This window comes from Lissotriton vulgaris, chromosome 1_1, assembly GCF_964263255.1.
Source record: "Lissotriton vulgaris chromosome 1_1, aLisVul1.2, whole genome shotgun sequence".
Lineage (NCBI taxonomy): Eukaryota > Metazoa > Chordata > Amphibia > Caudata > Salamandridae > Lissotriton > Lissotriton vulgaris.
The window spans coordinates 125,609,415-125,681,503 of NC_141685.1; positions in this window are offsets into that span (position 1 = coordinate 125,609,415).

Consider the following 72,089-nt stretch of genomic DNA (forward strand, 5'->3'; position numbering starts at 1 on the left):
AGCCCTAGGTGTGCTTCATTCATTCATTCATTGTGTAGTTCCCTAATTGGAGTGTAGTTCCCTAATTGGAGCCCTGGTTGTGTGCTTCATTCATTCAGATTGTAGTTCTCTAATTGGAGCCTAGTGTGTGCTTCATTCATTCATTCATTGTGTAGTTCCCTAATTGGAGCCCAGTGTGTGCTCCATTCATTCAGTGTGTAGTTCTCGAATTGGAGCCCTGGGTGTGCTTCATTCATTCATTGTGTAGTTCCTTACTTGGAGCTCTGGGTGTGCTTCATTCATTAAGTGTGTAGTTCCCTAATTGGACCCCAGTGTGTGCTTCATTCATATATTGTGTAGTTCCCTAATTGGAGCCCAGTGTGTGCTTCATTCATTCATTCAGTGTGTAGTTCCCACATTGGAGCCCAGTGTGTGCTTCATTCATTCATTGTGTAGTTCCCTAATTGGAGCCCTGGGTGTGCTTCATTCATTCATTGTGTAGTTCCCTAATTGGAGCCCTGGGTGTGCTTTATTCATTCATTCTGTATTTACATAATTGGATCTCTGGGTGTACTTCATTCATTCAGTGTGTAGTTCCCTAATTGGAGCCATGGGTGTGCTTCATTCATTCATTGTGTAGTTCCTTACTTGGAGCTCTGGGTGTGCTTCATTCATTCAGTGTGTAGTTCCCTAATTGGAGCCCTGGGTGTGCTTCATTCATTCATTGTGTAGTTCACTAATTGGAGCCCTATGTGTGCTTTATTCATTCATTCTGTATTTACATAATTGGAGCCCTGGGTGTGCTTCATTCATTCATTGTGTAGTTCCCTAATTGGAGCCCTTGGTGTGCTTCATGCATTCAGTGTGTAGTTCCCTAATTGGAGCCCTGGGTGTGCTTCATTCATTCATTGAGTAGTTCCCTAATTGGAGCCCTGTGTGTGCTTCATTCATTCATTGTGTAGTTCCCTAATTGGAGCCCTGTGTGTGCTTCATTCATTCATGGTGTAGTTCCCTAATTGGAGCCCTGGGTGTGCTTCATTCATTCATTGAGTAGTTCCCTAATTGGAGCCCTGGGTGTGCTTCATTCATTCATTGTGTTGTTCCCTAATTGGAGCCCTGGGTGTGCTTCATTCATTCATTGTGTAGTTCCCTAATTGGAGCCCATTGTGTGCTTCATTCATTCATTGTGTAGTTCCCTAATTGGAGCCATAAGTGTGTTCCATTCATTCAGTGTGTAGTTCCATAATTGGAGCCCTGGGTGTGCTTCATTTATTCATTGTGAAGTTCCTTATTGTAGCCCAGGGTGTGCTTCATTCATTCAGTGTGTAGTTCCCTAATTGGAGCCCCGGGTGTGCTTCATTCATTCAGTGTGTAGTTCCCTAATTGGAGCCCAGTGTGTGCTTCATTCATTCAGTGTGTAGTTCCCTAATTGGAGCCCTGGGTGTGCTTCATTCATTCATTGTGTAGTTCTCTAATTGGAGCCCTGGGTGTGCTTCATTCATTCATTGTGTAGTTCCCTAATTGGAGCCCTATGTGTGCTTTATTCATCCATTCTGTATTTACATAATTGGATCTCTGGGTGTACTTCATTCATTCAGTGTGTAGTTCCCTAATTGGAGCCCTGGGTGTGCTTCATTCATTCATTGTGTAGTTCCTTACTTGGAGCTCTGGGTGTGCTTCATTCATTCATTGTGTAGTTCCCTAATTGGAGCCCTGGGTGTGCTTCATTCATTCATTGTGTAGTTCACTAATTGGAGCCCTATGTGTGCTTTATTCATTCATTCTGTATTTACATAATTGGATCTCTGGGTGTGCTTCATTCATTTATTCATTGTGTAGTTCCCTAATTGGAGCACTGGTTGTGCTTCATTCATTCATTCATTGTGTAGTTCCCTAATTGGAGCCCTGGGTCTGCTTCATTCATTCAGTGTGTAGTTCCCTAGTTGGAGCCCAGTGTGTGCTTCATTCATTCATTGTGTAGTTCCCCAATTGGAGCCCTGGGTGTGCTTCATTCATTCAGTGTGTAGTTCCCTAATTGGAGCCCAGTGTGCGCTTCATTCATTCAGTGTGTAGTTCCCTAATTGGAGCCCTGGGTGTGCTTCATTCATTAAGTGTGTAGTTCCCTAATTGGAGCCCAGTGTGTGCTTCATTCATATATTGTGTAGTTCCCTAATTGGAGCCCAGTGTGTGATTCATTCATTCATTCAGTGTGTAGTTCCCACATTGGAGCCCAGTGTGTGCTTCATTCATTCATTGTGTAGTTCCCTAATTGGAGCCCTGGGTGTGCTTCATTCAATCATTGTGTAGTTCACTAATTGGAGCCCTATGTGTGCTTTATTCATTCATTCTGTATTTACATAATTGGATCTCTGGGTGTGCTTCATTCATTCAGTGTGTAGTTCCCTAATTGGAGCCCTGGGTGTGCTTCATTCATTCATTGTGTAGTTCCTTACTTGGAGCTCTGGGTGTGCTTCATTCATTCAGTGTGTAGTTCCCTAATTGGAGCCCTGGGTGTGCTTCATTCATTCATTCTGTAGTTCCCAAATTGGAGCCCTGGGTGTGCTTCATTCATTCATGCATTGTGTAGTTCCCTAATTGGAGCCCTGGGTCTGCTTCATTCATTCATTCATTGTGTAGTTCCCTAATTGGAGCACTGGTTGTGCTTCATTCATTCATTCATTGTGTAGTTCCCTAATTGGAGCCCTGGGTCTGCTTCATTCATTCAGTATGTAGTTCCCTATTTGGAGCCCAGTGTGTGCTTCATTCATTCATTGTGTAGTTCCCTAATTGGAGCCCTGGGTGTGCTTCATTCATTCAGTGTGTAGTTCCCTAATTGGAGCCCAGTGTGCGCTTCATTCATTCAGTGTGTAGTTCCCTAATTGGAGCCCTGGGTGTGCTTCATTCATTAAGTGTGTAGTTCCCTAATTGGACCCCAGTGTGTGCTTCATTCCTATATTGTGTAGTTCCCTAATTGGAGCCCAGTGTGTGCTTCATTCATTCATTCAGTGTGTAGTTCCCACATTGGAGCCCAGTGTGTGCTTCATTCATTCATTGTGTAGTTCCCTAATTGGAGCCCTGGGTGTGCTTCATTCATTCATTGTGTAGTTCACTAATTGGAGCCCTATGTGTGCTTTATTCATTCATTCTGTATTTACATAATTGGAGCCCTGGGTGTGCTATCATTCATTCTTTCATTGTGTAGTTCCCTAATTGGAGCCCTTGGTGTGCTTCATGCATTCAGCGTGTAGTTCCCTAATTGGAGCCCTGGGTGTGCTTCATTTATTCATTGAGTAGTTCCCTAATTGGAGCCCTGTGTGTGCTTCATTCATTCACTGTGTAGTTCCCTAATTGGAGCCCTGGGTGTGCTTCATTCATTCATTGTGTAGTTCCCTAATTGGAGCCCTGGGTGTGCTTCATTCATTCATTCATTGTGTAGTTCCCTAATTGGAGCCCTTGGTGTGCTTCATGCATTCAGTGTATAGTTCCCTAATTGGAGCCCTGTGTGTGCTTCATTCATTCATTGTGTAGTTCCCTAATTGGAGCCCTGGGTGTGCTTCATTCATTAAGTGTGTAGTTCCCTAATTGGAGCCCAGTGTGTGCTTCATTCATTCATTCTGTAGTTCCCAAATTGGAGCCCTGGGTGTGCTTCATTCATTCATGCATTGTGTAGTTCCCTAATTGGAGCCCTGGGTGTGCTTCATTCATTCATTCATTGTGTAGTTCCCTAATTGGAGCACTGGTTGTGCTTCATTCATTCATTCATTGTGTAGTTCCCTAATTGGAGCCCTGGGTCTGCTTCATTCATTCAGTGTGTAGTTCCCTAATTGGAGCCCTGGGTGTGCTTCATTCATTCAGTGTGTAGTTCCCTAATTGGAGCCCAGTGTGCGCTTCATTCATTCAGTGTGTAGTTCCCTAATTGGAGCCCTGGGTGTGCTTCATTCATTAAGTGTGTAGTTCCCTAATTCGACCCCAGTGTGTGCTTCATTCATATATTGTGTAGTTCCCTAATTGGAGCCCAGTGTGTGCTTTATTCATTCATTCAGTGTGTAGTTCCCACATTGGAGCCCAGTGTGTGCTTCATTCATTCATTGTGTAGTTCCCTAATTGGAGCCCTGGGTGTGCTTCATTCATTCATTGTGTAGTTCCCTAATTGGAGCCCTGGGTGTGCTTTATTCATTCATTCTGTATTTACATAATTGGATCTCTGGGTGTACTTCATTCATTCAGTGTGTAGTTCCCTAATTGGAGCCCTGGGTGTGCTTTATTCATTCATTCTGTATTTACATAATTGGATCTCTGGGTGTACTTCATTCATTCAGTGTGTAGTTCCCTAATTGGAGCCCTGGGTGTGCTTCATTCATTCATTGTGTAGTTCCTTACTTGGAGCTCTGGGTGTGCTTCATTCATTCAGTGTGTAGTTCCCTAATTGGAGCCCTGGGTGTGCTTCATTCATTCATTGTGTAGTTCACTAATTGGAGCCCTATGTGTGCTTTATTCATTCATTCTGTATTTACATAATTGGAGCCCTGGGTGTGCTTCATTCATTCATTCATTGTGTAGTTCCCTAATTGGAGCCCTTGGTGTGCTTCATGCATTCAGTGTGTAGTTCCCTAATTGGAGCCCTGGGTGTGCTTCATTCATTCATTGAGTAGTTCCCTAATTGGAGCCCTGTGTGTGATTCATTCATTCATTGTGTAGTTCCCTAATTGGAGCCCTGGGTGTGCTTCATTCATTCATTGTGTTGTTCCCTAATTGGAGCCCTGGGTGTGCTTCATTCATTCATTGTGTAGTTCCCTAATTGGAGCCCATTGTGTGCTTCATTCATTCATTGTGTAGTTCCCTAATTGGAGCCATAAGTGTGTTCCATTCATTCAGTGTGTAGTTCCATAATTGGAGCCCTGGGTGTGCTTCATTTATTCATTGTGAAGTTCCTTAATTGTAGCCCAGGGTGTGCTTCATTCATTCAGTGTGTAGTTCCCTAATTGAAGCCCAGGGTGTGCTTCATTCATTCAGTGTGTAGTTCCCTAATTGGAGCCCAGTGTGTGCTTCATTCATTCAGTGTGTAGTTCCCTAATTGGAGCCCTGGGTGTGCTTCATTCATTCATTGTGTAGTTCACTAATTGGAGCCCTATGTGTGCTTTATTCATTCATTCTGTATTTACATAATTGGATCTCTGGGTGTACTTCATTCATTCAGTGTGTAGTTCCCTAATTGGAGCCCTGGGTGTGCTTCATTCATTCATTGTGTAGTTCCTTACTTGGAGCTCTGGGTGTGCTTCATTCATTCAGTGTGTAGTTCCCTAATTGGAGCCCTGGGTGTGCTTCATTCATTCATTGTGTAGTTCCTTACTTGGAGCTCTGGGTGTGCTTCATTCATTCATTGTGTAGTTCCCTAATTGGAGCCCTGTGCGTGCTTCATTCATTCATTGTGTAGTTCACTAATTGGAGCCCTATGTGTGCTTTATTCATTCATTCTGTATTTACATAATTGGAGCCCTGGGTGTGCTTCATTCATTCATTCATTGTGTAGTTCCCTCATTGGAGCCCTTGGTGTGCTTCATGCATTCAGTGTGTAGTTCCCTAATTGGAGCCCTGGGTGTGCTTCATTCATTCATTGAGTAGTTCCCTAATTGGAGCCCTGTGTGTGCTTCATTCATTCATTGTGTAGTTCCCTAATTGGAGCCATGGGTGTGCTTCATTCATTCATTGTGTTGTTCCCTAATTGGAGCCCTGGGTGTGCTTCATTCATTCATTGTGTAGTTCCCTAATTGGAGCGCTGGGTGTGCTTCATTCATTCATTCATTGTGTAGTTCCCTAATTGGAGCCCTGGGTGTGCTTCATTCATTCATTCATTGTGCAGTTCCCTAATTGGAGCCCTGGGTGTGCTTCATTCATTCAGTGTATAGTTCCCTAGTTGGAGCTCAGTGTGTGCTTCATTCATTGATTGTGTAGTTCCCTAATTGGAGCCCTGGGTGTGCTTCATTCATTCAGTGTGTAGTTCCCTAATTGGAGCCCAATGTGTGCTTCATTCATTCAGTGTGTAGTTCCCTAATTGGAGCCCTGGGTGTGCTTCATTCATTAAGTGTGTAGTTCCCTAATTGGAGCCCAGTGTGTGCTTCATTCATGTATTGTGTAGTTCCCTAATTGGAGCCCAGTGTGTGCTTCATTCATTCATTCATTCAGTGTGTAGTTCCCTCATTGGAGCCCAGTGTGTGCTTCATTCATTCATTGTGTAGTTCCTTAATTGGAGCCCTGGGTGTGCTTCATACATTCATTGTGTAGTTCCCTAATTGGAGCCCAGCGTGTGCTTCATTCATTCATTGTGTAGTTCCCTAATTGGAGCCATGGGTGTGCTTCATTTATTCAGTGTGTAGTTCCCTAATTGGAGCCCAGTGTTTGCTTCATTCATTCATTGTGAAGTTCCTTAATTGGAGCTCAGGGTGTGCTTCATTCATTCAGTGTTTAGTTCCCTAATTGGAGCCTAGGGTGTGCTTCATTCATTCAGTGTGTAGTTCCCTAATTGGAGCCCTGTGTGTGCTTTATTCATTCATTCTGTAGTTATCTAATTGGAGCCCTAGGTGTGCTTCATTCATTCATTCATTGTGTAGTTCCCTAATTGGAGTGTAGTTCCCTAATTGGAGCCCTGGTTGTGTGCTTCATTCATTCAGATTGTAGTTCTCTAATTGGAGCCTAGTGTGTGCTTCATTCATTCATTCATTGTGTAGTTCCCTAATTGGAGCCCATTGTGTGCTCCATTCATTCAGTGTGTAGTTCTCGAATTGGAGCCCTGGGTGTGCTTCATTCATTCATTGTGTAGTTCCTTACTTGGAGCTCTGGGTGTGCTTCATTCATTAAGTGTGTAGTTCCCTAATTGGACCCCAGTGTGTGCTTCATTCATTCAGTGTGTAGTTCCCTAATTGGAGCCCTGGGTGTGCTTCATTCATTCATTGTGTAGTTCCTTACTTGGAGCTCTGGGTGTGCTTCATTCATTCATTGTGTAGTTCCCTAATTGGAGCCCTGTGCGTGCTTCATTCATTCATTGTGTAGTTCACTAATTGGAGCCCTATGTGTGCTTTATTCATTCATTCTGTATTTACATAATTGGAGCCCTGGGTGTGCTTCATTCATTCATTCATTGTGTAGTTCCCTCATTGGAGCCCTTGGTGTGCTTCATGCATTCAGTGTGTAGTTCCCTAATTGGAGCCCTGGGTGTGCTTCATTCATTCATTGAGTAGTTCCCTAATTGGAGCCCTGTGTGTGCTTCATTCATTCATTGTGTAGTTCCCTAATTGGAGCCATGGGTGTGCTTCATTCATTCATTGTGTTGTTCCCTAATTGGAGCCCTGGGTGTGCTTCATTCATTCATTGTGTAGTTCCCTAATTGGAGCGCTGGGTGTGCTTCATTCATTCATTCATTGTGTAGTTCCCTAATTGGAGCCCTGGGTGTGCTTCATTCATTCATTCATTGTGCAGTTCCCTAATTGGAGCCCTGGGTGTGCTTCATTCATTCAGTGTATAGTTCCCTAGTTGGAGCTCAGTGTGTGCTTCATTCATTGATTGTGTAGTTCCCTAATTGGAGCCCTGGGTGTGCTTCATTCATTCAGTGTGTAGTTCCCTAATTGGAGCCCAATGTGTGCTTCATTCATTCAGTGTGTAGTTCCCTAATTGGAGCCCTGGGTGTGCTTCATTCATTAAGTGTGTAGTTCCCTAATTGGAGCCCAGTGTGTGCTTCATTCATGTATTGTGTAGTTCCCTAATTGGAGCCCAGTGTGTGCTTCATTCATTCATTCATTCAGTGTGTAGTTCCCTCATTGGAGCCCAGTGTGTGCTTCATTCATTCATTGTGTAGTTCCTTAATTGGAGCCCTGGGTGTGCTTCATACATTCATTGTGTAGTTCCCTAATTGGAGCCCAGCGTGTGCTTCATTCATTCATTGTGTAGTTCCCTAATTGGAGCCATGGGTGTGCTTCATTTATTCAGTGTGTAGTTCCCTAATTGGAGCCCAGTGTTTGCTTCATTCATTCATTGTGAAGTTCCTTAATTGGAGCTCAGGGTGTGCTTCATTCATTCAGTGTTTAGTTCCCTAATTGGAGCCTAGGGTGTGCTTCATTCATTCAGTGTGTAGTTCCCTAATTGGAGCCCTGTGTGTGCTTTATTCATTCATTCTGTAGTTATCTAATTGGAGCCCTAGGTGTGCTTCATTCATTCATTCATTGTGTAGTTCCCTAATTGGAGTGTAGTTCCCTAATTGGAGCCCTGGTTGTGTGCTTCATTCATTCAGATTGTAGTTCTCTAATTGGAGCCTAGTGTGTGCTTCATTCATTCATTCATTGTGTAGTTCCCTAATTGGAGCCCATTGTGTGCTCCATTCATTCAGTGTGTAGTTCTCGAATTGGAGCCCTGGGTGTGCTTCATTCATTCATTGTGTAGTTCCTTACTTGGAGCTCTGGGTGTGCTTCATTCATTAAGTGTGTAGTTCCCTAATTGGACCCCAGTGTGTGCTTCATTCATATATTGTGTAGTTCCCTAATTGGAGCCCAGTGTGTGCTTCATTCATTCATTCAGTGTGTAGTTCCCACATTGGAGCCCAGTGTGTGCTTCATTCATTCATTGTGTAGTTCCCTAATTGGAGCCCTGGGTGTGCTTCATTCATTCATTGTGTAGTTCCCTAATTGGAGCCCTGGGTGTGCTTTATTCATTCATTCTGTATTTACATAATTGGATCTCTGGGTGTACTTCATTCATTCAGTGTGTAGTTCCCTAATTGGAGCCATGGGTGAGCTTCATTCATTCATTGTGTAGTTCCTTACTTGGAGCTCTGGGTGTGCTTCATTCATTCAGTGTGTAGTTCCCTAATTGGAGCCCTGGGTGTGCTTCATTCATTCATTGTGTAGTTCACTAATTGGAGCCCTATGTGTGCTTTATTCATTCATTCTGTATTTACATAATTGGAGCCCTGGGTGTGCTTCATTCATTCATTGTGTAGTTCCCTAATTGGAGCCCTTGGTGTGCTTCATGCATTCAGTGTGTAGTTCCCTAATTGGAGCCCTGGGTGTGCTTCATTCATTCATTGAGTAGTTCCCTAATTGGAGCCCTGTGTGTGCTTTATTCATTCATTCTGTATTTACATAATTGGAGCCCTGGGTGTGCTTCATTCATTCATTGTGTAGTTCCCTCATTGGAGCCCAGTGTGTGCTTCATTCATTCATTGTGTAGTTCCTTAATTGGAGCCCTGGGTGTGCTTCATACATTCATTGTGTAGTTCCCTAATTGGAGCCCAGCGTGTGCTTCATTCATTCATTGTGTAGTTCCCTAATTGGAGCCATGGGTGTGCTTCATTTATTCAGTGTGTAGTTCCCTAATTGGAGCCCAGTGTTTGCTTCATTCATTCATTGTGAAGTTCCTTAATTGGAGCTCAGGGTGTGCTTCATTCATTCAGTGTTTAGTTCCCTAATTGGAGCCTAGGGTGTGCTTCATTCATTCAGTGTGTAGTTCCCTAATTGGAGCCCTGTGTGTGCTTTATTCATTCATTCTGTAGTTATCTAATTGGAGCCCTAGGTGTGCTTCATTCATTCATTCATTGTGTAGTTCCCTAATTGGAGTGTAGTTCCCTAATTGGAGCCCTGGTTGTGTGCTTCATTCATTCAGATTGTAGTTCTCTAATTGGAGCCTAGTGTGTGCTTCATTCATTCATTCATTGTGTAGTTCCCTAATTGGAGCCCATTGTGTGCTCCATTCATTCAGTGTGTAGTTCTCGAATTGGAGCCCTGGGTGTGCTTCATTCATTCATTGTGTAGTTCCTTACTTGGAGCTCTGGGTGTGCTTCATTCATTAAGTGTGTAGTTCCCTAATTGGACCCCAGTGTGTGCTTCATTCATTCAGTGTGTAGTTCCCTAATTGGAGCCCTGGGTGTGCTTCATTCATTCATTGTGTAGTTCCTTACTTGGAGCTCTGGGTGTGCTTCATTCATTCATTGTGTAGTTCCCTAATTGGAGCCCTGTGCGTGCTTCATTCATTCATTGTGTAGTTCACTAATTGGAGCCCTATGTGTGCTTTATTCATTCATTCTGTATTTACATAATTGGAGCCCTGGGTGTGCTTCATTCATTCATTCATTGTGTAGTTCCCTCATTGGAGCCCTTGGTGTGCTTCATGCATTCAGTGTGTAGTTCCCTAATTGGAGCCCTGGGTGTGCTTCATTCATTCATTGAGTAGTTCCCTAATTGGAGCCCTGTGTGTGCTTCATTCATTCATTGTGTAGTTCCCTAATTGGAGCCATGGGTGTGCTTCATTCATTCATTGTGTTGTTCCCTAATTGGAGCCCTGGGTGTGCTTCATTCATTCATTGTGTAGTTCCCTAATTGGAGCGCTGGGTGTGCTTCATTCATTCATTCATTGTGTAGTTCCCTAATTGGAGCCCTGGGTGTGCTTCATTCATTCATTCATTGTGCAGTTCCCTAATTGGAGCCCTGGGTGTGCTTCATTCATTCAGTGTATAGTTCCCTAGTTGGAGCTCAGTGTGTGCTTCATTCATTGATTGTGTAGTTCCCTAATTGGAGCCCTGGGTGTGCTTCATTCATTCAGTGTGTAGTTCCCTAATTGGAGCCCAATGTGTGCTTCATTCATTCAGTGTGTAGTTCCCTAATTGGAGCCCTGGGTGTGCTTCATTCATTAAGTGTGTAGTTCCCTAATTGGAGCCCAGTGTGTGCTTCATTCATGTATTGTGTAGTTCCCTAATTGGAGCCCAGTGTGTGCTTCATTCATTCATTCATTCAGTGTGTAGTTCCCTCATTGGAGCCCAGTGTGTGCTTCATTCATTCATTGTGTAGTTCCTTAATTGGAGCCCTGGGTGTGCTTCATACATTCATTGTGTAGTTCCCTAATTGGAGCCCAGCGTGTGCTTCATTCATTCATTGTGTAGTTCCCTAATTGGAGCCATGGGTGTGCTTCATTTATTCAGTGTGTAGTTCCCTAATTGGAGCCCAGTGTTTGCTTCATTCATTCATTGTGAAGTTCCTTAATTGGAGCTCAGGGTGTGCTTCATTCATTCAGTGTTTAGTTCCCTAATTGGAGCCTAGGGTGTGCTTCATTCATTCAGTGTGTAGTTCCCTAATTGGAGCCCTGTGTGTGCTTTATTCATTCATTCTGTAGTTATCTAATTGGAGCCCTAGGTGTGCTTCATTCATTCATTCATTGTGTAGTTCCCTAATTGGAGTGTAGTTCCCTAATTGGAGCCCTGGTTGTGTGCTTCATTCATTCAGATTGTAGTTCTCTAATTGGAGCCTAGTGTGTGCTTCATTCATTCATTCATTGTGTAGTTCCCTAATTGGAGCCCATTGTGTGCTCCATTCATTCAGTGTGTAGTTCTCGAATTGGAGCCCTGGGTGTGCTTCATTCATTCATTGTGTAGTTCCTTACTTGGAGCTCTGGGTGTGCTTCATTCATTAAGTGTGTAGTTCCCTAATTGGACCCCAGTGTGTGCTTCATTCATATATTGTGTAGTTCCCTAATTGGAGCCCAGTGTGTGCTTCATTCATTCATTCAGTGTGTAGTTCCCACATTGGAGCCCAGTGTGTGCTTCATTCATTCATTGTGTAGTTCCCTAATTGGAGCCCTGGGTGTGCTTCATTCATTCATTGTGTAGTTCCCTAATTGGAGCCCTGGGTGTGCTTTATTCATTCATTCTGTATTTACATAATTGGATCTCTGGGTGTACTTCATTCATTCAGTGTGTAGTTCCCTAATTGGAGCCATGGGTGAGCTTCATTCATTCATTGTGTAGTTCCTTACTTGGAGCTCTGGGTGTGCTTCATTCATTCAGTGTGTAGTTCCCTAATTGGAGCCCTGGGTGTGCTTCATTCATTCATTGTGTAGTTCACTAATTGGAGCCCTATGTGTGCTTTATTCATTCATTCTGTATTTACATAATTGGAGCCCTGGGTGTGCTTCATTCATTCATTGTGTAGTTCCCTAATTGGAGCCCTTGGTGTGCTTCATGCATTCAGTGTGTAGTTCCCTAATTGGAGCCCTGGGTGTGCTTCATTCATTCATTGAGTAGTTCCCTAATTGGAGCCCTGTGTGTGCTTCATTCATTCATTGTGTAGTTCCCTAATTGGAGCCCTGTGTGTGCTTCATTCATTCATGGTGTAGTTCCCTAATTGGAGCCCTGGGTGTGCTTCATTCATTCATTGAGTAGTTCCCTAATTGGAGCCCTGGGTGTGCTTCATTCATTCATTGTGTTGTTCCCTAATTGGAGCCCTGGGTGTGCTTCATTCATTCATTGTGTAGTTCCCTAATTGGAGCCCATTGTGTGCTTCATTCATTCATTGTGTAGTTCCCTAATTGGAGCCATAAGTGTGTTCCATTCATTCAGTGTGTAGTTCCATAATTGGAGCCCTGGGTGTGCTTCATTTATTCATTGTGAAGTTCCTTATTGTAGCCCAGGGTGTGCTTCATTCATTCAGTGTGTAGTTCCCTAATTGGAGCCCAGGGTGTGCTTCATTCATTCAGTGTGTAGTTCCCTAATTGGAGCCCAGTGTGTGCTTCATTCATTCAGTGTGTAGTTCCCTAATTGGAGCCCTGGGTGTGCTTCATTCATTCATTGTGTAGTTCTCTAATTGGAGCCCTGGGTGTGCTTCATTCATTCATTGTGTAGTTCCCTAATTGGAGCCCTATGTGTGCTTTATTCATTCATTCTGTATTTACATAATTGGATCTCTGGGTGTACTTCATTCATTCAGTGTGTAGTTCCCTAATTGGAGCCCTGGGTGTGCTTCATTCATTCATTGTGTAGTTCCTTACTTGGAGCTCTGGGTGTGCTTCATTCATTCATTGTGTAGTTCCCTAATTGGAGCCCTGGGTGTGCCCCATTCATTCATTGTGTAGTTCACTAATTGGAGCCCTATGTGTGCTTTATTCATTCATGCTGTATTTACAGAATTGGATCTCTGGGTGTACTTCATTCATTCAGTGTGTAGTTCCCTAATTGGAGCCCTGGGTGTGCTTCATTCATTCATTGTGTAGTTCCTTACTTGGAGCTCTGGGTGTGCTTCATTCATTCAGTGTGTCGTTCCCTAATTGGAGCCCTGGGTGTGCTTCATTCATTCATTGTGTAGTTCCTTACTTGGAGCTCTGGGTGTGCTTCATTCATTTATTGTGTAGTTCCCTAATTGGAGCCCTGTGCGTGCTTCATTCATTCATTGTGTAGTTCACTAATTGGAGCCCTATGTGTGCTTTATTCATTCATTCTGTATTTACATAATTGGAGCCCTGGGTGTGCTTCATTCATTCATTCATTGTGTAGTTCCCTAATTGGAGCCCTTGGTGTGCTTCATGCATTCAGTGTGTAGTTCCCTAATTGGAGCCCTGGGTGTGCTTCATTCATTCATTGAGTAGTTCCCTAATTGGAGCCCTGTGTGTGCTTCATTCATTCATTGTGTAGTTCTCTAATTGGAGCCCTGGGTGTGCTTCATTCATTCATTGTGTTGTTCCCTAATTGGAGCCCTGGGTGTGCTTCATTCATTCATTGTGTAGTTCCCTAATTGGAGCGCTGGGTGTGCTTCATTCATTCATTCATTGTGTAGTTCCCTAATTGGAGCCCTGGGTGTGCTTCATTCATTCATTCATTGTGCAGTTCCCTAATTGGAGCCCTGGGTGTGCTTCATTCATTCAGTGTATAGTTCCCTAGTTGGAGCCCAGTGTGTGCTTCATTCATTGATTGTGTAGTTCCCTAATTGGAGCCCTGGGTGTGCTTCATTCATTCAGTGTGTAGTTCCCTAATTGGAGCCCAGTGTGTGCTTCATTCATTGATTGTGTAGTTCCCTAATTGGAGCCCTGGGTGTGCTTCATTCATTCAGTGTGTAGTTCCCTAATTGGAGCCCAGTGTGTGCTTCATTCATTGATTGTGTAGTTCCCTAATTGGAGCCCTGGGTGTGCTTCATTCATTCAGTGTGTAGTTCCCTAATTGGAGCCCAATGTGTGCTTCATTCATTCAGTGTGTAGTTCCCTAATTGGAGCCCTGGGTGTGCTTCATTCATTAGGTGTGTAGTTCCCTAATTGGAGCCCAGTGTGTGCTTCATTCATGTATTGTGTAGTTCCCTAATTGGAGCCCAGTGTGTGCTTCATTCATTCATTCATTCAGTGTGTAGTTCCCTCATTGGAGCCCAGTGTGTGCTTCATTCATTTATTGTGTAGTTCCTTAATTGGAGCCCTGGGTGTGCTTCATACATTCATTGTGTAGTTCCCTAATTGGAGCCCAGTGTGTGCTTCATTCATTCATTGTGTAGTTCCCTAATTGGAGCGATGGGTGTGCTTCATTTATTCAGTGTGTAGTTCCCTAATTGGAGCCCAGTGTTTGCTTCATTCATTCATTGTGAAGTTCCTTAATTGGAGCTCAGGGTGTGCTTCATTCATTCAGTAATTAGTTCCCTAATTGGAGCCCAGGGTGTGCTTCATTCATTCAGTGTGTAGTTCCCTAATTGGAGCCCTGTGTGTAGTTTATTCATTCATTCTGTAGTTACCTAATTGGAGCCCTAGGTGTGCTTCATTCATTCATTCATTGTGTAGTTCCCTAATTGGAGTGTAGTTCCCTAATTGGAGCCCTGGTTGTGTGCTTCATTCATTCAGATTGTAGTTCTCTAATTGGAGCCTAGTGTGTGCTTCATTCATTCATTCATTCATTGTGTAGTTCCCTAATTGGAGCCCAGTGTGTGCTCCATTCATTCAGTGTGTAGTTCTCTAATTGGAGCCCTGGGTGTGCTTCATTCATTCATTCATTCATTCATTCAGTGTGTAGTTCCCTAATTGGAGCCCTGGGTGTGCTTCATTCATTCATTCATTGTGTAGTTCCCTAATTGGAGCCCTGGGTATGCTTCATTCATTCAGTGTGTAGTTCCCTAATTGGAGCCCAGTGTGTGCTTCATTCATTCATTGTGTAGTTCCCTAATCGGAGCCCTGGGTGTACTTCATTCATAAAGTGTGTAGTTCCCTAATTGGAGCCCAGTGTGCGCTTCATTCATTCAGTGTGTAATTCCCTAATTGGAGCCCTGGGTGTGCTTCATTCATTAAGTGTGTAGTTCCCTAATTGGAGCTCAGTGTGTGCTTCATTCATGTATTGTGTAGTTCCCTAATTGGAGCCCAGAGTGTGCTTCATTCATTCATTCAGTGTGTAGTTCCCTAATTGGAGCCCTGGGTGTGCTTCATTCATTCATTGTGTAGTTCCCTAATTGGAGCCCAGTGTGTGCTTCATTCATTCATTGTGTAGTTCCCTAGTTGGAGCCATGGATGTGCTTCATTCATTCAGTGTGTAGTTCCCTAATTGGAGCCCAGTGTGTGCTTCATTCATTCATTGTGAAGTTCCCTAATTGGAGCCCAGGGTGTGCTTTATTCATTCAGCGTGTAGTTCCCTAATTGCAGCCCAGGGTGTGCTTCATTCATTCATTGTGTAGTTCCCTAATTGGAGCCCTGGGTGTGCTTCATTCATTCATTCAGTGTGTAGTTCCCTAATTGGAGCCCTGGGTGTGTGCTTCATTCATTCAGATTGTAGTTCCCTAATTGGAGCCTAGTGTGTGCTTCATTCATTCATTCATTGTGTAGTTCCCTAATTTGAGCCCAGTGTGTGCTTCATTCATTCAGTGTGTAGTTCTCTAATTGGAGCCCGGGGTGTGCTTCAATCATTCATTTATTCAGTGTGTAGTTCCCTAATTGGAGCCCTGGGTGTGCTTCATTCATTCATTCATTGTGTAGTTCCCTAATTAGAGCCCTGGGTTTGCTTCATTCATTCAGTGTGTAGTTCCCTATTTGGACCCCTAGGTGTGCTTCATTAGTTCATTCAGTGTGTAGTTCCCTAATTGGAGCCCTGGGTGTGCTTCATTTATTCTGTGTGTAGTTCCCTAATTGGAGCCCTGGGTGTGCTTCATTCATTCATTCTGTAATTCCCTAATTGGAGCACTGGGTGTGCTTCATCGATTCAGAGTGTAGTTATCTAATTGTAGCCCTGGGTGTGCTTCATTCATTCATTCATTCATTGTGTAGTTCCCTAACTGGAGCCCCAGTGTGTGCTTCATTCATTCAGTGTGTAGTTCTCTAATTGGAGACCTGGGTGTGCTTCATTTATTCATTCATTGTGTAGTTCCCCAATTGGAGCCCTGGGTGTGCTTCATTCTTTCAGTGTGTAGTTCTCTAATTGGACCCCTGGTTGCGCTTCATTCATTCATTCAGTGTGTAGTTCCCTAATTGGAGCCCTGGGTGTGCTTCATTCATTCATTCATTGTGTAGTTCCCTAATTGGAGCCCAGGGTGTGCTTCATTCATTCATTCATTGTGTAGTTCCCTAATTGGAGCCCTTTGTGTGCTTCATTCATTCAGTGTGTAGTTCCCTAGTTGGAGCCCAGTATGTGCTTCATTCTTTCATTGTGTAGTTCCCTGATTGGAGCCCTGGGTGTGCTTCATTCATTCAGTGTGTAGTTCCCTAATTGGAGCCCAGTGTGCGCTCCATTCATTCAGTGTGTAGTTCCCTAATTGGAGCCCTGGGTGTGCTTCATTCATTAAGTTTGTAGTTCCCTAATTGGAGCCCTGTGTGTGCTTCATTCATTCATTGTGTAGTTCCCTAATTGGAGCCCTGGGTGTGCTTCATTCATTCATTGTGTTGTTCCCTAATTGGAGCCCTGGGTGTTCTTCATTCATTCATTTTGTAGTTCCCTAATTGGAGCCCTGTGTGTGCTTCATTCATTCATTGTGTAGTTCCCTAATTGGAGCCCTGGGTGTGCTTCATTCATTCATTGTGTTGTTCCCTAATTGGAGCCCTGGGTGTGCTTCATTCATTCATTGTGTAGTTCCCTAATTGGAGCCCTATGTGTGCTTCATTCATTCATTGTGTAGTTCCCTAATTGGAGCCCTGGGTGTTCTTCATTCATTCATTGTGTAGTTCCCTACTTGGAGCTCTGGGTGTGCTTCATTCATTCAGTGTGTAGTTACCTAATTGGAGCCCTGGGTGTGCTTCATTCATTCAGTGTGTAGTACCCTAATTGGAGCCCTGGGTGTGCTTCATTCATTCAGTGTGTAGTTCCCTAATTGGAGCCCTGGGCATGCTTCATTCATTCATTCGGTGTGTAGTTCCTTAATTGGAGACCTGGGTGTGCTTCATTCTTTCAGTGTGTAGTTCTCTAATTGGAGCCCTGGTTGTTCTTCATTCATTCAGTGCGTAGTTCCCTAATTGGAGACCTGGGTGTGCTTCATTCATTCATTCATTGTGTAGTTCCCTAATTAGAGCCCTGGGTGTGCTTCATTCATTCATTCATTGTGTAGTTCCCTAATTGGAGACCTGGTTGTGCTTCATTCATTCAGTGTGTAGTTCCTTAATTGGAGCCCTGGGTGTGCTTCATTCATTCATTCAGTGTGTAGTTCCCTAAATGGAGCCCTGAGTGTGCTTCATTCATTCAGTGTGTAGTTCCCTAATTAGAGCCCAGTGTGCGCTTCATTCATCAATCAATCAATCAATCAATCAATCAATCACAGCATTTGTATAGCGCGCTACTCACCTGGAAGAGTCTCAAGGCGCTTGGGGGAAGGGCTCTGCTACTGCTCGAACAGCCAGGTCTTGAGTTGTCTCCTGAAGGCGAGGTGGTCCTGGGTCAGCCGAAGGTGGATGGGGAGGGAGTTCCATGTCTTGGCCGCCAGGTAGGAGAAGGATCTGCCTCCGGCGGTGGCTCTTCGGATGCGTGGTACGGTGGCGAGGGCGAGGCTGGTAGACCGTAGCTGGCGGGTGGGCGTGTAGAAGGTCAGGCGGTCGTTGAGGTACTTGGGGCCCAGGTCGTTGAGAGACTTGTGTGCGTGGGTGAGGAGCCTGAACATGATCCTCTTGTCGACGGGGAGCCAGTGCAGGTCCCTCAGGTGGCCGGAGATGTGGCTGCGACGGGGATGTCCAGAATGAGTCGGGCGGAAGCGTTCTGGATTCGTTGGAGTCTTTTCTGTATCTTAGCTGTGGTTCCGGCGTAGAGGGTGTTTCCGTAGTCCAGTCGGCTGGTGACGAGGGCCTGGGTGACCGTCTTCCTGGTTTCGGTCGGGATCCATCGGAAGATCTTGCGAAGCATGCGAAGGGTGTGAAAGCATGATGATGATACGGCGTTGACTTGTCTGGTCATCAAGAGGGAGGAGTCCAGGATGAAGCCCAGGTTGCATGGGTGGTCTGTTGGCTTGGGGGCGGTGCCCAGGGTTGGGGGCCACCAGGAGTCATCCCAGGCGGAGGGTGATGGTCCCAGGATGAGGACTTCCGTCTTGTCTGAGTTCAGTTTCAGGTGGCTGTTCTTCATCCACTCGGCGACGTCTTTCATCCCTTTGTGTAGGCTGGTTCTGGTGGTGTCGGGGTCTCTGGTGAGGGAGAGGATCAGCTGGGTGTCGTCGGCGTAGTAGATGATGTTGAGGTTGTGTTGGCGTGCGATGGCAGCAAGAGGTCTCATGTAGACGTTGAAGAGGGTGGGGCTGAGTGATGATCCTTGCGGGACGCCACAGATGACTTCGGTGGCCTCGGATCGAAACGGGGGGAGGCGGACTCTCTGTGTTCTTCCGGCGAGGAATGAGATGTTCCACTTCAGTACCTTCTCTTGGATGCCGGTGTTGCCGAGGCGTTGGACTAGGGTGCGGTGGCAGACAGTGTCGAATGCTGCGGAGAGGTCCAGGAGGATGAGTGCTGCTGTTTCCCCGTTGTCGAGCAGGGCTCGGATGTCGTCGGTGGCTGCAATGAGGGCGGTCTCGGTGCTGTGGTTGGCTCTAAAACCGGACTGCGAGGGGTCGAGGGATCCGTTCGTCTCGAGGAAGGCGGCAAGCTGTTTGTTGACGATCTTCTCGATGACTTTGGCAGGAAAAGGGAGGAGCGAGATGGGGCGGAAGTTTTTGAGGTCGGTGGGGTCCGCTGTTGGTTTCTTCAGTGTGTAGTTCCCTAATTGGAGCCCTGGGTGTGCTTCCTTTCATTAAGTGTGTAGTTCCCTTATTGGAGCCCTGGGTGTGCTTCATTCATTCTGTGTGTAGTTTTCTAATTGGAGCCCTGGGTGTGCTTCATTCATTCATTCTCTAGTTCCCTAACCTACAGACCAGGTTGACCCTTTGGGTCAGATATATTGATGATGTCCTGTGTATCTGGGAGGGTAGCAAAGAACAACTGCAAGAGTTCTATGATTGGCTCAACTCAAGGAACCCCCATATTCAATTCACGATGGAATCCAGTAACGAGGTCATCCCCTTTTTGGATATTTCCATCTATGTGGATGAAGACCGTTTACAGACAACCTTGTATAGGAAACCAACTGAGCGCAACTCCTTGTTGCAATATGGGAGTCATCATCCCAGAGGTCTCAAGTAGTGTGGCTCACTGGTTAGAGGCGGCAGACCCGAGAGCAGAGGACGGCCCGGGACCAGGGTTCGATTCCCGGCGCGGCAGGTTTCTGGACCAGGGTCAGCGGACTCGATAATTCTCTCGCCTCGGTGCCCACTCTGATCAGCGTTCACACTCGGCAACTCTGGGCATTAGCTTGCCTCATCTTCACTAACGGCCCCACCAGACCGCCGGGGATGCCTGGTCTCACCCTGGAGATACCCATTAAGGGACCATCTCTCAGGGAAGCCAGGAAGGGTTTCGCAGCGGTCGAAGTGCCTTGGGACCCTACGGGTAAGTAGTGCGCTATATAAATGCCAATACATTTACATTTACAAAGATAACCTACCGGTCGGGCAATTTCTCAGAATTAGGAGAAATTGTTCCACTAGAGCAAACTACATCCAGGAATCCGAGGTCCTCTGCGAGCGTCTCATCTCACGTGGTTACCCTGTCCGGATGGTCAAACGAGCCAGGAAACGGGCATGGTACAATCCAAGGGACATTTTGCTGAACCCAGAAAATACCAAGCAGACGGAGACAGATCGTATTATATGTGTCACCACTTTCTCCACACGGAGCAACGAAATTAAACAAATAATTAACAAGAACTGGTCTCTGGTGGCAGATGAGATTGAGCAAACTCATCCCCCTCTCCATTCCTTCAAGAGGGCGAAAAATATACGGGACATGGTGGTCCACTCGTATTTGGAACCAGCAAGTCAACCAACCCTTACGACCTTGTGGAATTTGCCCCCATTGGTAGGACATCATAGATGTGGCACATGCACTGCGTGTGATACCACAATCCAGACTAAGACCTTTGATCATGCTGGACGAACCTATAACTTAAAACACTACACAAATTGCAACACGACCTGTGTTATTTATATTATCCAATGCCCATGCAAACATGTGTACGTGGGACAAACCCAACAAAAAATCAAATCTGAATTTCATCTCACAGCAGCAGACTGCGTTGTAAAGTGGTGGGTGCTCCTCTAGTAGAGCATTGGCAGAAGGCAGGTCACACAGTGTCTGATTTGAGATGGCTGGTTATTGAAAAGGTGACATTGGGCAGAAGAGGGGGCAATGTATTGAAAGTGTTGAACACACGGGAATCCAAATGGATGTTCCTTCTAGATTTGATCAAAAATGGCCTTAATGAACAAGACAGTAGTTTGGCGCAAATGGCAGCACTTGGGTAAATGGGCTTGTTAAAGAGCAATATCTATATCCTTTAGACAATACTTGATGGGTCCCATATCTCTCAGTAATGCTTGGTAACACAGGACTCGTTTACACTCTCATGCTGGAGAAGTGCACGAGACACTGTTGTGTCTTCCTTACTATGGAGTGAGTTCATTTACACTTTATATAGGGTATCCTAAGTGTTCCATCTGTTTTCTAGTAATGTGACTAATGAGCCTGGGATGTTACACCCAATGTGACTCGCTTACAACCTCTTGATAGAGAGTTGCGTGAGTATTTGTATTTAGTGACTGTTGTTGCATTTGTTTGTTATGAATTTACAATTTGTTTTTTAGCCTGAGCACTAAGTTGCATGTTGACAAGTCTTGCAACTCGTTTTCAACCTCTTGTTTGAGTGTTGCACAAGGACCTGTTCATTATGGTATTCTCACACCGGTTAAAATTAAAAGTGTGTATTTTGAGGTGCCCCTAAATGAGCCACCTTACATTAGGTTTGAGCAAACCTCAACTATTGGCTTCAGTGGCAATTAACCTTGCATTTCCCCTAAATTCTGATTTTCAATTAATATGCTCCTTTGCATGGTTTACGAATTTTATATGATTCCCTTTGAATGAACTGCAACAACTATCCAAAATGCTCCTTGGCATTGCGATACGAGCTTGTTAAGACCCAGCCATGTAGTAACTCTTCTATTTCTTTTGCGTGATACATCACGTGATTCTGCCAAACTAACTCCGTGTAGCAGTGTCTGCGGAGCTTTGTGCTGACCGGCTGCGGTACAATCGACTGGCTCCAGTTTTCTCGTAAGTGTGTTTGCACCTTAGGAGGCACATGAGGACTTTATCCATTAGGTGACACACTACATATCTGACGGGAATTCCCGTTTCCTTCTTTCAGAATTACTACGCATCGGGGTTTGGCGGAGCGGCTGCCCGTCTATTCACCCTCGTTTTGTTCCCATTTCGGGCTGGCAGATGAACTGTCGCTCCATTATGTGGTTCACATGTAAGTACACTTTGCCTTTCGTTGTCTATACAATATATGGCTAGCAAGCTCACCGCATGGTGCAATTTGAAACCGACTCGTGGTTTCTTTCTCTTTTTATATTTTTAGTACCGCAGATCATTGTTGTTGCTGCATAAGAATCGGCTGCTCAAATAGGGTTCTCTTCAGTTGTAGAACCCGGGAGGTATGTGATAACTTCTGACCATTCTTTCACGAGGTTGGGATAGATATCTAACTTTGGTAAGCTGACAATGGGGTCTCTGGTTTATATTTTACAGCGCCCCTTTTACAGCGCCCCTCAGTATTGAGAACACGGTGCCACAGACTTCGTTTGTTACCGATTAATGTAAGTAATATTGTCCCTTGGCTGTAGATTACCAGCGGCTTAGGGCCCAGCATATTCTTCAATGTAATTACTGGCCGCATTATGTTTTTCCTACAGGCGGCACCCTTCACCAAGTTAATTGAGCCACCACCGTGGATATTGATGTAAGTTCTTTTAGTAAGGGTCATGACTTAGTGCAGATTCACCAGCAATGTACAGACCTTTGAGTCATTTCGACCTTTTAACTTGCAGTGTGTGCACCTTGCTTGCTCCCTCGCCTTTCCAGACACCTGTGATACGGCGTACAACAACTGGGGCGCAACATTAAACTCACCATCCGGCTGAATGGTTGTAGTTTTTGTAAGTTTGCCCCTTTGATTTGATTTGAATCATGTAGATTAGGTTTAACACTCCCCTTCTAAACTGGTTGCATGTTTTATTCTTTCTCCTCTGTAGTTGCGAAATAATAGCGCTGAGACAGACCACGACTTTTGACGTGGCTTACTCACTTTCCACGTTTAGAGCCCAGCTGGGCCTAGGCTCCATGGTAATTGATTATTAATTATAATGAATTCACTACTGTCGTGCGCGACGGTTTCTATTTAAGTTCACTATGTAGAAGTCTGACTTCTTGTTATAACTTTTCAGATTAGATTGCCCCTCTCCACTTCTCTCCTGTATATGTCCTGATGAAGACCCCGCTAAGGGACTTAACGTAGCCTACAGATAGGGGTCGAAACATCGACGGCTCTTTCCCTCGGACATCCGGCACATGCCCCTTACATTTTTTGATTTCAGTGTGTGACCGTTGAATGTCACTGTTTATTAGTTTATCAATGGAGGCCTTGATCTTTGGCTTGCGTATTTGAATTGTTCCGATTTTGTTTTGAGTATTGTATTCATCACATGTTTGTCTTCTACTGTGCTTATCTTCTTTGACTTTACACTCCTTTGAGCACCACCCCTCCCCCTTCCTTCCCTCCCCCCGTTTGGGGCTATTCATTGAATGTGAAGCGATTCTACAGTGATAGGTTTCTGGTGTTGAAAATAAATGAAAATACCTGTGTATCCCTTGTGATATTTTTGTTTGTTAGTCTAAAAGTAGTGTTAGTGTGTGTAGCATACAACACGCTTCCCTTGCGGGGACCCCCTCTTTATATGTACCATATAGCGCCCAGGTCCCCGCGACTGCATGGGTTTAACCCCCCATTTATAACTACTTCTGAGCAGGTGCTGACCTTCGAGGTTTCTCTTCTTATAAATTGATTTCAAGTAGACCATGGTGGAATCAGAATTGTTGTCCTATACAGAGGAGTACATCAACCAGTTGACAAAGGATTTGTCTACTACCTTTTTGTCTACATCTGTCCCCACGATTGATTTCTCTCTAAATGATAAAATATCCCGTCTAGAGAGACTAGAGAAAAAACTTATAAGAACACGGCTACATGGGCATTTGTTCACGAGATACCTCACGGAAAACATCATCCCGGTGGGTCTACAAATTAAGATAGAACCAGCAATCTTTGTAGACGTGCCCAAGTTCAAAGAAGGTTTCAGTTACGTGGCAAACAACTGCTCCCGGCACTGGATGGTGCTGGGGGTTGAGACTGCTGCAGAGCAAGTCGTCTCTCTCAGCAAGGAAATTGCTGATCATAAAGCTGAAATCTTGGGAGACAGTACTCTCACGAAAGCGAAGGAAGCTTTGGATAATTTGGAAGCCACAATTAAAGACTTTGACATAACAGCTCAAACTAAGAAATTGGAAAAATTAGCCAGAGACCTGAGATTATTTGACAAAAGACCGTCTACCCTTACCTCCAACCCGACTATTATAAGCAGGACAATCAGGGGCGATTCACCAACCGCAACCGTGGTGGATATCGAGGAAGGCGCAACTTTACGACATTCTCAGATTCTTCCTACAGCTCAGGGAGTGACAGCGAAGCGGGACCTAGCACCTCCTACAATTATCCACCTCAAGAGTCGGGATATCAACAATATCCTCCCCAATACCAGCCTCATTTTTTAGACTAGGGCCGTGGACAATGGCGGCCTCCGCGGGGACGCTGCAACAATTGGACGAGAGGACAAGCAAGAGGCCAACAACAAAATCCCGGCGGATGGGAGGGCAACAGAGGCAAGCAGCAGAAATGGGTGACATTCCGCCCCGAAGTCCACGGCGAAATCTCGACGAGGAGGAACACCTACAGATGGTGAACCATGCATTCATTCCAGAACATACCACTGGATCGAATATACTTAGCACCAGCAGCCCTACCAGTAACCCTGTGATCAACATCTCCAAGCATAACCTACAGGAAGAAGAGATAAAGGTGTTGAGTAGAGGCCTCTCATATGTCCCAACGGCTCCAGCAAATAAATTTCTGCTAAAGACAGAATTATATAGATTCTTCAGGGAGATTAGACTAAGATATTTCTTTCGTAACCAAACAACTAGGCAATGCAGTTCCATTACTGGACTTAGAGAACGCTCTACCTTTTTCCCACCCACGTATGCCATGAGCCATAAGATCCTGGCCTTTGAGGAAATTGTGACTACGTCAGTAGATCAAGCACTTGACCAACGGAAATTCACTAGAGTGAATTTAAGTAAAATGGAGAAAAAGGCGCTAACGGGATTGTGTACCAACAAGGAGGTCGTCATCAAGCCCGCCGACAAAGGCGGGGTGATTGTTGTGCAGGACCTGTGTAAATATAAAGAAGAAATAAATAGGCAACTGTCAGATGGAGTGAGCTATCGTCAACTACCAAGTGATCCTTCTCGAGAACTTGCACTGACCATTTTGGTAGCTTCACAGAAGGGATTGGATGCTGGTTTCCTGAGTGAGCAGGAATTTAAATTCCTTAATCAAAAATTTCCGAGATTGGCAACGATATACACCTTACCGAAGGTGCATAAGAACTTAGATAGCCCCCCCGGGTGCCCGATTGCGTCAGGCTGTGGGTCTATGCTAGAGCCCTTATGTAAATATGTTGACTTTTTCTTAAAGCCTCTTGCCCTCAACACCAGGGCGTACCTTCGTGATACAACACAAACGATCAATCGAATAGATGAAAGACCATTCAACCCCGAAAGTGAACTTTTGGTAACTTGCGATATAGTATCGCTCTACACCAGCATTCCTCAACTGGACGCGCTGGTGATGAGAGAAGCATTGGATAAGAGACCGGCACCTGTACCAGTGCCAACCGACTTCATAATTGAGTTGTTGAGCATCGCCATGATGCAAAATTTTTTTATCTTCCAAGATGAATTCTACCTGCAGACGAAGGGGGTAGCTATGGGGGCTACCTTCGCTCCGAATCTGGCCATCATATACATGGACCATTTTGAACAACAACACATTTTTTCAACTGATAATCCCTTCCAGACCAGGTTGATCCTTTGGGTCAGATATATTGATGATGTCCTGTGTATCTGGGAGGGTAGCAAAGAACAACTGCAAGAGTTCTATGATTGGCTCAACTCAAGGAACCCCCATATTCAATTCACGATGGAATCCAGTAACGAGGTCATCCCCTTTTTGGATATTTCCATCTATGTGGATGAAGACCGTTTACAGACAACCTTGTATAGGAAACCAACTGAGCGCAACTCCTTGTTGCAATATGGGAGTCATCATCCCAGAGGTCTCAAGTAGTGTGGCTCACTGGTTAGAGGCGGCAGACCCGAGAGCAGAGGACGGCCCGGGACCAGGGTTCGATTCCCGGCGCGGCAGGTTTCTGGACCAGGGTCAGCGGACTCGATAATTCTCTCGCCTCGGTGCCCACTCTGATCAGCGTTCACACTCGGCAACTCTGGGCATTAGCTTGCCTCATCTTCACTAACGGCCCCACCAGACCGCCGGGGATGCCTGGTCTCACCCTGGAGATACCCATTAAGGGACCATCTCTCAGGGAAGCCAGGAAGGGTTTCGCAGCGGTCGAAGCGCCTTGGGACCCTACGGGTAAGTAGTGCGCTATATAAATGCCAATACATTTACATTTACAAAGATAACCTACCGGTCGGGCAATTTCTCAGAATTAGGAGAAATTGTTCCACTAGAGCAAACTACATCCAGGAATCCGAGGTCCTCTGCGAGCGTCTCATCTCACGTGGTTACCCTGTCCGGATGGTCAAACGAGCCAGGAAACGGGCATGGTACAATCCAAGGGACATTTTGCTGAACCCAGAAAATACCAAGCAGACGGAGACAGATCGTATTATATGTGTCACCACTTTCTCCACACGGAGCAACGAAATTAAACAAATAATTAACAAGAACTGGTCTCTGGTGGCAGATGAGATTGAGCAAACTCATCCCCCTCTCCATTCCTTCAAGAGGGCGAAAAATATACGGGACATGGTGGTCCACTCGTATTTGGAACCAGCAAGTCAACCAACCCTTACGACCTTGTGGAATTTGCCCCCATTGGTAGGACATCATAGATGTGGCACATGCACTGCGTGTGATACCACAATCCAGACTAAGACCTTTGATCATGCTGGACGAACCTATAACTTAAAACACTACACAAATTGCAACACGACCTGTGTTATTTATATTATCCAATGCCCATGCAAACATGTGTACGTGGGACAAACCCAACAAAAAATCAAATCTGAATTTCATCTCACAGCAGCAGACTGCGTTGTAAAGTGGTGGGTGCTCCTCTAGTAGAGCATTGGCAGAAGGCAGGTCACACAGTGTCTGATTTGAGATGGCTGGTTATTGAAAAGGTGACATTGGGCAGAAGAGGGGGCAATGTATTGAAAGTGTTGAACACACGGGAATCCAAATGGATGTTCCTTCTAGATTTGATCAAAAATGGCCTTAATGAACAAGACAGTAGTTTGGCGCAAATGGCAGCACTTGGGTAAATGGGCTTGTTAAAGAGCAATATCTATATCCTTTAGACAATACTTGATGGGTCCCATATCTCTCAGTAATGCTTGGTAACACAGGACTCGTTTACACTCTCATGCTGGAGAAGTGCACGAGACACTGTTGTGTCTTCCTTACTATGGAGTGAGTTCATTTACACTTTATATAGGGTATCCTAAGTGTTCCATCTGTTTTCTAGTAATGTGACTAATGAGCCTGGGATGTTACACCCAATGTGACTCGCTTACAACCTCTTGATAGAGAGTTGCGTGAGTATTTGTATTTAGTGACTGTTGTTGCATTTGTTTGTTATGAATTTACAATTTGTTTTTTAGCCTGAGCACTAAGTTGCATGTTGACAAGTCTTGCAACTCGTTTTCAACCTCTTGTTTGAGTGTTGCACAAGGACCTGTTCATTATGGTATTCTCACACCGGTTAAAATTAAAAGTGTGTATTTTGAGGTGCCCCTAAATGAGCCACCTTACATTAGGTTTGAGCAAACCTCAACTATTGGCTTCAGTGGCAATTAACCTTGCATTTCCCCTAAATTCTGATTTTCAATTAATATGCTCCTTTGCATGGTTTACGAATTTTATATGATTCCCTTTGAATGAACTGCAACAACTATCCAAAATGCTCCTTGGCATTGCGATACGAGCTTGTTAAGACCCAGCCATGTAGTAACTCTTCTATTTCTTTTGCGTGATACATCACGTGATTCTGCCAAACTAACTCCGTGTAGCAGTGTCTGCGGAGCTTTGTGCTGACCGGCTGCGGTACAATCGACTGGCTCCAGTTTTCTCGTAAGTGTGTTTGCACCTTAGGAGGCACATGAGGACTTTATCCATTAGGTGACACACTACATATCTGACGGGAATTCCCGTTTCCTTCTTTCAGAATTACTACGCATCGGGGTTTGGCGGAGCGGCTGCCCGTCTATTCACCCTCGTTTTGTTCCCATTTCGGGCTGGCAGATGAACTGTCGCTCCATTATGTGGTTCACATGTAAGTACACTTTGCCTTTCGTTGTCTATACAATATATGGCTAGCAAGCTCACCGCATGGTGCAATTTGAAACCGACTCGTGGTTTCTTTCTCTTTTTATATTTTTAGTACCGCAGATCATTGTTGTTGCTGCATAAGAATCGGCTGCTCAAATAGGGTTCTCTTCAGTTGTAGAACCCGGGAGGTATGTGATAACTTCTGACCATTCTTTCACGAGGTTGGGATAGATATCTAACTTTGGTAAGCTGACAATGGGGTCTCTGGTTTATATTTTACAGCGCCCCTTTTACAGCGCCCCTCAGTATTGAGAACACGGTGCCACAGACTTCGTTTGTTACCGATTAATGTAAGTAATATTGTCCCTTGGCTGTAGATTACCAGCGGCTTAGGGCCCAGCATATTCTTCAATGTAATTACTGGCCGCATTATGTTTTTCCTACAGGCGGCACCCTTCACCAAGTTAATTGAGCCACCACCGTGGATATTGATGTAAGTTCTTTTAGTAAGGGTCATGACTTAGTGCAGATTCACCAGCAATGTACAGACCTTTGAGTCATTTCGACCTTTTAACTTGCAGTGTGTGCACCTTGCTTGCTCCCTCGCCTTTCCAGACACCTGTGATACGGCGTACAACAACTGGGGCGCAACATTAAACTCACCATCCGGCTGAATGGTTGTAGTTTTTGTAAGTTTGCCCCTTTGATTTGATTTGAATCATGTAGATTAGGTTTAACACTCCCCTTCTAAACTGGTTGCATGTTTTATTCTTTCTCCTCTGTAGTTGCGAAATAATAGCGCTGAGACAGACCACGACTTTTGACGTGGCTTACTCACTTTCCACGTTTAGAGCCCAGCTGGGCCTAGGCTCCATGGTAATTGATTATTAATTATAATGAATTCACTACTGTCGTGCGCGACGGTTTCTATTTAAGTTCACTATGTAGAAGTCTGACTTCTTGTTATAACTTTTCAGATTAGATTGCCCCTCTCCACTTCTCTCCTGTATATGTCCTGATGAAGACCCCGCTAAAGGACTTAACGTAGCCTACAGATAGGGGTCGAAACATCGACGGCTCTTTCCCTCGGACATCCGGCACATGCCCCTTACATTTTTTGATTTCAGTGTGTGACCGTTGAATGTCACTGTTTATTAGTTTATCAATGGAGGCCTTGATCTTTGGCTTGCGTATTTGAATTGTTCCGATTTTGTTTTGAGTATTGTATTCATCACATGTTTGTCTTCTACTGTGCTTATCTTCTTTGACTTTACACTCCTTTGAGCACCACCCCTCCCCCTTCCTTCCCTCCCCCCGTTTGGGGCTATTCATTGAATGTGAAGCGATTCTACAGTGATAGGTTTCTGGTGTTGAAAATAAATGAAAATACCTGTGTATCCCTTGTGATATTTTTGTTTGTTAGTCTAAAAGTAGTGTTAGTGTGTGTAGCATACAACACGCTTCCCTTGCGGGGACCCCCTCTTTATATGTACCATATAGCGCCCAGGTCCCCGCAACTGCATGGGTTTAACCCCCCATTTATAACTACTTCTGAGCAGGTGCTGACCTTCGAGGTTTCTCTTCTTATAAATTGATTTCAAGTAGACCATGGTGGAATCAGAATTGTTGTCCTATACAGAGGAGTACATCAACCAGTTGACAAAGGATTTGTCTACTACCTTTTTGTCTACATCTGTCCCCACGATTGATTTCTCTCTAAATGATAAAATATCCCGTCTAGAGAGACTAGAGAAAAAACTTATAAGAACACGGCTACATGGGCATTTGTTCACGAGATACCTCACGGAAAACATCATCCCGGTGGGTCTACAAATTAAGATAGAACCAGCAATCTTTGTAGACGTGCCCAAGTTCAAAGAAGGTTTCAGTTACGTGGCAAACAACTGCTCCCGGCACTGGATGGTGCTGGGGGTTGAGACTGCTGCAGAGCAAGTCGTCTCTCTCAGCAAGGAAATTGCTGATCATAAAGCTGAAATCTTGGGAGACAGTACTCTCACGAAAGCGAAGGAAGCTTTGGATAATTTGGAAGCCACAATTAAAGACTTTGACATAACAGCTCAAACTAAGAAATTGGAAAAATTAGCCAGAGACCTGAGATTATTTGACAAAAGACCGTCTACCCTTACCTCCAACCCGACTATTATAAGCAGGACAATCAGGGGCGATTCACCAACCGCAACCGTGGTGGATATCGAGGAAGGCGCAACTTTACGACATTCTCAGATTCTTCCTACAGCTCAGGGAGTGACAGCGAAGCGGGACCTAGCACCTCCTACAATTATCCACCTCAAGAGTCGGGATATCAACAATATCCTCCCCAATACCAGCCTCATTTTTTAGACTAGGGCCGTGGACAATGGCGGCCTCCGCGGGGACGCTGCAACAATTGGACGAGAGGACAAGCAAGAGGCCAACAACAAAATCCCGGCGGATGGGAGGGCAACAGAGGCAAGCAGCAGAAATGGGTGACATTCCGCCCCGAAGTCCACGGCGAAATCTCGACGAGGAGGAACACCTACAGATGGTGAACCATGCATTCATTCCAGAACATACCACTGGATCGAATATACTTAGCACCAGCAGCCCTACCAGTAACCCTGTGATCAACATCTCCAAGCATAACCTACAGGAAGAAGAGATAAAGGTGTTGAGTAGAGGCCTCTCATATGTCCCAACGGCTCCAGCAAATAAATTTCTGCTAAAGACAGAATTATATAGATTCTTCAGGGAGATTAGACTAAGATATTTCTTTCGTAACCAAACAACTAGGCAATGCAGTTCCATTACTGGACTTAGAGAACGCTCTACCTTTTTCCCACCCACGTATGCCATGAGCCATAAGATCCTGGCCTTTGAGGAAATTGTGACTACGTCAGTAGATCAAGCACTTGACCAACGGAAATTCACTAGAGTGAATTTAAGTAAAATGGAGAAAAAGGCGCTAACGGGATTGTGTACCAACAAGGAGGTCGTCATCAAGCCCGCCGACAAAGGCGGGGTGATTGTTGTGCAGGACCTGTGTAAATATAAAGAAGAAATAAATAGGCAACTGTCAGATGGAGTGAGCTATCGTCAACTACCAAGTGATCCTTCTCGAGAACTTGCACTGACCATTTTGGTAGCTTCACAGAAGGGATTGGATGCTGGTTTCCTGAGTGAGCAGGAATTTAAATTCCTTAATCAAAAATTTCCGAGATTGGCAACGATATACACCTTACCGAAGGTGCATAAGAACTTAGATAGCCCCCCCGGGTGCCCGATTGCGTCAGGCTGTGGGTCTATGCTAGAGCCCTTATGTAAATATGTTGACTTTTTCTTAAAGCCTCTTGCCCTCAACACCAGGGCGTACCTTCGTGATACAACACAAACGATCAATCGAATAGATGAAAGACCATTCAACCCCGAAAGTGAACTTTTGGTAACTTGCGATATAGTATCGCTCTACACCAGCATTCCTCAACTGGACGCGCTGGTGATGAGAGAAGCATTGGATAAGAGACCGGCACCTGTACCAGTGCCAACCGACTTCATAATTGAGTTGTTGAGCATCGCCATGATGCAAAAATTTTTTATCTTCCAAGATGAATTCTACCTGCAGACGAAGGGGGTAGCTATGGGGGCTACCTTCGCTCCGAATCTGGCCATCATATACATGGACCATTTTGAACAACAACACATTTTTTCAACTGATAATCCCTTCCAGACCAGGTTGATCCTTTGGGTCAGATATATTGATGATGTCCTGTGTATCTGGGAGGGTAGCAAAGAACAACTGCAAGAGTTCTATGATTGGCTCAACTCAAGGAACCCCCATATTCAATTCACGATGGAATCCAGTAACGAGGTCATCCCCTTTTTGGATATTTCCATCTATGTGGATGAAGACCGTTTACAGACAACCTTGTATAGGAAACCAACTGAGCGCAACTCCTTGTTGCAATATGGGAGTCATCATCCCAGAGGTCTCAAGTAGTGTGGCTCACTGGTTAGAGGCGGCAGACCCGAGAGCAGAGGACGGCCCGGGACCAGGGTTCGATTCCCGGCGCGGCAGGTTTCTGGACCAGGGTCAGCGGACTCGATAATTCTCTCGCCTCGGTGCCCACTCTGATCAGCGTTCACACTCGGCAACTCTGGGCATTAGCTTGCCTCATCTTCACTAACGGCCCCACCAGACCGCCGGGGATGCCTGGTCTCACCCTGGAGATACCCATTAAGGGACCATCTCTCAGGGAAGCCAGGAAGGGTTTCGCAGCGGTCGAAGCGCCTTGGGACCCTACGGGTAAGTAGTGCGCTATATAAATGCCAATACATTTACATTTACAAAGATAACCTACCGGTCGGGCAATTTCTCAGAATTAGGAGAAATTGTTCCACTAGAGCAAACTACATCCAGGAATCCGAGGTCCTCTGCGAGCGTCTCATCTCACGTGGTTACCCTGTCCGGATGGTCAAACGAGCCAGGAAACGGGCATGGTACAATCCAAGGGACATTTTGCTGAACCCAGAAAATACCAAGCAGACGGAGACAGATCGTATTATATGTGTCACCACTTTCTCCACACGGAGCAACGAAATTAAACAAATAATTAACAAGAACTGGTCTCTGGTGGCAGATGAGATTGAGCAAACTCATCCCCCTCTCCATTCCTTCAAGAGGGCGAAAAATATACGGGACATGGTGGTCCACTCGTATTTGGAACCAGCAAGTCAACCAACCCTTACGACCTTGTGGAATTTGCCCCCATTGGTAGGACATCATAGATGTGGCACATGCACTGCGTGTGATACCACAATCCAGACTAAGACCTTTGATCATGCTGGACGAACCTATAACTTAAAACACTACACAAATTGCAACACGACCTGTGTTATTTATATTATCCAATGCCCATGCAAACATGTGTACGTGGGACAAACCCAACAAAAAATCAAATCTCGAATTTCATCTCACAGCAGCAGACTGCGTTGTAAAGTGGTGGGTGCTCCTCTAGTAGAGCATTGGCAGAAGGCAGGTCACACAGTGTCTGATTTGAGATGGCTGGTTATTGAAAAGGTGACATTGGGCAGAAGAGGGGGCAATGTATTGAAAGTGTTGAACACACGGGAATCCAAATGGATGTTCCTTCTAGATTTGATCAAAAATGGCCTTAATGAACAAGACAGTAGTTTGGCGCAAATGGCAGCACTTGGGTAAATGGGCTTGTTAAAGAGCAATATCTATATCCTTTAGACAATACTTGATGGGTCCCATATCTCTCAGTAATGCTTGGTAACACAGGACTCGTTTACACTCTCATGCTGGAGAAGTGCACGAGACACTGTTGTGTCTTCCTTACTATGGAGTGAGTTCATTTACACTTTATATAGGGTATCCTAAGTGTTCCATCTGTTTTCTAGTAATGTGACTAATGAGCCTGGGATGTTACACCCAATGTGACTCGCTTACAACCTCTTGATAGAGAGTTGCGTGAGTATTTGTATTTAGTGACTGTTGTTGCATTTGTTTGTTATGAATTTACAATTTGTTTTTTAGCCTGAGCACTAAGTTGCATGTTGACAAGTCTTGCGACTCGTTTTCAACCTCTTGTTTGAGTGTTGCACAAGGACCTGTTCATTATGGTATTCTCACACCGGTTAAAATTAAAAGTGTGTTTTTTGAGGTGCCCCTAAATGAGCCACCTTACATTAGGTTTGAGCAAACCTCAACTATTGGCTTCAGTGGCAATTAACCTTGCATTTCCCCTAAATTCTGATTTTCAATTAATATGCTCCTTTGCATGGTTTACGAATTTTATATGATTCCCTTTGAATGAACTGCAACAACTATCCAAAATGCTCCTTGGCATTGCGATACGAGCTTGTTAAGACCCAGCCATGTAGTAACTCTTCTATTTCTTTTGCGTGATACATCACGTGATTCTGCCAAACTAACTCCGTGTAGCAGTGTCTGCGGAGCTTTGTGCTGACCGGCTGCGGTACAATCGACTGGCTCCAGTTTTCTCGTAAGTGTGTTTGCACCTTAGGAGGCACATGAGGACTTTATCCATTAGGTGACACACTACATATCTGACGGGAATTCCCGTTTCCTTCTTTCAGAATTACTACGCATCGGGGTTTGGCGGAGCGGCTGCCCGTCTATTCACCCTCGTTTTGTTCCCATTTCGGGCTGGCAGATGAACTGTCGCTCCATTATGTGGTTCACATGTAAGTACACTTTGCCTTTCGTTGTCTATACAATATATGGCTAGCAAGCTCACCGCATGGTGCAATTTGAAACCGACTCGTGGTTTCTTTCTCTTTTTATATTTTTAGTACCGCAGATCATTGTTGTTGCTGCATAAGAATCGGCTGCTCAAATAGGGTTCTCTTCAGTTGTAGAACCCGGGAGGTATGTGATAACTTCTGACCATTCTTTCACGAGGTTGGGATAGATATCTAACTTTGGTAAGCTGACAATGGGGTCTCTGGTTTATATTTTACAGCGCCCCTTTTACAGCGCCCCTCAGTATTGAGAACACGGTGCCACAGACTTCGTTTGTTACCGATTAATGTAAGTAATATTGTCCCTTGGCTGTAGATTACCAGTGGCTTAGGGCCCAGCATATTCTTCAATGTAATTACTGGCCGCATTATGTTTTTCCTACAGGCGGCACCCTTCACCAAGTTAATTGAGCCACCACCGTGGATATTGATGTAAGTTCTTTTAGTAAGGGTCATGACTTAGTGCAGATTCACCAGCAATGTACAGACCTTTGAGTCATTTCGACCTTTTAACTTGCAGTGTGTGCACCTTGCTTGCTCCCTCGCCTTTCCAGACACCTGTGATACGGCGTACAACAACTGGGGCGCAACATTAAACTCACCATCCGGCTGAATGGTTGTAGTTTTTGTAAGTTTGCTCCTTTGATTTGATTTGAATCATGTAGATTAGGTTTAACACTCCCCTTCTAAACTGGTTGCATGTTTTATTCTTTCTCCTCTGTAGTTGCGAAATAATAGCGCTGAGACAGACCACGACTTTTGACGTGGCTTACTCACTTTCCACGTTTAGAGCCCAGCTGGGCCTAGGCTCCATGGTAATTGATTATTAATTATAATGAATTCACTACTGTCGTGCGCGACGGTTTCTATTTAAGTTCACTATGTAGAAGTCTGACTTCTTGTTATAACTTTTCAGATTAGATTGCCCCTCTCCACTTCTCTCCTGTATATGTCCTGATGAAGACCCCGCTAAAGGACTTAACGTAGCCTACAGATAGGGGTCGAAACATCGACGGCTCTTTCCCTCGGACATCCGGCACATGCCCCTTACATTTTTTGATTTCAGTGTGTGACCGTTGAATGTCACTGTTTATTAGTTTATCAATGGAGGCCTTGATCCTTGGCTTGCGTATTTGAATTGTTCCGATTTTGTTTTGAGTATTGTATTCATCAAATGTTTGTCTTCGACTGTGCTTATCTTCTTTGACTTTACACTCCTTTGAGCACCACCCCTCCCCCTTCCTTCCCTCCCCCCGTTTGGGGCTATTCATTGAATGTGAAGCGATTCTACAGTGATAGGTTTCTGGTGTTGAAAATAAATGAAAATACCTGTGTATCCCTTGTGATATTTTTGTTTGTTAGTCTAAAAGTAGTGTTAGTGTGTGTAGCATACAACACGCTTCCCTTGCGGGGACCCCCTCTTTATATGTACCATATAGCGCCCAGGTCCCCGCGACTGCATGGGTTTAACCCCCCTTTTGTAACAACTCCAGTGTGTGCTTCATTCATTCAGTGTGTAGTTCCCTCATTGGAGCCATGGGTGTGCTTCATTCATTCATTGTATAGTTCCCTAATTGGAGCCCTGGATGTGCTTCATTCATTCATTGTGTAGTTCCCTAATTGGAGCCCAGGGTGTGCTTAATTCATTGATTGTGTAGTTCCCTAATTGGAGCCATGGGTGTGCTTCATTCATTCGGTGTGTAGTTTCCTAATTGGAGCCCAGTGTGTGCTTCATTCATTCATTGTGAAGTTCCTTAATTGGAGCCGGGTGTGCTTCATTCATTCAGTGTGTAGTTCCCTAATTGGAGCCCAGGGTGTGCTTCATTCTTTCAGTATGTAGTTCCCTAATTGGAGCCCAGGGTGTGCTTCATTCATTCATTGTGTAGTTCCCTAATTAGATCCCTGGGTGTGCTTCATTTATTCATTTAGTGTGTAGTTCCCTAATTGGAGCCCTGTGTGCTCTTCATTCATTCAGATTGTAGTTCCCTAATTAGAGCCTAGTGTGTGCTTCATTCATTCATTCATTGTGTAGTTCCCTAATTGGAGCCCAGTGTGTGCTTCATTCATTCAGTGTGTAGTTCTCTAATTGGAGCCCTGGGTGTGCTTCATTCATTCATTCATTCATTCATTCATTCAGTGTGTAGTTCCCTAATTGGAGCCCTGGGTGTGCTTCATTCATTCATTCATTGTGTAGTTCCCTAATTAGAGCCCTGGGTGTGCTTCATTCATTCAGTGTGTAGTTCCCTATTTGGAGCCCTAGATGTGCTTCATTCGTTCATTCAGTGTGTAGTTCCCTAATTGGAGCCCTGGGTGTGCTTCATTCATTCTGAGTGTAGTTCCCTAATTGGAGCCCTGGGTGTGCTTCATTCATTCATTCTGTAGTTCCCTAATTGGAGCACTGGGTGTGCTTCATTCATTCATTGTGTAGTTCCCTAATTGGAGCCCTGGGTTTGCTTCATTCATTCATTCATTGTGTAGTTCCCTAATTGGAGCCCTGGGTGTGCTTCATTCATTCAGTGTGTAGTTCCCTAGTTCGAGACCAGTGTGTGCTTCATTCATTCATTGTGTAGTTCCCTAATTGGAGCCCTGGGTGTGCTTCATTCATTCAGTGTGTAGTTCCCTAATTGGAGCCCAGTGTGCGTTTCATTCATTCAGCGTGTAGTTCCCTAATTGGAGCCCTGGGTGTGCTTCATTCATTAAGTGTGTATTTCCCTAATTGGAGCCCAGTGTGTGCTTTATTCATGTATTGTGTAGTTCCCTAAATGGAGCCCAGTGTGTGCTTCATTCATTTATTCATTCAGTGTGTAGTTCCCTCATTGGAGCCCAGTGTGTGCTTCATTCATTCATTGTGTAGTTCCCTAACTGGAGCCCTGGGTGTGCTTCATTCATTCATTGTATAGTTCCCTAATTGGACCCCAGTGTGTGCTTCATTCATTCATTGTGTAGTTCCGTAATTAGAGCCATGGGTGTGCTTCATTTATTCAGTGTGTAGTTCCCTTAATGGATCCCAGTGTGTGCTTCATTCATTCATTGTGAAGTTCCTTAATTGGAGCCCAGGGTGTGCTTCACTCATTCAGTGTTTAGTTCCCTAATTGGAGCCCAGGGTGTGCTTCATTCAATCAGTGTGTAGTTCCCTAATTGTAGTCCTGTGTGTGCTTTATTCATTCATTCTGTAGTTACCTAATTGGAGCCCTGGGTGTGCTTCATTCATTCATTCATTGTGTAGTTCCCTAATTGGAGCCCAGGGTGTGCTTCATTCATTCATTCAGTGTGTAGTCCCTAATTGGAGCCCTGGGTGTGTGCTTCATTCATTCAGATTGTAGTTCCCTTATTGGAGCCTAGTGTGTGCTTCATTCATTCATTCATTGTGTAGTTCCCTAATTGGAGCCCAGTGTGTGCTTCATTCATTCAGTGTGTAGTTCTCTAATTGGAGCCCTGGGTGTGAATAATTAATTCATTCATTCATTCAGTGTGTAGTTCCCTAATTGGAGACCTGGGTGTGCTTCATTCATTCATTCATTGTGTAGTTCCCTAATTGGAGACCTGGGTGTGCTTCATTCATTCAGTGTGTAGTTCCCTAATTGGAGCCCAGTGTGTGCTTCATTCATTCATTGTGTAGTTCCCTAATTGGAGCCCTGGGTGTGCTTCATTCATTCATTCATTCATTCATTCATTCATTCATTCATTCATTGTGTAGTTCCCTAATTAGAGCCCTGGGTGTGCTTCATTCATTCAGTGTGCAGTTCCCTATTTGGAGCCCTAGGTGTGCTTCATTTGTTCATTCAGTGTGTAGTTCCCTAATTGGAGACCTGGGTGTCCTTCATTCATTCTGAGTGTAGTTCCCTAATTGGAGCCCTGGGTGTGCTTCATTCATTCATTCTGTAGTTCCCTAATTGGAGTACTGGGTGTGCTTCATTCATTCATTGTGTAGTTCCCTAATTGGAGCCTCGTGTGTGCTTCATTCATTCATTCATTCATTGTGTAGTTCCCTAATTGGAGCCCAGTGTGAGCTTCATTCATTCAGTGTGTAGTTCTTTAATTGGAGCCCTGGGTGTGCTTCATTCATTCATTCATGCAGTGTGTAGTTCCCTAATTGGAGCCCTGGGTGTGCTTCATTCATTCATTCATTGTGTAGTTCCCTAATTAGAGCCCTGGGTGTGCTTCATTCATTCAGTGTGTATTTCCCTAGTTGGAGCCCTAGGTGTGCTTCATTCGTTCATTCAGTGTGTAGTTCCCTAATTGGAGCCCTGGGTGTGCTTCATTCATTCTGAGTGTAGTTCCCTAATTGGATCCCTGGGCGTGCTTCATTCATTCATTCTGTAGTTCCCTAATTGGAGCACTGGGTGTGCTTCATTCATTTATTGTGTAGTTCCCTAATTGGAGCCCTGGGTGTGCTTCATTCATTCATTGTGTAGTTCCCTAATTGGATCCCTGGGTGTGCTTCATTCATTCAGTGTGTAGTTCCCTAGTTGGAGCCCAGAGTGTGCTTCATTCATTGATTGCGTAGTTTCCTAATTGGAGCCCTGGGTGTGCTTCATTCATTCAGTGTGCAGTTCCCTAATTGTAGCCCAGTGTGCGTTTCATTCATTCAGTGTGTAGTTCCCTAATTGGAGCCCTGGGTGTGCTTCATTCATTAAGTGTGTAGTTCCCTAATTGGAGCCCAGTGTGTGCTTCATTCATGTATTGTGTAGTTCTCAATTGGAGCCCAGTGTGTGCTTCATTCATTCATTCATTCAGTGTGTAGTTCTCTCATTGGAGCCCAGTGTGTGCTCCATTCATTCATTGTGTAGTTCCCTAATTGCAGCCCTGGGTGTGCTTCATTCATTCATTGTGTAGTTCCCTAATTGGAGCCCAGTGTGTGCTTCATTCATTCATTGTGTAGTTCCCTAATTGGAGCCATGGGTGTGCTTCATTTATTCAGTGTGTAGTTCCCTAATTGGAGCCCAGTGTGTGCTTCATTTATTCATTGCGAAGTTCCTTAATTGGAGCCCAAAGTGTGCTTCATTCATTCAGTGTGTAGTTCTCTAATTGGAGACCTGGGTGTGCTTCGTTTATTCATTCATTGTGTGGTTCCCAAATTGGAGCCCAGTTTGTGCTTCATTCATTCATTCACTAATTAATTAATTCATTCATTCATTGTGTCGTTCCCTCATTGGAGCCCAGTGTGTGCTTCATTCATTAATTGTGTAGTTCCCTCATTGGAACCCTGGGTGTGCTTCATTCATTCATTGTGTAGTTCCCTCATTGGAGCCCTGGGTGTGCTTCATTCATTCATTGTGTAGTTCCCTCATTGGAGCCCTGGGTGTGCTTCATTCATTCATTCATTGTGTAGTTCCCTCATTGAAGCCCAATGTGTGCTTCATTCATTCATTGTGTAGTTCCCTCATTGGAGCCCTGGGTGTGCTTCATTCATTCATTGTGTAGTTCCCTCATTGGAGCCCTGTGTGTGCTTCATTGATTCATTGTGTAGTTCCCTAGTTGGAGCCCTGGGTGTGCTTCATTCATTCATTGTGTAGTTCTTTCATTGGAGCCCTGTGTGTGCTTCATTGATTCATTGTGTAGTTCCCTAGTTGGAGCCCTGGGTGTGCTTCATTCATTCATCGTGTAGTTCCCTAATTGGAGCCCTGGGTGTGCTTCATTCATTCATTCATTGTGTAGTTCCCTAATTGGAGCACAGGGTGTGCTTCATTCATTCATTCATTCATTCATTGTATAGTTCCCTCATTGGAGCTCAGTGTGTGCTTTATTCATTCATTGTGTAGTTCCCTCACTGGAGCCCTGGGTGTGCTTCATTCATTCATTGTGTAGTTCCCTCATTGGAGCCCTGGGTGTGCTTCATTCATTCATTGTGTAGTTCCCTCATTGGAGCCCTGTGTGCGCTTCATTCATTCATTGTGTAGTTCCCTCATTGGAGCCCAGTGTGTACTTCATTCATTCAGTCATTGTGTAGTTCCCTCATTAGAGCCCAGTTTGTGCTTCATTCATTCATTCATTGTGTCATTCTCTAATTGGAGCCCTGTGTGTGTTTCATTCATTCATTCATTCATTATGTAGTTCCCTCATTGGAGCACTGTGTGTGCTTCATTCATTCATTGTGTAGTTCTTTCATTGTAACCCTGTGTGTGCTTCATTCATTCATTGTGTAGTTCCCTAACTGGAGCCGTGGGTGTGCTTCATTCATATATTCATTCATTGTGCAGTTCCCTAATTGGAGCCCAGTGTGTGCTTCATTCATTCATTCATTCATTCATTCATCCATTCATTCATTCATTCATTCATTCATTCATTCATTCATTCATTCATTCATTCATTCATTCATTGTGTAGTTCCCTTATTGGAGCCCAGTGTGTGCTTCATTCATTCATTGTGGTGTTCTTTCCTTGGAGCCCAGTGTGTGCTTCATTCATTCATTGTGGTGTTATTTCCTTGGAGCCCTGTGTGTACTTAATTCATTCATGGTGTAGTTCCCTCATTGGAGCCCTGGGTGTGCTTCATTCATTCATTGTGTAGTTCCCTCATTGGAGCCCTGGGTGTGCTTCATTCATTCATTGTGTAGTTCCCTCATTGGAGCCCTGGGTGTGCTTCCTTCATTCATTCATTGTGTAGTTCCCTCATTGGAGCCCATTGTGTGCTTCATTCATTCATTGTGTAGTTTCCTCATTGGAGCCCTGGGTGTGCTTCATTCATTCATTGTGTAGTTTCCTCATTGAAGCCCTGTGTGTGCTTCAATCAATCAATCATAGCATTTGTATAGCGCGCTACTCACCAGGAAGGGTCTCAAGGCGCTAGGGGAAAGGGGGCCGCTACTGCTCGAACAGCCAGGTCTTGAGTTGTCTCCTGAAGGCGAGGTGGTCTTGGGTCAGCCGGAGGTGGATGGGGAGGGAGTTCCATGTCTTGGCCGCCAGGTAGGAGAAGGATCTGCCTCCGGTGGTGGCTCTTCGGATTCGTGGTACGGTGGCGAGGGCGAGGCTGGCAGAACGTAGTTGGCGGGTGGGCGTGTGGAAGGTCAGGCGGTCGTTGAGGTACTTGGGGCCCAGGTTGTGGAGGGACTTGTGTGCATGGGTGAGGAGCCTGAACGTGATCCTTGTTGACGGGGAGCCAGTGCAGGTTCCTCAGGTGGCTGGAGATGTGGCAGTGTCGAGGGATGTCTAGGATGAGATGGGCGGAGGCGTTCTGGATGCGTTGTAGTCTTTTCTGCAGCTTGGCTGTGGTTCCGGCGTAGTGGGCGTTTCCGTAGTCCAGCCAGCTGGTGACGAGGGCCTGGGTGACCGTCTTCCTGGTTTCGATCGGGATCCATCGGAAGATCTTGCGGAGCATGCGGAGGGTGTGAAATCATGAAGAGGAGACGTGTTGACTTGTCTGGTCATCGAGAGGGAGGAGTCCAGGATGAAGCCCAGGTTGCGTGCGTGGTCTGTCGGCTTGGGGGCAGTGCCCAGGGCTGGGGGCCACCAGGAGTCGTCCCAGGCGGTGGGTGATGGTCCAAGGATGAGGACCTCCGTCTTGTCTGAGTTCAGTTTCAGGCGGCTGTCCTTCATCCACTCTGCGACGTCTTTCATCCCTTCGTGGAGGCTAGTTCTGGCAGTGTCGGGGTCTCTGGTGAGGGAGAGGATCAGCTGGGTGTCGTCGGCGTAGGAGATGATGTTGAGGTTGTGTTAGCGTGCGATGGCTGCATGGGTGCTTCATTCATTCATTGTGTAGTTCCCTCATTGGAGCCCTGGGTGTGCTTCATTCATTCATTGTGTAGTTCCCTCATTGGAGCCCTGGGTGTGCTTCATTCATTCATTGTGTAGTTCTTTCATTGGAGCCCTGTGTGTGCTTCATTCATTCATTGTGTAGTTCCCTAATTTGAGTCCTGGGTGTGCTTCATTCATTCATTCATTGTGTAGTTCCCTAATTGAAGCCCAGTGTGTGTTTCATTAATTCATTCATTCATTGTGTAGTTCCCTCATTGGAGCCCAGTGTGTGCTTCATTCATTCATTGTGTAGTTCCCTCATTGGAGCCCTGGGTGTGATTCATTCATTTATTGTGTAGTTCCCTCATTGGAGCCCTGGGAGTGCTTCATTCATTCATTGTGTAGTTCCCTCATTGGAGCCCTGGGTGTGCTTCATTCATTCATTGTGTAGTTCCCTCATTGGAGCCCTGTGTGTGCTTCATTCGTTCATTGTGTAGTTCTTTCATTGGAGCCCTGGATGTGCTTCATTCATTCATTGTGTAGTTCCCTCATTGGAGCCCTGGGTGTGCTTCATTCATTCATTGTGCAGTTCCCTCATTGGAGCCCTGGGTGTGGTTCCTTCATTCATTCATTGTGTAGTTCCCTCATTGGAGCCCTGGGTGTGCTTCATTCATTCATTGTGTAGTTTCCTCATTGGAGCCCTGGGTGTGCTTCATTCATTCATTGTGTAGTTCCCTAATTGGAGCCCTGGGTGTGCTTCATTCATTCATTCATTGCGTAGTTCCCTAATTGAAGCCCAGTGTGTGTTTCATTAATTCATTCATTCATTGTGTAGTTCCCTCATTGGAGCCCAGTGTGTGCTTCATTCATTCATTGTGTAGTTCCCTCATTGGAGCCCTGGGTGTGATTCATTCATTTATTGTGTAGTTCCCTCATTGGAGCCCTGGGAGTGCTTTATTCATTCATTGTGTAGTTCCCTCATTGGAGCCCTGGGTGTGCTTCATTCATTCATTGTGTAGTTCCCTCATTGGAGCCCTGTGTGTGCTTCATTCGTTCATTGTGTAGTTCTTTCATTGGAGCCCTGGGTGTGCTTCATTCATTCATTGTGTAGTTCCCTCATTGGAGCCCTGGGTGTGCTTCATTCATTCATTGTGCAGTTCCCTCATTGGAGCCCTGGGTGTGCTTCCTTCATTCATTCATTGTGTAGTTCCCTCATTGGAGCCCTGGGTGTGCTTCATTCATTCATTGTGTAGTTTCCTCATTGGAGCCCTGGGTGTGCTTCATTCATTCATTGTGTAGTTCCCTCATTGGAGCCCTGGGTGTGCTTCATTCATTCATTGTGTAGTTCCCTAATTGGAGCCCTGGGTGTGCTTCATTCATTCATTCATTGTGTTGTTCCCTCATTGGAGCCCAAGTCAAGTGTCAAGTCAAGTCAAAAAACACTTTATTCGATTATTTAAAATCATAAAAGTATGCTATACATATACACAAACATTAAAAAATCCCTTAAAAATCTGTTATACAAGATAAAATCGCAATTCATAATCAATTAAAATGCGTGATCAATCGTGCCCACGTTTAAGCAGTTAATAGGGATACAATTTCTGTTATTGAGAGGATTCAATTTCTTATCTTATACAGCTTTCTGTCTATCCCTTTTATTTCTAACTGATGCGGCAAGAAAGCTGGCAACACAAAACATAGTTACTGGGGATTCTAACAATTGTAAAAGCATCAAGGCAGGTTTACACTGAATAAAATTCATTTTTTTTTAATAATGGGAAAATAAACCTTTTCCTGGCGTCTTGGTACATTGGGCAAAAAAAGATAAAGTGCATAGTGTCTTGCGATGAAAAATCATTGCATTTGCACAGAGCAGCATCTTCAGGTCTACTCCAACCCTCCAAATCCCAAAGAACTGTGTGTATTTGATTAAACCACAGTTTAGTCAATAGCCATCTATGGAATGAATTTGTCACTACGATCAGATACGGTGACATTGCAAGTGACTGAGTAACCAAGACATGGCCCCTAACTGATGGTTCACATAGTTCTACTCCTTCCCGCTCTGCCTCCCTTAACTTGATGAAATTAGTTTTTACCCACTCAATGTCAGCCTTACAGAGAGATTCTGGGTTAGAGAAGATCTCTGGTCTCCCCATATATATAGCTAACAGTTTTATGTTAGACAACCACTGGATTTTATTCATATTGTCAAGCATAATACAGTCCTTTAAGATCTTATGATTTAGGGAGAGGTTCAGATTTAACCAGATTTTAATCCATAGCAGCATTGGGGCTAATGTAATTATGTCTGCTATGTAACCAATCCCCAATTCCAGATGGACCGAGTGGGAAGCAGTAGATTGCGGAAGACCTAGGAGGGAGCGTAGGAATTTGTTTTCTTCCGTTTGAATAGCGTCGGGTTTGATAAATCCCCATATTGCTGCCCCGTACCTTATGATGGAAATAGTCTTAGCTTTGTAGATTGTTAAAATTGCCTCAAAGGGTTTCCCTCCCAATCTTTTGGCAAAACCTAGCACTGCGGCTGAAGAATTTCTCGCCGAGTTTACCTTTAATAAAAGCTGAGGGGACCATAAGCTCTTGTCATCGAAGACTACTCCCAAGTATGTAAATACCTTCACTCTAGTGATTTCTTCACTACCACAGAAGAAGGTCTTAACTTTATTTTTTGTGGGCCCCAATGACATAACATGCGATTTACCATTATTTACTACCAGATCCAGGTTTTTCATAAAATCCCCGAACGAATCCAGCAATCTTTGCAGGCCCAGAGGGGTCCTTGCCAGTAGGACAGCGCCATCTGCATATAGGAGCACCGGAACCGGTGTGTCTCCCATACGCGGAATGTCCAGAGTCGCTGCTAGCAAGTTTACCTCCAGTGAATTTATATATAGCGTAAACAGCATAGGGGCCAGGATGCATCCCTGACGCACCCCTCTACTGGACTTAAAACTGGACGTACACTTCCCCTCGGTCGTCATCCTGATTGAAGCGTTCAAGTCTTTATGCAATTCGGCCAAGAAATACACAAGGGGCCGATCAAGTCCCAGCTCCAGGAGCATTGTCCACAGCTTCGACCTATTGACTAGATCAAAAGCTGTGGACAAGTCCATAAAGCCCAGATAAATGGAGCCCCTGGCAGCCTTGGTGTATTTAGCTATTATTAAGTGTAGGTTCAGACATTGGTCCTCCGTACTCCTCCCCGCTCTAAAGCCATATTGGGCATCTGACAGTATGTTATTGTCGGAGACCCACCCTGTTATCCTTGCTAGGATAACCTTCCCCAGAATTTTTATAGAGGAATCTGGCAAGGATATGCGCCTATAGCATCTAGGGTCAGCCCTTTGGCCCTTCTTGAACACCGGGATTATTGTTGATCAGGACCAGGATTTAGGGAATCCTACAAAGGCTGAGGAATTAAAAACGTTAGTCAGGATGTTAGCCCAGTACAATGGGTTAGCCTTATACATGTCTGTGGGGACCCCATCTGGTCCTGGTGCCTTTCGCCCTACAGAGTCTTCGATTGCTTTAACAACCTCCCCTAGGAGAAACCTAACTGGCATGGCGGGAGGTTCTGAGGCTGGGGCCACAAAGGTTTCTAACTCAAGATGGCTACCATATATCTTTTCAAAGTGGCTCAACCAGTCCTCCTCTGCAATATTTGCTTCTAAGACTTTATTTTTGCTGTTAGAAAATAGGGGCGTATTAATGATAGACCAGAATTTTGCACTATCTTTTAAGGTAGCTTTATTATAAGCTCAACCCAGGCATTGTATTTGATTTCGTTTTTCCTATCCTGTACTGCTTTTTTGTACTCACTTCTGAGCTGTGCAACCAAAGCTTTATTCCTTGGACGCTCCTGGAGGGCTTTTTTGAGGAGATTATGAGATTTGGAGCATTTGTGGTCAAACCAGCCTGAGAGCGAGTTATTTATGGCTGGTCGGTTTTTAGAGGTAAGTTCTTTGGCCACTTGGGAGCAGATATCTTCATAGGAGGATATTATTTGGTCCCCAATAAAAAGGGGATCTCCACAGGTTTCTAAATCCTGAGCAGCCTTTGTAGTGATAATATTAAAGAAATCCTCTGGCATGACCTTACTCCAAATGAGCTTCCTCCCCTGATCTTTTACTCTCACTTCAACTACCTCCGTAGATGGAGTGGATTTATTTAACACCTTGGCTGCTGCCCAGATTTATCCCTGGTGCTGACCCATAATGAAAATGGGTGTGGTCATGACGGAACGGTTCCGTCATGAGCACAGCTCAACCGATGCTCATGACGGAACCGTTCCGTTATGAGCATCGAAGGGGTTAAGAAAGAAAAACCATTTACCAGTTCAATTACCACTGGATTATGGTCGCTAAAAGGTGAGGGTATAGCATTATAAAAAACTACTTATTTTAAAAGTCCAGAGGAAAGAAATATGTAGTCAATTATTGTTTCACAATCCCTGCCTATAAATGTGGGAACACGGGAACTTTTATAAAAAAACCCTGGTTCAAACAAGTCATTATTAGATAAGATTTTTTCCAGTGCTTCCCCCTTACTTGTATGCTCAAAATGTTGCGGGGATGTGAAGTCTGACCCATCATTATCAGTTAGTAAACAGTTATGACTACATAGGTGCACATTAAAATCACCCAACAAGATATATTGGCAGAAAGTGGTTTGCTTTAAGGTGTAAGTATTTAAAAAGTTGGACAACCATACCAAGTTAACATTCGGGGAGTCCCCTTGCTGTGAATTATAACAATTCACTAGAATTAATTTGGTGTTGTTAGTAAGATTAAATTCCAGGATGAGAAAATTATTAGATGCGCAGTCTATCCTGGTAACTTTCCCTCTTATGTTCACAGAAACCAGAACCATAAGTCCCCCTATATCTCTCCCGCCAACGATTTTAATGCTTGGACAAAATATGAAGTGAAACCATCCATCCAAAAGTCACAGTCTATGTCCCAGGTCTCTTGGAGAGCCACAATATCATATTGTTTCACAAAGTTTAGCCAGTTGGTATCTTCTCTCTTGGAACGTGGTCCAGCCACGTTCCAACTTAACATCTTAACCATTGACCCATTAGCGTTACGCAGAGTTACAGGGTTACAGTGGGTAGCAAGAGGAATCAAAGTGGAATAATCCGGTGCCTGTGGGACCAAACCAAGGTGAGACTCTTCCCCAGTTCCCATGGTAGCCTCTCATCAATCACACAACTCCAAGGTAGAAAGTACATCAAATCTATTATGTGTGGGGATGTTAAGCCCAAAATTAAAATAATTTTCTCCACCAGGACCCTGGTGTGTAAGCGGCATCTGAGCTATAACAGGAGTGTAAGGTCTCAATCTAGCGCTATGTGGGGGCACTCTAGTAAGCTGATTATAAAAAAAACCCAAGAGGACGCACCCAGATGCTGTTGACATAGTACGTCAGTGAGGCTGCCCTTAGTAGGACTGTGGCCACATGTTGTGGATGTCTGAAGTTAACAATTATACAGTCCCCATTACAGGTCTTTTTAGAGGGCCCAATCCAATTTGCCCTTCTACTACTTATGATATCAGGGGCAAATTTAGTGGGGAAACCACAATTCCTATTTAACCATGACACAGTTTTATTTTTAAGGGAATCATGCGATTCCTTATGTGTCTGGGCTGATTGCATATCTTGGGGCGGTACGTTTGTTAAGACAACAACATAGGGAGTACATGCTGGGGGTAGATTTATAAATCTACTTCTCCTTACCAAGTTATTGTTAGATAAACAATCGGTCCCTATTGATGACCGAGTAGCTTCTCTCTCTACAGTGGTGGGGGCTATTATAGCTGGCTTAATATTTTTTAGATGCTGGGTAACTTGTTGCTGATTTTCTTGTTGCTGATTGTCTACTCTAGCTACCTGCACTAGCCCTCCTGTGCCCATATCCACCTGTTTGTTACTGTCAGCCGTTGCTAAGTGTTTTGCTAGCAGTCCTCCTAACCTCTTAACTTCAGCAGTCACGCTGTCGAGTTTCCGCACTAGGGGTTGTACAAACTGCTCTAGTTTGGCTTCAAACCTGGCTTCCAAGGAGCTAAGTAGTTGGGAAAATTGGTCAGGGCTTAAAATGTTAGCAACATCGTTATCTTCTTGTACTTTAGTGGGCTCATCTGTATTGATCTGAACTTGTACAGGGATGTCAACCCTTTTTTTAGAGTGCTACCCCCCCCCCCCTTTTGTTTTGTTGCTTCCTACAGTTTCTAACCGGTCTAGCAGCAGGGAGAGTTTCATCGTTATCTTCACTCACTATGTGTATATCTGGTACAGGGGGTTCAGTATGAACCTGGGCTATGACCGTGGAGACCACTATGGGATCCGGCTCGAGGGTAGCAAGCTCTGGGGGGCTCACCACAGGAATCAGGGGAACTGGAGTACTAATGGGAGGGCTATCCCTTCCCAAAGAGGCCCTCCTATCATTGTTTATTTTATTTACCATCTTCACCAGATAATTATCAAGGGGACCTGGCCCCCGAAGTAAATGTTTCCTTTGAGCCACTTGGCATGGTTTATCCTGATATCAAAAATCAGTTACTAGGATGGGGATGAGCCCTCGGGGATATCTGTTGCAATGCTACCTAAATTATAAGCAATATAATAGGGGGAACACTTTAGCGGGTAAGAAATCTTCAGAATCCAAATAGTCTGGTACAAAATGGTCCAGGGGGTATGGCCCAGCCCTGCCTCTTCCTGTCTATGACTGTCATAGACTGTCCCGCCCTTGTCCCGGGCTTCTCACGGGCTGTTCCCGCGTGCTCCTGCAACGCGGGAAGAGTCTTGCGCTTTTAGAGCGGCCAGGCGCGGTTGTGGGCGTGGTCCCGCTGCACTCCTCTGGCCGGGAATGCTGGGATGTGTAGTTTTTACCCCTTCTCAGCGGCCACGCACAGGTCCAAAGTGCGGTGGCGGCGAGGGGTCAGTGTGGCAACAACGGAGCTTATCTGCCCAGGGTCAATGCTCCCTCCACAGTCAGCAAACGGCGTGTTAGGTATTCATTGTGTAGTTCCCTCATTGGAGCCCTGGGTGTGCTTTATTCATTCATTGTGTAGTTCTTTCATTGGAGCCCTGTGTGTGCTTCATTCATTCATTGTGTAGTTCCCTCATTGGAGCCCTGGGTGTGCTTCATTCATTCATTGTGTAGTTCCCTCATTGGAGCCCTGGGTGTGCTTCATTCATTCATTGTGTAGTTCTCTCATTGGAGCCCTGGGTGTGCTTCATTCATTCATTGTGTAGTTCCCTCATTGGAGCCCTGGGTGTGCTTCATTCATTCATTGTGTAGTTCCCTCATTGGAGCCATTTGTGTGCTTCATTCATTCATTGTGTAGTTTCCTCATTGGAGCCCTGGGTGTGCTTCATTCATTCATTGTGTAGTTCCCTCATTGGAGCCCTGTGTGAGCTTCATTCATTCATTCTTTGTGTAGTTCCCTCATTGGAGCCCAGTGTGTGCTTCATTCATTCATTCATTGTGTAGTTCCCTGATTGGAGCCCTGTGTGTGCTTCATTCATTCATTCATTGCGTAGTTCCCTAATTAGAGCCCAGTGTGTGCTTCATTCATTCATTCATTCATTGTGTAGTTCCGTCATTGGAGCCCAGTGTGTTCTGCATTCATTCATTCATTCATTGTGTCATTCCCTCATTGGAGCCATGGGTGTGCTTCATTCATTCATTGTGTCGTTCCCTCATTGGAGCCCTGGGTGTGCTTCATTCATTCTTTGTGTAGTTTCCTCATTGGAGCCCTGGGTGTGCTTCATTCATTCATTGTGTAGTTCCCTCATTGGAGCCATTTGTGTGCTTCATTCATTCATTGTGCAGTTCCCTCATTGGAGCCCTGGGTGTGCTTCATTCATTCATTCAGTGTGTAGTTCCCTAATTGGAGCCCTGGGTGTGCTTCATTCATTCATTGTGTAGTTCCCTCATTAGAGCCCAGTGTGTGGTTCATTCATTCATTGTGTAGTTCCCTTCTTGGAGCTCTGGGTGTGCTTCATTCATTCATTCATTCTGTAGCTCCCTGGTGGCAGTTACAGATGTGGTTTATTCATTTATTCTTTTCTTCACCACTGGGAGCTTCTTTGGTGTTGAATAATTTGTAAATAATCCCTCAATATTTATTTCCTGAGGACTTTAAATCATACCTGTTACTGTTTAGTTGTTTACTGTCCTTATTAACAAGAAATAACCTTTTAATTGTGAAGAAAAAAGACACCTGTGAAGCAAACCTTGCATTGGTGACCCCTGCTCTGACCCCTGCACTGACCCCTGCACTGACTCTTGCACTGACCCCTGCATTGACCCCTGTCCTGACGCCTGTCCTGACCCCTGTCCCGACCCCTGTTCCGACCCCTGCACTGGCCCCTGTCCCGACCCCTGCACTGACCCCTGCACTTACCCCTGCACTGACCCCTACACTGACCCCTAACCTGACCCCTGTCTCGACCCCTGCACTGACCCCTGTCCCGTCCCCTGCACTGACCCCTGCACTGACCCCTGCACTAACCCCTGCACTGACTCCTGCACTGACTCCTGCACTGACCCCTGCACTGACCCCTGCACTGACCCCTGCACTGAGCCCTGTACTGAGCCCTGCACTGATCCCTGCACTGAGCCCTGCACTGACCCCTGCCCTGACCCCTGACCTGACCCCTGCCCTGACTCCTGCCCGACCCCTGCCCTGACTCTGCACTGACCCCTGCACTGACCCCTGCATCCACCTGTGAGGCTCATGGCTGCTCTTTCCTGCACAGATTCAGCAGCTGTGAGATGTGGGATGAGGTTTTTCCATCGTATTCCTTCTCCTTGTTCGAGGAGAAGCCGAAGCCAGACTTATCCATGCTGTGTGAGGCGTTGAGGGATCCGCTGAGCCGCCTCAAGGAGCTCAGGTGAGTCCAGAGTCTTTCTTCCTCAGGTCCCTGGGGAGGTGGGGGGGGTTACGTCATTCTCACCGAGACCATGTTAGGTCCAGACGTGGGGGCTCCTCTTACGGGTATGAAGGTATAAGATGCAGTGAGTGTCACCTGTCTGCTCCAGTGAGATGGCTCAGCGAGAAAATGCACCTATCCCAGGGGACTGTACTCAACCTTCCGGTCACGGGCTCCTATTCTGGTAAGATGGCTCAGCGAGAAAATGCACCTATTCCAGGGGACTGTGCTCAACCTTCCGGTCACGGGCTCCTATTCTAGTGAAATGACTCAGAGAGCAAATGCACCTATCCCAGGGGTCAGTGCTCAACCTTCCAGTCACGGGCTCCTGTTCTAGTGAAATGACTCAGAGAGCAAATGCACCTATCCCAGGGGACTGTGCTCAACCTTCCGGTCACGGGCTCCTGTTCTAGTGAAATGACTCAGAGAGCAAATGCACCTATCCCAGGGGACTGTGCTCAACCTTCCGGTCATGGGCTCCTATTCTGGTGAGAAGGCTCAGCGAGCAAATGCACCTATCCCAGGGGACTGTGCTCAACCTTCCGGTCACGGTCTCCTATTCTTGTGAGATGGCTCACCGAGCAAATGCACCTATCCCAGGGGTCAGTGCTCAACCTTCCGGTCACGGGCTCCTGTTCTAGTGAAATGACTCAGAGAGCAAATGCACCTATCCCAGGGGACTGTGCTCAACCTTCCGGTCACGGGCTCCTATTCTTGTGAGATGGCTCAACGAGCAAATGCACCTATCCCAGGGGTCAGTGCTCAACCTTCCGGTCAATGGCTCCTGTTCTAGTGAAATGACTCAGAGAGCAAATGCACCTATCCCAGGGGACTGTGCTCAACCTTCCGGTCACGGGCTCCTATTCTAGTGAAATGACTCAGAGAGCAAATGCACCTATCCCAGGGGACTGTGCTCAACCTTCCAGTCACGGTCTCCTATTCTTGTGAGATGGCTCAACGAGCAAATGCACCTATCCCAGGGGTCAGTGCTCAACCTTCCGGTCAATGGCTCCTGGTCTAGTGAAATGACTCAGAGAGCAAATGCACCTATCCCAGGGGACTGTGCTCAACCTTCCGGTCACGGGCTCCTATTCTATTGAAATGACTCAGAGAGCAAATGCACCTATCCCAGGGGACTGTGCTCAACCTTCCGGTCACAGGACCTATTCTTGTGAGATGGCTCAACGAGCAAATGCACCTATCCCAGGGGTCAGTGCTCAACCTTCCGGTCACGGGCTCCTGTTCTAGTGAAATGACTCAGAGAGCAAATGCACCAATCCCAGGGGACTGTGCTCAACCTTCCGGTCACGGGCTCCTGTTCTAGTGAAATGACTCAGAGAGCAAATGCACCTTTCCCAGAGGACTGTGCTCAACCTTCCAGTCACGGGCTCCTATTCTAGTGAAATGACTCAGAGAGCAAATGCACCTATCCCAGGAGACTGTGCTCAACCTTCCGGTCATGGGCTCCTATTCTGGTGAGATGGCTCAGCGAGCAAATGCACCTATCCCAGGGGACTGTGCTCAACCTTCCGGTCACGGGCTCCTGTTCTAGTGAAATGACTCAGAGAGCAAATGCACCTATCCCAGGGGACTGTGCTCAACCTTCCGGTCACGGGCTCATATTCTGGTGAGATGGCTCAGCGAGCAAATGCACCTATCCCAGGGGTCAGTGCTCAACCTTCCGGTCACGGGCTCCTATTCTTGTGAGATGGCTCAACCAGCAAATGCACCTATCCCAGGAGATTGTGCTCAACCTTCCGGTCATGGGCTCCTGTTCTAGTGAAATGACTCAGAGAGCAAATGCACCTATCCCAGGGGACTGTGCTCAACCTTCCGGTCACGGGCTCCTATTCTAGTGAAATGACTCAGAGAGCAAATGCGCCTATCCCAGGGGACTGTGCTCAACCTTCCGGTCCGGGCTCCTATTCTGGTGAGATGGCTCAGCGAGCAAATGCACCTATCCCAGGGGACTGTGCTCAACCTTCCGGTCACGGGCTCCTGTTCTAGTGAAATGACTCAGCGAGCAAATGTACCTATCCCAGGGGACTGTGCTCAACCTTCCGGTCACGGGCTCCTATTCTAGTGAAATGACTCAGAGAGCAAATGCACCTATCCCAGGGGTCAGTGCTCAAACATCCGGTCACGGGCTCCTGTTCTAGTGAAATGACTCAGAGAGCAAATGCACCTATCCCAGGGGTCAGTGCTCAACCTTCCGGTCATGGGCTCCTTTTCTAGTGAAATGACTCAGAGAGCAAATGCACCTATCCCAGGGGACTGTGCTCAACCTTCCGGTCACGGGCTCATATTCTGGTGAGATGGCTCAGCGAGCAAATGCACCTATCCCAGGGGTCAGTGCTCAACCTTCCGGTCACGGGCTCCTATTCTTGTGAGATGGCTCAACCAGCAAATGCACCTATCCCAGGAGACTGTGCTCAACCTTCCGGTCATGGGCTCCTGTTCTAGTGAAATGACTCAGAGAGCAAATGCACCTATCCCAGGGGTCAGTGCTCAACCTTCCGGTCATGGGCTCCTTTTCTAGTGAAATGACTAAGAGAGCAAATGCACCTATCCCAGGGGACTGTGCTCAACCTTCCGGTCACGGTCTCCTATTCTGGTGAGATGGCTCAGCGAGCAAATGCACCTATCCCAGGGGACTGTGCTCAACCTTCAGCTCACAGGCTCCTATTCTGGTGAGATGATATGATTAGTTCTGGTAAAACAAGCTGCTTTACACTCTTTCTGGACTAAGCCTGAAGGCTGCTCTCCACAGCGACCTCTTAGAGAGCTTTTTAAGGTTGTCCAAACCACTAAAATGACCGTAAGGGTTGTCTGGATTAGTGCAGGGTGCTTCACTTAAATAAGTGTGCACCATATACTAAGAAAGCCTCCTACAGTAGTCTTCTACGGTGGGATTTCACAATTATAAAGTGCTTATAACCATCTTTGGATTGAGCCACTTGTAGCCTCGCTTCACCAGTAGTTAATCTAAAAGCCTCTTCCACCCGCCTATTTCTGATTTACTAATTAGCTCTGGGGGACTAAACAACTGTGGTTTACCCAACTCCCCCAGAGTTGTTTTACCCAAGGAATGCGATGACTTAGTTCCAAATGTATCCAATCAGGCACAATTATCCTGTTAAATTCTAATTCACTCTTAAGCCATATTGAGAGCCAAAGAAGTGTTGGACGGAGTCAAACAAAATCAGTTATAAAATCTGTCCCCATTTCTTCATGGACAATTTCCTCTGGGACACTCTGGGGTATTCGTGATAGCTTTCTTTACATTTTGTTTTCAGGAACTTGAATTGAACGGCAAGGCTTGTATCCCCAGATTTCCGCACCAAACTCCACCGTGGGGACACACTTTGCATTGTAAATGTGTATAACTGATTTAATATGACTGTGACCGAAACGTCTTCTAAAGGAATCTATCCCATGAGCTGCCCTACTAAGAGATTGTATATGTGCTTTTATAAGTGGGCCCAAGGTCCCCCATAAATTCATGTAGTGGGAGGAGTTAAAGTGTTTCTTGTCCACCTCAGATCAGAGAGTTCTGGGCCAGCACAGCTGCTGTTCTTGTTGTTTATACCTTGTTTTTAATACTGTTAGTAACAAATCCTTCGAATCGTTAATGTTTTAATCCCCTCTCTCTCTCTCTATCTCTCTTTCTCGCCTCTTCTTAGCCTCAGTGGCTGTGGGATAACCGGTGCTTCCTGTGCAGCTCTGGCCGCCGCCCTTCGCTTCAACCGCTTTTTGCTGGACCTGGTCTTGAGGGACAATAAACTGGGTGATCCTGGTGTAGCCCTGCTCTGTGACGCCCTGAAGCACCCGGACACCCGGCTGCAGAAGATCCGGTGAGGAGCAGGGGGTGTGGAGGGGGGGCCTTGTCTGAATCATCTGCATTTTGTATTTTCTTCTGTATTCATTGACTCTGAGTGCAGCCTCTCTCCTCCATATGTTAGTCTTACATGCAGGTTTTAGGGTCCGCTCTCTGAAGCCTGTTTTAGACGGTATCAGCACCCCGAGTACACGGAGTAGGAAAATGTCCCCAAAGAAGTCTCCTTCTGCTGCCATAAGTTTCATTTCCTGTAGATTACGGGTGCCTACATCCAGCTGCGTCTATTCATTGGTTGCAGTGGGGGAGAAGGGGAGGGGGGTGAATGTAGGCCCAGATGAAACATTCCTATCAAAACTATCTACCAGACAGGTCAGTGTAAAACTAGGAGTGAATGCTGTTTTTAATAGTTTCAGCAATAATTCTTTAGAGTCAGGGCTTTAAGTGGGCCGGGTCTCGCTGGTGAGCACCAGCAGTTTTTTAAAGGAGGCCTCAAAATGGGTCTCTATCGGGCTCTGTATTGTGCCTTGGCACAGGCAGACTGCAGTCACAGCAGGCACATTGATGTGAGCTGCTCACACTGCTCACTTCTCACATCGATGTGCGCTGCTCACACTGCTCACTTCTCACTAGTGTGAGCTGCTCACACTGCTCACTTGTCACTAGTGTGTACTGCTCACTTGTCACTAGTGTGAGCTGCTCACTCTGCTCGCTTGTCACTAGTGTGTACTGCTCACTTGTCACTAGTGTGAGCTGCTCACTCTGCTCGCTTGTCACTAGTGTGTGCTGCTCACACTGCTCACTTGTCACTAGTGTGCGCTGCTCACACTGCTCACTTGTCACTAGTGTGCGCTGCTCACACTGCTCGCTTGTCACTAGTGTGAGCTGCTCAAACTGCTCACTTGTCACTAATGTAAGGTGCTCACACTGCTCACTTGTCACTAGTGTGAGCTGCTCACACTGCTCACTTGTCACTAGTGTGAGCTGCTCACACTGCTCACTTGTCACTAGTGTGAGCACACTGCTCACTTGTCACTGGTGTGAGCTGCTCACACTGCTCACTTGTAACTAGTGTGTGCTGCTCACACTGCTCGCTTGTCACTAGTGTGAACTGCTCAAACTGCTCACTTGTCACTAATGTAAGGTGCTCACACTGCTCACTTGTCACTAGTGTGAGCTGCTCACACTGCTCACTTGTCACTAGTGTGCGCTGCTCACACTGCTCACTTCTCACTAGTGTGAGCTGCTCACACTGCTCACTTGTCACTAGTGTGTACTGCTCACTTGTCACTAGTGTGAGCTGCTCACTCTGCTCGCTTGTCACTAGTGTGTACTGCTCACTTGTCACTAGTGTGAGCTGCTCACTCTGCTCGCTTGTCACTAGTGTGTGCTGCTCACACTGCTCACTTGTCACTAGTGTGCGCTGCTCACACTGCTCACTTGTCACTAGTGTGCGCTGCTCACACTGCTCGCTTGTCACTAGTGTGAGCTGCTCAAACTGCTCACTTGTCACTAATGTAAGGTGCTCACACTGCTCACTTGTCACTAGTGTGAGCTGCTCACACTGCTCACTTGTCACTAGTGTGAGCTGCTCACACTGCTCGCTTGTCACTAGTGTGAGTACACTGCTCACTTGTCACTAGTGTGAGCTGCTCACACTGCTCACTTGTCACTAGTGTGTGCTGCTCACACTGCTTGCTTGTCACTAGTGTGAACTGCTCAAACTGCTCACTTGTCACTAATGTAAGGTGCTCACACTGCTCACTTGTCACTAGTGTGAGCTGCTCACACTGCTCACTTGTCACTAGTGTGCGCTGCTCACACTGCTCACTTCTCACTAGTGGGTGCTGCTCACACTGCTCGCTTGTCACTAGTGTGAGCTACTCAAACTGCTCACTTGTAACTAATGTAAGGTGCTCACACTGCTCACTTGTCACTAGTGTGAGCTGCTCACACTGCTCACTTGTCACTAGTGTGCGCTGCTCACACTGCTCACTTCTCACTAGTGGGTGCTGCTCACACTGCTCGCTTGTCACTAGTGTGAGCTACTCAAACTGCTCACTTGTAACTAATGTAAGGTGCTCACACTGCTCACTTGTCACTAGTGTGAGCTGCTCACACTGCTCACTTGTCACTAGTGTGAGCTGCTCACACTGCTCGTTTGTCACTAGTGTGAGGTGCTCACACTGCTCACTTGTCACTGGTGTGAGCTGCTCACACTGATCACTTGTCACTAGTGTGAGCTGCTCACATTGCTCGCTTGTCACTAGTGTGAGCTGCTCACATTGCTCACTTGTCCCTAGTGTGAGCTGCTCACACTGCTCGCTTGTCACTAGTGTGAGCTACTCACACTGCTCGCTTGTCACTAGTGTGAGCTGCTCACACTGCTCACTTGTCACTAGTGTGCGTTGCTCACACTGCTCGCTTGTCACTAGTGTGTGCTGCTCACACTGCTCACTTGTAACTAGTGTGCGCTGCTCACACTGCTCACTTCTCACTAGTGTGCGCTGCTTACACTGCTCACTTCTCACTAGTGGAGAAGTTACAGCATGACGTCATGACAGGGGGACTTGTAGGGGAAGGGAAACCCCTTAAAGAGAGTCATTCTCTCTCTGGATTTCGCTTCTCCTTTTGAAACTCAGGAGCAGCAACATTGTCGTGGTGTCACCAGGGCTGTAAGTGGAGGCTTTTTGTAGGTATGATGTCACTTGTTGTATAATATATCTGGATGCAATGACAAAAACAGCAAAATACAAGTCGGACGGCACACTATGCTAAGCACGGATTTTCACATGACGTGTTTTTAAGCCACGCCCTTAATTACATCAGCCACGCCCTTTGAGAGACCCCCCCACCAGTCGTTTCATCCCACTTAAAGCCCTGCTGAGAGTTATTGATGTTTTAATCCTCTCTCTTTGTCGCACCATCTTAGCCTCTATATGTGTGTGATGCCCAAAGATTCCTGTGCAGCTCTGGCCGCCGCCCTTCGCACCAACCGGTTTTTGCTGGACCTGGACTTGAGCTTCAATAGACTGGGTGACGCTGGTGCGACCCTGCTCTGGGAGGGCCTGAAGCACCCGGACACCCGGCTGCAGAAGATCCGGTAAGGAACGGGGGAGGGGATGGGGGCTTTTCTGCATCTTCTTTATTCTGTATTTTCCTCTGTATTCATTGACTCTGAGTGCAGCGTCTCTCCTTCATATTTTCTTACATGCGGTTTCAAGGTTAGTTCCCAGACGCCTGTTTGAGGCGCTATCAGGTTGGGGGATGAATTTAGCCCAAGATTAAACATTAATATCAAAACCATCTAGCAAACAGGTCAGTGTAAAATGAGGAATGAGGAGTGAGGAGTGAGGAATGAGGAGTGAGGAGTGAGGAGTGAGGAGTGAGGAGTGAGGAGTGAGGAGTGAGGGGTGAGGAGTGAGGGGTGAGGGGTGAATAGTGAGGGGTGAGGAGGTGAGGAGTGAGGAGTGAGGAGTGAGGAGTGAGGAGTGAGGAGGTGAGGAGGTGAGGAGGTGAGGAGGTGAGAAGGTGAGGAGGTGAAGAGGTGAAGAGGTGAGGAGTGAGGAGTGAGGAGTGAGGAGTGAGGGGTGAGGAGTGAGGAGTGAGGAGTGAGGAGTGAGGAGTGAGGAGTGAGGAGTGAGGAGTGAGGGGTGAGGGGTGAGGAGTGAGGGGTGAGGGGTGAGGGGTGAGGGGTGAGGAGTGAGGAGTGAGGAGTGAGGATTGAGGAGGTGAGGAGTGAGGAGTGAGGAGTGAGGAGTGAGGGATGAGGAGTGAGGAGTGAGGGGTGAGGGGTGAGGAGTGAGGGGTGAGGGGTGAGGGGTGAGGGGTGAGGAGTGAGGAGTGAGGAGTGAGGAGTGAGGAGTGAGGGGTGAGGAGTGAGGGGTGAGGAGTGAGGGGTGAGGGGTGAATAGTGAGGGGTGAGGAGGTGAGGAGTGAGGAGTGAGGAGTGAGGAGTGAGGAGTGAGGAGGTGAGGAGGTGAGGAGGTGAGGAGGTGAGGAGGTGAGAAGGTGAGGAGGTGAAGAGGTGAGGAGTGAGGAGTGAGGAGTGAGGAGTGAGGAGTGAGGGGTGAGGGGTGAGGAGTGAGGGGTGAGGGGTGAGGAGTGAGGAGTGAGGGGTGAGGGGTGAGGGGTGAGGAGTGAGGGGTGAGGGGTGAGGGGTGAGGGGTGAGGGGTGAGGAGTGAGGAGTGAGGAGTGAGGAGTGAGGAGTGAGGGGTGAGGAGTGAGGGGTGAGGAGTGAGGGGTGAGGGGTGAATAGTGAGGGGTGAGGAGGTGAGGAGTGAGGAGTGAGGAGTGAGGAGTGAGGAGGTGAGGAGGTGAGGAGTGAGGAGTGAGGAGTGAGGAGTGAGGGGTGAGGGGTGAGGAGTGAGGGGTGAGGGGTGAGGGGTGAGGGGTGAGGAGTGAGGAGTGAGGAGTGAGGAGTGAGGAGTGAGGAGTGAGGGGTGAGGAGTGAGGAGTGAGGGGTGAGGAGTGAGGGGTGAGGGGTGAATAGTGAGGGGTGAGGAGGTGAGGAGTGAGGAGTGAGGAGTGAGGAGGTGAGGAGGTGAGGAGGTGAGGAGGTGAGGAGGTGAGAAGGTGAGGAGGTGAAGAGGTGAGGAGTGAGGAGTGAGGAGTGAGGAGTGAGGAGTGAGGGGTGAGGAGTGTGGAATGAGGAGTGAGGAGTGAGGAGTGAGGAATGAGGAGTGAGGAGTGAGGGGTGAGGGGTGAGGGGTGAGGAGGTGAGGAGGTGAGGAGGTGAGGGGTGAGGGGTGAGGAGGTGAGGAGGTGAGGAGGTGAGGATGGAGGAGTGAGGAGTGAGGAGTGAGGAGTGAGGAGTGAGGAGTGAGGATTGAGGGGTGAGGAGTGAGGAGTGAGGAGTGAGGAGTGAGGAGTGAGGGGTGAGGAGTGAGGGGTGAGGAGTGAGGAGTGAGGGGTGAGGAGTGAGGAGTGAGGAGTGAGGAGTGAGGAGTGAGGAGTGAGGAGTGAGGAGTGAGGGGTGAGGGGTGAGGGGTGAGGGGTGAGGGGTGAGGAGTGAGGAGTGAGGAGTGAGGAGGTTAGGAAGTGAGGAGGTGAGGAGTGAGGAGTGAGGAGTGAGGGGTGAGGGGTGAGGGGTGAGGAGTGAGGAGTGAGGGGTGAGGGGTGAGGGGTGAGGGGTGAGGAGTGAGGAGTGAGGAGGTGAGGAGTTGAGGAGTGAGGAGTGAGGAGTGAGGAGTGAGTGCTTCCCTGAGTTCCAACAACATCAGGACTGAAACCAGGTGACAGCGGAAAGGGCTCAAGTGTTTCTTGTGCACCTCAGATCAGAGAGTAACGGGCCGTGACCGCTGCTGTTCTCATTATTTTTGCCTTCTTTTAGATTCTCTTAGCAATAAATCCTTAGAGTTATTAATGTTTTACCTCTCTCTATTTCTCGCTCCTTCTTAGCCTCCGTTACTGTCGGATAACCGGTGCTTCCTGTGCAGTTCTGGCCGCCGCCCTTCGCTCCAACCGCTCTTTGCTGGACCTGGACTTGAGTTGGAATAGACTGGGTGACGCTGGTGCGACCCTGCTCTATGACGCCCTGAAGCACCCGGACACCCGGCTGCAGAAGATCCGGTAAGGCGCAGGGGGGGGCGCATTTCCGTCTCATCTGCACTTTGTATTTTCCTCTGTATTCATTGACTCTGAGGGCAGCTTCTCTCCTTCATATGTTTCTTACATGCGGGTTTCAAGTTTAGTTCCCAGAAGCCTGTTTGAGGCGCTATCAGGTTGGAGGGGGTGAATTTAGCCCAAGATGAAAAATTACCGCCAAACCATCTACCAAACAGGTCAGTGTAAAATGAGGAATGAGGAATGAGGAATGAGTGGTAGAGACATGGAGAGAATAAAAACAAGCATCCTTCACTCAGGATGGGAAACGGAGTCAAAGAAACAAAAAGTGGAAATTTTCAATAATTAGAGCATGTTTGAGCAGGCAGGAGGGAGAAAAAAGAATCATAATGTAATGACTGATTATCATTTAAAGAGTGATAACGTGAGTGTCAGAAAGAATGAATACAACTCAAACAGCTTCTAATCATGTATCTCTGAATACTGAGGAGGACCTCGGCCCCCCTCGCCCTGCCTTCATCTCTAGTGCTGGGGGTCATCAGCCCAGCTTTGAAAGTGAAGTCCTGGTTTTAACCAAGGCTCACGGTAGTGTCTGTTAAACAGAGTAGAGTGAGCGTGAACCCTGTGACCGTCCAGTGATGTCCGGTGTCTTGGCCACAACTGGCCTATCGCTACCCTGGAATGGTGTCAGACAGGATGGAATTAACCCAATTGAATGAACTACCTGGTACCACAGCCCGGTGGCGAATGCAGCTGAAAAGAGCAGCCGGGCAACCTCTGTCACTTCTATTGAGGATGTAGCAGGGTCACCTCTGTCGCTTATATTGAGGATGCAGCAGGGTCACCCCTGTCACTTATAGTGAGGATGCAGCAGGACCACCTCTGTCACTTATATTGAGGATGCAGCAGGGCCACCCCTGTCACTTCTAGTGAGGATGCAGCAGGGTCACCTCTGTCTCTTATATTGAGGATGCAGCAGGATCACCTCTGTCACTTATATTGAGGATGCAGCAGGGCCACCCCTGTCACTTATATTGAGGATGCAGCAGGGTCACCTCGGTCACTTATATTGAGGATGCAGCAGGGTCACCTTGGTCACTTATATTGAGGATGCAGCAGGACCACCTCTGTCACTCATATTGACTATGCAGCAGGGTCACCTCTGTCACTTATATTGAGGATGCAGCAGGATCACCTCTGTCACTTATATTGAGGATGCAGCATGGTCACCTCTATCACTTATATTGAGGATGCAGCAGGGTCACCTCTGTCACTTATATTGAGGATGCAGCAGGGTCACCTCTGTCACTTATAATGAGGATGCAGCAGGATCACCTCTGTCACTTATATTGAGGATGCAGCAGGGTCACCTCTGTCACTTATAATGAGGATGCAGCAGGATCACCTCTGTCACTTATATTGAGGATGCAGCAGGGCCACCCCTGTCACTTATATTGAGGATGCAGCAGGGCCACCCCTGTCACTTCTAGTGAGGATGCAGCAGGGTCACCTCTGTCTCTTATATTGAGGATGCAGCAGGATCACCTCTGTCACTTATATTGAGGATGCAGCAGGGCCACCCCTGTCACTTATATTGAGGATGCAGCAGGGTCACCTCGGTCACTTATATTGAGGATGCAGCAGGGTCACCTTGGTCACTTATATTGAGGATGCAGCAGGACCACCTCTGTCACTCATATTGACTATGCAGCAGGGTCACCTCTGTCACTTATATTGAGGATGCAGCAGGATCACCTCTGTCACTTATATTGAGGATGCAGCATGGTCACCTCTATCACTTATATTGAGGATGCAGCAGGGTCACCTCTGTCACTTATATTGAGGATGCAGCAGGGTCACCTCTGTCACTTATAATGAGGATGCAGCAGGATCACCTCTGTCACTTATATTGAGGATGCAGCATGGTCACCTCTATCACTTATATTGAGGATGCAGCAGGGCCACCCCTGTCACTTATATTTAGGATGCATCAGGGTTACCTCTGTCACTTATATTGAGGATGTATCAGGACCACCTCTGTCACTTATATTGAGGATGCAGCAGGCTCACCTTTGTCACTTATATTGAGGATGCAGCAGGACCACCTCTGTCACTTATATTGAGGTTGCAGCAGGACCACCTGTGTCACTTATACTGAGGATGCAGCGGGACCACCTGTGTCACTTATATTGAGGATGCAGCAGGGTTACCTCTGTCACTTATATTGAGGAGGTATCAGGACCACCTCTGTCACTTATATTGAAGATGCAGCAGGGTCACCTCTGTCACTTATATTGAGGATGCAGCAGGGCCACCTCTGTCACTTATATTGAGGATGTAGCAGGGTCACCTCTGTCACTTATATTGAGGATGCAGCAGGGTCACCTCTGTCACTTATATTGAGGATGTATCAGGACCACCCCTGTCACTTATATTGAGGATGCAGCAGGGTCACCTATGTCACTTATATTGAGGATGCAGCAGGACCACCTCTGTCACTTATATTGAGGATGCAGCAGGGTCACCTATGTCACTTATATTGAGGATGCAGCAGGGCCACCTCTGTCACTTATATTGAGGATGCAGCTGGACCACCTCTGACAGTTGTATTGAGGATGCAGCAGGACCACCTGTGTCACTTATATTGAGGATGCAGCAGGACCACCTCTGTCACTTATATTGAGGATGCAGCAGGGCCACCTCTGTCACTTATATTGAGGATGCAGCAGGACCACCTGTGTCACTTATACTGAGGATGCAGCTGGACCACCTCTGTCACTTATATTGAGGATGCACCAGGGCCACCTCTGTCACTTATATTGAGGATGCAGCAGAACCACCTCTGTCACTTATATTGAGGATGCAGCAGGGTCACCTCGGTCACTTATATTGAGATGCAGCAGGACCACCCCTGTCACTTATATTGAGGATGCAGCTGGACCACCTCTGACACTTATATTGAGGATGCAGCAGGGCCACCTCTGACACTTATATTGAGGATGCAGCAGGACCACCTCTGTCACTTATATTGAGGATGCAGCAGGGCCACCTCGGTCACTTATATTGAGATGCAGCAGGGCCACCTCTGTCACTTATATTGAGGATGTATCAGGACCACCTCTGTCACTTATATTGAGGATGCAGCAGGACCACCTCTGTCACTTATATTGAGGATGCAGCAGGGCCACCTCTGTCACTTATATTGAGGATGCAGCAGGACCACCTCTGTCACTTATATTGAGGAATGAGGATGCAGCAGCACCACCTCTGTCACTTATATTGAGGATGCGGCAGGGTCATCTCTGTCACTTATACTGAGGATGCAGCAGGACAACCCCCTGTCACTTATATTGAGGATGCAGCAGGGTCACCTCTGTCACTTACATTGAGGATTCAGCAGGGTCACCTCTGTCTCTTATATTGAGGATGCAGCAGGGTCACCTCTGTCACTTATATTGAGGATGTAGCAGGACCACCCCTGTCACTTATATTGAGGATGCAGCAGGGTCACCTCTGTCACTTACATTGAGGATTCAGCAGGGTCACCTCTGTCTCTTATATTGAGGATGCAGCAAGGTCACCTCTGTCACTTATATTGAGGATGCAGCAGGGTCACCTCTGTCAGTTATATTGAGGATGCAGCAGGACCACCTTTGTCACTTATATTGAGGATGCAGCAGGGTCGCCTCGGTCACTTATATTGAGGATGCAGCAGGGTCACCTCTGTCACTTATATTGAGGATGCAGCAGGACCACCTCTGTCACTTATATTGAGGATGCAGCAGGGTCACCTTGGTCACTTATATTGAGGATGCAGCAGGGTCACCTCTGTCACTTATATTGAGGATGCATCAGGGTCACCTCTGTCACGTATATATTGAGGATGCAGCAGGGTCACCTGTGTCACTTATATTGAGGATGCAGCAGGACCACCTCTGTCACTTGTATTGAGGATGCAGCAGGGCCACCCCTGTGAGGTAATATAAATTTTATGGTCATGTTGTGTTCCCTAGCGAGTACCCCACCGACTCCATGTACGAGTTAAAAGTGCATGTAACTTCCCTCCTGTATCAGTTATGAAGACGCAAATACATTTGCGTCCAACGTTAACTTGTCCTCTTTCAGACCCACCATGAATGGGTTTGATGGTCCGTTCCTAAGTATGCTATGCCAACGTCTTTTTGAAGTGTACTCCTACGTTTTTCAGCCTGGCTGAAAGTAGGCCCTGAATCTCTGCCATCGAGCCTCTTTTCTGGCTTCTGACTGCGAGGGCCTCTGCCCAAGCAGCCCCCGTACCCGTGAACTCTGACTTACTTCTAGCGCGGCCCTCCGTGCTCAGCTCAGCCTGCTGCCTGCCAAGATTGACTATAACCTTCGAGTTATCTGTTTTCCTCCCGAAGATACATTCCAGCCTGCTAGCTTCAGTAAACATCCTTCCTCAGCTACAGGGCTAAAGGGCCGACCTGTCTTTATGCAAGTAATTCATAGCCTCTGTTGCCATGCTTCCATGGAAGGCCCCGTGCCCCCACGCTTCTCATACAGACACTCAGGCGCTTATACACGCACTCACAGCAAGTATAGAATAGCTTCTGCTCTAGAGACCTTTCTGCACCAGATAGCTTAGTTCCTAAACATCAGATATCGGATATGATAGAAGCACAAGTTGATCTGACATGCCAGACTTCTGTCTCTTTCCGCCAGTGTAAATGTCAAGTCCCCTGCACCCCGTCTATCACACGTCATGCAGCTGCGCGCGCATCCAAGCTTCCGATTTCTGCTGACATTGCAACATTCTGTTAGCACCACCCCTTGGTGCCACCCACTTGCGTCACCTATCAGTGACGTTTCTAGCACACACGCCTAGTTTACGCCTCTTGATGATGTACTAGCACCACGTGTATACTGTTATCTTGTCTTCTCTCAGCTGTTACGCCTCTTACATTGAACATTATGATGTAAATCAAGTATATAAGCTATGTATTGTCAATAAACGTTGGCGCGCTCATCTATCCCTTCTGACACCCTGTGTGGTGGTCAGAACATGATATCCTGATTCCTTTATGAGGAATAAAACCCTTAGAAACTCTTGCACCACGGACTCTGTTTTCCTTCATTCCGATTGAGTTATTATTGATTAAGTACTTACCTGCATAGAAATTAAGAGAGTAAATTAATTATTTACATCATTTTGGCGCCCGAACAGGGACCCCTCCCCCACCTCACGCGCCGGAAGGTGCGTTGCAATCCGTGTCCCCTGCCATCAGTTAGACGGACAACACGTGTACTGGCAGGATTTCCTGCATTCCCCTCTGACACACGGAGGTGACGAAGACTGCGATCAGTGCCCAGACGAGGCGGTGAGGAGTGCGGAGGATCCCGACCAGAGCCCAGCCGAAGGAAGCAAGGTCCGAGGTGTGAAGAGGCCCACCAGTTTTCCGAAGTTTTCCGAAGTTTTCCGAAGTTTTCCGAAGTTTTCCGAAGTTCCGAGTCGAGTCCAGTCGAGTTTTCCGAGGCCTTCTGTTTTCCGTGCTTCCCGGTGAGTACCATTGCTGGGTCGTATCTAGACGGGTTTGGGTACGCAAGTCCGGTCTGCACTGTTTTTAGGCAGTGTATCTGTACTGTTTAGCAGTATATAAAGTATTCCGAATTTCTGCACTGTTACAGCAGTGTATCTGTATCGTTGAGCGGTACATTCAGACTAGGGGGAAGTTAGCTATGTCTTTAAATGTTTCATGTGATTAATGTCGTGGTATGAATGTGATTGTTTTTGTGCATTATTGTGTTTTTGTATAAATAGTTACAGTTGACATTAAGTATCAGCCCGGAACAGAGCAGAGTGAATTAGATGCATTGAACAAGTGGGGTCAAAATATAGCCGACGGAAAACATGACAGACAAAATTGCATAGAGGCCATGTATAAAAAGATTAAGAAAGCAGTGATAGCAGTACACGAGAAAGAGAAAGAAAAGGCTCCCTCCGAGGAGGAAGAAGAATCTGAAGAACCAGAACCAACTACAAGCACTATAGCATATGTAGGTAGGGGAAACTACCTTAGGAAAGGTGTCCGTCCGGAAAGCAAGAGAGTTTTCTTCTCTGCCTTAACGAATCCGAATTCTGCTGAACATCAGTTCCAGGAAACTGATAAACGGCTTCGAGGTCGAGTTGGGTACCATGTACTCAATTCTATGGATGAACAAGAATTAGCCCGATCAGCGGTATCATGGGCCGAAAATGCAGACATATATAATGATGACACCGTAGCACAGACATTTCTGAACCTCTCCCCCGACGAACAGAAATTAGCAGGGGTATATATGATTCAGCACCTTCTCATTAAGTACAGAAAACATTATTCCGATCCAGGTCCCTTACATGAGACACTAGAAGCACTACTGATGGATAGATGGAGAGGCCTAAGCACTAAATTAGTTCAAATAATTCTAGAACAACGACGCAGATATGACACCTTTGTAAGTCCTGAATATGTTCCCGCCCCACCTCCAGAAAGGAAAATGTACCATATGCAGTGCGGGGGTGGTATTGAAAGTCAGAACCCCTTGCGAGAAGTGCACCCTGTTATGGGTGAGGATAAAATTTTGAAACGCGTGTATGTACACACGCCTCTAACTAAATTAGAACTGTTAGAAATGAAGAAATTAGTACCGTGCCATGATAAAGACCCTGCAGGTTTTCATAGAGAGCTCAAAGACATGTTACTGATGGGGGACTACACATATGATGATATCATGAAAATGTTGAAAGTATTATTGCCTACGGGTATATTCGAGAAATTAAAGGAAAAGGACTGGGAGGTGGGAGACGCAAAGATTGCCTGGGCAGAAATAGAGGATGAAGAAAAGAAACGGGTTCCAGGGTTAGGCCTTGGGGACAAAACTAAAGCATTACCAGGTTTAATAGTACAGGTCCTGCCCAGATTATTGACAACTAGAAAGGAGGATTGGGATGCAATCTCGTCCTGTAAACAGAAACATGATGAAGATACTAGCGACTTTTATTCAAGATTCGAGAAATGTTTTATTATCAATAGTGGCCTTCAGCCAAGTAGCGAGTCGTACCCACATCTTTTTGTATCAAAGTTAGTCGAGAATTCCCTACCGTTAGTTAAAAATAGAGTGTATAAAGTCGAGAGTACATGGCAAGCAAATACGCCATCCCAGATGTTACAAATGTTACAATATCACCAGAATAGAATTAGGGAAGAACAAGACCAGGAACAGAAGCGCATGAAAGACACGAAAATGAAAATGTTAGTAGCCCAGACGGTTCCATCCGACAGTCACAGAAAAGGTACGACCCAGACAAGTCACACTGCAGCTCCTGTGAAAGGGACATGCAATTATTGCAAGCAGCCAGGTCACTACGTACACGAATGCGCAGTTCTGAAACATAACATAGCGACAGGAAAAACTAAAGAGAGACCGCATCCTCCTAGACAAGACCATAACCAGCATCAGTCTACACAGAATACACAGCCCATGCATGCATCTGCACAGACAGCACAAACCGTAGCAGTACCACAGCCACAGCCCATTGCTGCAACTCAGCAAGTCTCACAACAGATGTACCAGTATGCCCAGTCTGCTTACCCCGAATATTCCCGATATACATGAAACAGCCTAGAGAGGGAAGGTGGCTTGCCTCTTATCGAGATTCCTGTAGATCAAGAAGGTCCTTATGTACACAGTCAAGTATTGGGGAAAGATAGAAAGTTTTTAATTGACACAGGGGCAAGTCGCACTACAATAAGTCATGACGAAGTTCCAGGGGCACCCCTCTCAGGCTCACAAAATGTTTCCCTTGGTTTTTCAGGACAACCTATTGTAAATGAAGTATCAGAACCAGTTCCCCTGGCTGTGGGTCCATTATCACGCGTTACAGACCTGTTACTAACAAAATCATGTCCGGAAAATCTGTTAGGAATTAAAACACTAAAGGCTCTAGGAGCTATAATATGCTGCTCCCCGGAGGGGGTTAGACTCTTTCTACGGGATTTCAAGGGTCATTACGTTCTTCGTGAGTTTGACGTCAGATTGAAAAATGTACCTGATTACTTGTGGGCAAAAGGCCCAACTGATGTAGGATGTATGCACATTACACCATACCGCGTTACCCTCAAGGCAGGTGTTGTATTACCCAGAATCAGACAATACAAGTTACCACCCGATGCTGTAGCGGCTTTACTGAAAATCATTGAAGAGCTCATTGCCCAAGGAGTGGTCGTCGAAACCGACTCCAATATCTGTAATTCACCCATCATTCCGATTCTTAAACGTACTGATCCCAATGCACCGCCAGTATATCGGCTGGTGATTGATCTTCGAGAATTGAATAAATGCATTATCCCACAGTATCCTGTGGTCCCCGATATATCATCTCTATTGACTGCTATTGATTCAGAAGCAACGTTCTTTACTGTAATTGATCTCAAGAACGCCTTCTTCAGCGTGCCTATTGATCCCGAGAGCCAATATCTCTTCGGATTCTGTTTAAATGGACGCAGTTTCAAATTTTCGCGCGCACCTCAAGGATTTACAGAAAGCCCCAGCATCTATAGTCAAGCACTGAAAAGACAACTAGATTGTATTCAAATGCCAGTTAACACCGCTTTACTACAATACGTCGATGATCTGCTGATCACCGCACGAAGTGAGCCCGAATGTGAAAAAGCATCACTGACAGTTTTACATTTCCTGGCCGACAAGGGACACAAGGTGTCTCCTTCGAAGCTACAATTCTGTGCTCAGCAAGTTGTGTACTTGGGTCACTTACTGTCCAAAGTGGGGAGACAGCTCACTCCCGATCGCATTCAGTTAATTGTGAACATGCCGCAACCCAAGACACAAAAGGAAGTGCGGGCCTTCATAGGCCTCACCTCGTACTGCAGACAATGGATTCCCCAGTATGCATTTTTAGCTAAGCCACTCATCCAGTTAACGACACAGGAGGCAGCGACTTCGACTGTCCTCCCTTGGACTCAGGAACACACACAAGCTTTTGAAGAATTAAAGAAAGTTTTATGCCAAGCACCAGTTTTAGCGACACCATGTTACAACAAACCGTTTACACTTTTTGTTACAGAACGTGATGGTACAGCGTTGTCTGTCCTCACTCAAGACCAAGCAGGTTCACACAAGCCTTGTGCTTATTTTTCTAGTACATTGGATTCAGTAGCTCAAGCACTCCCTGCGTGCTTAAAGTCAGTAGCAGCAACAGCGTTAGCAATAAGACAAAGTGATTCAATTGTTTTAGGTCATCAGTTAACAGTTCAAGTACCACATTCTGTAGAGGTTTTGTTAAACAGAACCCAGACTCAACACTTAACTATAGCACGACTGACAGGTTATGAATTAACACTATTCCAGCCACACATAGAAATCAGACGTTGCAGCATCCTGAACCCAGCAACACTGTTACCTACAGTTATGACAGATCCAGCTCCGCATGATTGTATAGAAATAATTAATGCAGTAACTAAGCCTAGACGAGACTTAACAGATGTCCCATTGACAAATCCAGACCTGACACTTTATGTGGATGGTTCATGCATGAGAACAAGTACAGGAGAATTAGTGGCCGCGTACGCCGTGACCACTGAAACTGAAATTAAAGAAACACATCGTATTGACACCCTGTCTGCTCAAGCAGCAGAGCTCATCGCTCTGACTCGAGCCTGTATTCTAGCCAAGAACAGAAATGTTAACATATACACAGATTCCCGCTATGCCTTCGGAGTTGTACACGACTTCGGAGTCCTCTGGCAAGAACGAGGTTTTCTGACTTCTCATGGGGCCAAGATACAACATGGCCCCCTCATTCAAGCACTGTTAGAAGCAATACATTTGCCCTCGGGCATATCAGTCATGAAGTGTAAGGCACATACCAAAGTCACAGATTCCGTTTCCCAGGGTAACGACCTGGCAGACCAGACAGCAAAACATACAGCATTGACTCACACCCAGACTACTGATGTGACAAAGACAATAGTACAAACACAGTGTATGACAGTTAGAGATCCCGCCCTAGACGTAATTGACATCCAGACACATGCTACTCCAGAGGAGATAAAGAAATGGACTGAACTAGGAGGGATTCAGACAGACCAAGGTTGGGTGACGAAGGGAAAATCTATATGGTTTCTCCCCGACTCAATGGTTCAAGTCATGATAAATACAGCACATAGTCCTGCCCATCTTGGAGAGAAAGCCATGTTAGACAGTTTACAGAATCTCTGGTACAACAAACACTTACGAGCAGCAGCAAAACAGAAAGTGCGTACTTGCATGATCTGTTGTCAGTTCAATCCAGGTAAAAGCGTCCCTGTTGAGCAAGGTGGATTCCATCCTCCCGATCACCCTTTTGAAGTCCTCCAGATGGATTATATCCAGATGAATAGCTGTAGAGGATTTAAGTATGTTCTTGTAATCGTTTGTGCTCTGTCCCGCTGGACCGAAGCATACCCAGTCCCAGACTACACTGCTCCGACCACTGCCAGACAGTTGGTTCGTGAATTCTTCCCACGGTACGGTTTGCCCCGTGTCGTGTACTCAGATAACGGACAGCCGTTCTCGTCCGAGCTGATGAAACAAGTTTCCCTCTTGCTAGGATATCAGTGGAGGTTCCACTGTGTCCGACATCCCGAAGCAGCTGGCCTTGTAGAAAGGCATAATCAGACACTAAAAATCCGTCTTGCCAAGATCTGTCAGGAAAAAGGGGTCGACTGGATAGTCGCCCTGCCCGTGGCACTATTCTACATGAGAATGGTTGCCCACTCGAGATCAGGGCTATCTCCGTACGAAGTGGTCTTTGGCAGACCGCCGAATATGTGGGGGACGCCCGTTCCGAAAAAGATCACTGATATTGATTGTAACATGTTGACAGATTACCTTGCCTCCTTGATGTCTGCACTCCAATCATGTCGTTCACAGGTTGCCGCAGCCTTCCCTGACAACACCGATGTAAAGGCGCATGAGGTCCGTCCAGGGGACCTGGTACTCGTCAGGAACTTCGACCGGAAAAGTCCGCTGGAGCCCCGCTGGAAGTCTCCGAAGACCGTTCTGCTTACCACCAGGACCGCCGTGAAAATCGAGGGGAGAAAGGGGTGGGTCCACACGAGTCACATCAAGCTATGCAATGAACTAAAAAACGGACTGAAACAGGACTCTGACTCGTCCACCCCCACCAAAGACTGTGTTGAAGCACAAGACGTTACTGTGCCTAAAAGAGAAAAGACTTCTCAAGAAGTCTACCGCATGAAGCTTCGATCTAGCAAGTCAGACAGTTTAATTGTTTAAGTCCTCCCCTAGGTGAATCGGTTAAATAGTTTCTGACATGTATCCCCTAGATCGAGTTAGAGAGAGAGAGGAAAAGAGAAGAACATATTGCCAATCACTTCGTAGTCACTGCATAGCGACACTAATAATCATGTTTATTCTGAGTATTCTAATTATTATTGCCAGCATTCTGCTTCCTATGTACTGGCCTATTTTCAGGCGTGAACAATCTGCTTACAATGTCTCTGCTGAACACACTTTTAGTGAACTTCCTGCACATGAACTCTCTTACAGACTTGCGCTGCGCAACAATACATTCATTAGTATGTTACACCATTCCCATCAGACAAATAATGCTACAGACTGTTGGATATGTGGCCGACTCCCTCCCTACCAGAATTACAAGGGAGCTCTGCCTCTCTTTCCGTACCCATTCACTCACAATGGCTCTTGTGGAGCATGGTTTAAAATAATTAACTCTTTAGATCCTGATATTGCTGTTTTCGATGGGGGCTGGGTTTGGGGAAACTTGAACTTAGTCCTGCTCAACGTCTGTTATCCTGATCAAGAAGGACTTCCCACCCGAATAGGAACTGATCTAGAAAATGAAGTATATGGATTAGGTAATTACACAATTAGCCTTATGATCCTCACTGTTGAATCTGAAACTGCTCCAGTTTTGCCCCATATGTTAGTGTTACC